At 38.6% G+C, this 71,386-nt stretch overlaps 5 protein-coding genes, 2 long non-coding RNA genes and 1 pseudogene across 10 annotated transcripts; 7 read left to right on the forward strand and 1 right to left on the reverse strand.

The window, feature by feature from the left end:
• The first annotated feature begins 2,530 nt into the window (after nt 1–2,530).
• On the forward strand, nt 2,531–6,204 carry LOC115689677 (uncharacterized protein At1g10890-like). Its single transcript, XM_030615816.2, has 4 exons — nt 2,531–2,713; nt 3,137–3,355; nt 4,531–4,750; nt 5,655–6,204. The coding sequence occupies exons 1-4, from the start codon at nt 2,586–2,588 to the stop codon at nt 5,910–5,912; spliced, it is 825 nt and encodes a 274-aa protein (XP_030471676.2). The 5' UTR covers nt 2,531–2,585; the 3' UTR covers nt 5,913–6,204.
• Nucleotides 6,205–7,664: 1,460 nt separating this feature from the next.
• Nucleotides 7,665–9,466, forward strand: LOC115689698 (aspartic proteinase nepenthesin-1). The gene has a single exon (XM_030615838.2). It carries the CDS (start codon nt 7,996–7,998, stop codon nt 9,331–9,333), a length of 1,338 nt encoding a protein of 445 aa, XP_030471698.2. The 5' UTR covers nt 7,665–7,995; the 3' UTR covers nt 9,334–9,466.
• A 9,485-nt stretch (nt 9,467–18,951) lies between these two features.
• LOC115689703 (auxin-responsive protein SAUR32-like) lies at nt 18,952–19,257 on the forward strand. Its single transcript, XM_030615841.2, has one exon. The coding sequence runs from the start codon at nt 18,952–18,954 to the stop codon at nt 19,255–19,257; it is 306 nt and encodes a 101-aa protein (XP_030471701.2).
• A 6,736-nt stretch (nt 19,258–25,993) lies between these two features.
• On the reverse strand, nt 25,994–26,984 carry LOC115689693 (L10-interacting MYB domain-containing protein-like; annotated as a pseudogene).
• Nucleotides 26,985–34,216: 7,232 nt separating this feature from the next.
• On the forward strand, nt 34,217–40,023 carry LOC115689692 (protein HESO1-like). The gene is made up of 10 exons (XM_056312581.1): nt 34,217–34,435; nt 34,538–34,595; nt 34,831–35,019; nt 35,309–35,485; nt 35,937–36,121; nt 37,309–37,404; nt 37,608–37,653; nt 37,964–38,070; nt 38,736–38,837; nt 38,920–40,023. Exons 2-10 carry the CDS (start codon nt 34,577–34,579, stop codon nt 39,592–39,594), a joined length of 1,596 nt encoding a protein of 531 aa, XP_056168556.1. The 5' UTR covers nt 34,217–34,435; nt 34,538–34,576; the 3' UTR covers nt 39,595–40,023.
• Nucleotides 40,024–45,784: 5,761 nt separating this feature from the next.
• On the forward strand, nt 45,785–49,019 carry LOC115689694 (uncharacterized). Its single transcript, XR_008816742.1, has 3 exons — nt 45,785–46,039; nt 46,408–46,473; nt 46,589–49,019. It is a non-coding gene; the product is annotated as an uncharacterized LOC115689694 (long non-coding RNA).
• A 4,516-nt stretch (nt 49,020–53,535) lies between these two features.
• LOC130138550 (uncharacterized) lies at nt 53,536–54,074 on the forward strand. The gene is made up of 2 exons (XR_008816904.1): nt 53,536–53,659; nt 53,810–54,074. It is a non-coding gene; the product is annotated as an uncharacterized LOC130138550 (long non-coding RNA).
• A 6,324-nt stretch (nt 54,075–60,398) lies between these two features.
• On the forward strand, nt 60,399–63,086 carry LOC130138447 (uncharacterized). Of its 4 annotated transcripts, none has more exons than XM_056312629.1 (3): nt 60,399–60,559; nt 61,836–61,971; nt 62,738–63,086. In XM_056312629.1, the coding sequence occupies exons 1-3, from the start codon at nt 60,492–60,494 to the stop codon at nt 62,771–62,773; spliced, it is 240 nt and encodes a 79-aa protein (XP_056168604.1). In that variant the 5' UTR covers nt 60,399–60,491; the 3' UTR covers nt 62,774–63,086. The 4 variants fall into 4 exon arrangements, 2 of the variants coding, with proteins under 2 accessions (XP_056168604.1, XP_056168603.1); XM_056312628.1 differs by having other exon boundaries at nt 60,400–60,559; nt 62,748–63,086; XR_008816848.1 differs by having other exon boundaries at nt 60,443–60,559; nt 61,817–61,971; nt 62,748–63,086.
• The last annotated feature ends 8,300 nt before the right edge of the window (nt 63,087–71,386 follow it).

Genomic DNA, 71,386 nt, shown 5'->3' on the forward strand with positions numbered 1-71,386 from the left:
TCTGTATTATACTGTATGCAACAATATAATGCCATCTGGAGTTTATCTTCATGAGCAAAGCAGGGGGAAAAGTGTAAAAAAAGTTCTAAACCTTTGGCATTGGTGCCAATTTAGTTCTAAACCTTTTTTTGATGCCAATTCAGTTCTAAACCTTTGACATTAGTGCTAATTTAGTCCTAAACCTTTTTTTGGTGCCAATTCAATCCTAAATCTTTTGCATTAGTGCCAATTCACCTCTAAACCTTTTGTTTTAATTTTACAGTCACTCTTCTAATTCCAATTTTAGTTGAATTTTCTATCAGGTCGGCCAGTTACTCTGGCCAAGCCGATCTGCGTGACAACTTTTTAATAATATTTTTTTGAATATTTATTTATTTTTTTCTTTTCTTTTTTTTTCCTCTCCTCTTCTGGCTAAACTGTCACAGTGTCGAGTTTGGGATTCGGTGGTATAGTCGCGGTAAAAGGCGAGCCTCCCCATGGGTGGCGAAATAGGTTGGGTACCACCCCGGATGTCCGGGCGAGGTCGTCATTAGCCGGTAAACTGTCAGGCGAGGCTCGATTTCGGCATAATTCAAGGATGGGCCTCGCTTATTTTAGGCAAGGCTTAAAAGCCCCTACCTATAGGCCTTCGACCTCGTGGCCTTTTGTGAGCTTAAAACCCCCTGCCTAGTGAAATGGCCCTAACTTGTGCGAAATTCCAAACTTACAGGTCGTAGGCCTCTGGCGAGGGAGCTGCCAGTGCCGGCGAGGTGGCCTCTAGCCGGTCGCCGGTCCAACGACCGGCTAGAGGAAGGAGGGAGGGGAGGAAAAAGAAAGAAAAAAATAAATAAAAATTCAAAAAAATTAAAATATTATTAAAAGTTGTTCACGTCAGCGCCGGTGGCCGGTTGACGTCCATGTCAATAAAATCCGGTCAAAATTGGATGGAAGGACTGAATTGGCATAAAAACAAAAGGTTTAGGACTGAATTGGCACCAATACAAAAGGTTTAGGAGTCGAACTTATTACAAAAAAAGAGTTTCATAACCAAAATGAATATAATGCAAAAAGTTGGGGACTTTTTTGACACTTTTCTCGCAAAGCAGGCCTAGATAGTCAAATTATGGATAAAAAGATACTTGGGAGATGCCATCTTAGTTCATCCTACGCAGCAGTTATTGCTGAATTCTAGGCCATTACCCATCTAATTTCAAATATGATCATTCTTCAATTTCTTATATTCGGGAAAAACCTAAAAAAAAAACTCCAAATTATACTCACTGTGACACATTTACCTTGAATTTTTTTTTTGTGACATTAAAAACCCAAAACCATATCCACTATGACACATTTACCCAAATTTTTTCTTGTGACATAAAAAATTCCAAACTTGTACATATGTGACACGTTTACTTTTCTTTAAGGTTCCGTTAAACGAATTTTCAGCCAAAACAATGTCGTTTCTATATCATTTGCTATGTCAATGCTATTTGCTTTCTGGCGTCCACGTAGGTAGATTTTTAAGGGTTCTCATTAACAAAATTTTGATGGAGGGTAAATGTGTTACACAGATACAGATTTAGAATTTTTGGTGTCGAAGAAAAAAATTTAGAATATATGTAACACAGCGGGCATAATTTATGATTTTTGGTGGCTTTTGCCTCATACATTCTGGCCCTGTTATAACATTCCTTTATTTATCCCTCGGGCTGGTGCTTCTTGAATAAAAAGTTGTAGGTGATGAGGGACATATTGTCAAGGAGGACGAGTAGGAGGAGACCGTTTTCAAATGGTGGTACGCTTCAACTTCATCGAGTTCTCGGAGTGAGTGTCGGGAAACTTATTAGAAGTGATATGAAGAGAATTTCCATCACCGAAATGAATATAATGGGCATGAAAGTGGGGGAACATTAAAATCCGAATTCCATCGTCAACCGAAGTAAATCAACAAAACTGTCGATATTTTACCTTATCATTGATAAGTTACTCACAGCAGGTACGCGAAGCCTGCGATGCCGAAGACAGATTGAGTTCGGCTCTTTAGAAGGCTAACGGAGGTGAGCGACCGTGGCATGGATCACTAGTGCGGAGCGAAGAGCGAAGTTGGATTCGATCGAGCAACGAGCGAGGAGACTCTCGATGATGTGTGAGGATGGAGGGAGGTTTGATGTGTGAGCAAAGAGACTCTCGCGACCATATGGACTCTAGAAGCAACTTCTTTGGGCTTTGGTTAAAACGGGTTGCTAAAGTGACCCGCACATGACCTGTTTTTTGGGGCATTAAATTTTCCTCAACCCGATTTAGCCTGTTTTACAAAAAAAAAAAAAACGAGTTACCCAAATCAAATTGGGCTCACTATATCATAGTCACAAAATGGGTTTGGAATCCATTTTGCCGGCTCTACTTATCGAGTGTACTGAGTACCGACAAATTAAATGACCAAATTGAACAAATAAAATGTATAAGGACCTAATTGCATAAATGGCAAAAGTCACGAGGCCAAACTTGGAGTTCTTGCCCATGTTTTTTCCCACTACACTCCGTGCTCCGCATCCTCTTGTCTTTAGCTTTGGTCGATCGCACTGGAAGAGGCACACGAGACAAAGATGGCTCGCAGCATCTCGCGCTCGCCGTCGTACCGGAGGAGGCGCTCTCCGTCGCCGGTGAGCCACCGCCACGGCCGCCGGAGCAGGAGGGAGAGAAGCCGCTCGCCCCATTCCAATTCTCACTCCAGGTCCCCTCTTTCCCCTCTCTACCCGAAAGTGCTCGTTGATTCGACCTTTCGGAGATCGCGCTCTCGAAGAAATTTTCCAATTCGCATCTCTTTTCTTCCTACCCCATCATCGTCCGTGAAGCTCATCACTGTCTGCGATGGAAATGTTGGGTTTTGTCCAAGAGTTCACGAATTCTTGTCTGCGTTTTTCCCTTTTAGCTTGTGAAGAGATGTGTTTCGAGCTAACAACGACGAATGAACATCTTGACATGGGTGTCCTTCGCATTTGTATTCATGTGTAGCAATTCTAGTTGCATCCCAAATCTTTTCCTTAATCATGTGTGTCGGAGACTATGTCAATTTTGTTGCTAGAGGCTGCTATGTTCCTCTGTGTTTTTCTTCCTAGTCTGCTAGATGATAAAGATAGAGTCTTTCTTTATGTAGAAGAAGAAGTCGGTCGAGTTCTTCGCGTCGCCGCAGGAGCCGTTCCTCGTCCTACAGGCGGCGCAAGAGTCAGTCGCCGATGCCTAGGCGGCATCGAAGACAGAGAAGTCCTAGTAGCTCGTTGTCTCCTCCCCCCAAGTCTCGCAGTCCGAGTCCTGTGCTGACAGAGCCGCCGATTGTCACTGAGAAGCTGAAGAGAGAAGAAGACGAAAAGAAAAGGTGCTTATGGCTTTGGAGATTGTTTTGCCTACTTTCATGAATTTCGATTGCAAATGCTGCCTGCATTTTCTTTCTTGATCTTATGCTGTGTCATTTAGTTTAATAATTTGTTTGTTGGGGATGGTATAAATTTCTGAGCATGTAGTCTTAGCATATGCTGCTGATATATGTCTAATAGAAGTGCAATATGGTTATATATTCCATTAACAACGGGATATTGTGAACATGTTAACTTCAAATACAGAGGAAGTATAGAAATTAGGAAAATTTACAAGTACACCACTATAAACACCTGTGCTGATAAACAAAAAAATCCTCAACAGTATTTGTATGTGAGGGAAGATGTGGAGAACAGATGCAATTAGAAAGAAGAACCTGAAAGTTGGTTGATGAATTTGCTAGTTTCGGTTGAGGCCACCATACAGTGATGGTTTCATCTCTCTAGTTGTTCATGAGGAGATAGCGATATGCATCTGCTGCTGGTATAAGCCATTAGAGCGTGCCATAACTATTTAAGTGGAGTAGTGAACACGAGGTGACAACTTAGAGGAAGCTTCCTAGTGTGAATTGCACTGAAACAATAACTTAGGCTTTTATAGCATAATTGACAATAATTTGTATGGTGATAACAAAAGAGTGGTCTTCCAAGAAAATTTTGCATTCATTCACTGTAAAAGTTGATAGTGGTTTTTTTAGGACGATTTACTACATCAAGGTGCTCAGTATGTGGTTGTTAGTAAATTTGCTGCTGTTCGTGTTTTGTAGGAATTTTGGATTGTCTCGACAGCATGCTAGGCATATGAATATGATTGTTTTTGTGTGCCACAGGTTTCTTTACGTTCTTCTGTATTGGCTAATTTGAAGGAAGCAACCCAGATTCCATCTTGTTAGCTTTGATAACGAATTGGGGCTGGTCTTCTAATTACATTGAAACTTCACGTGTGATGGACCGGAATATTTTCCAACAGGCATGCCGGTCGGCATAAGATTAATTTAGCATGTGATGTCGTATGATTTTCATGTACAAGGGTGATCCAAATATGGTTTTGCTCAGCGGAATTGCTGTTTTCTATTTGGCTATGGAAGGTTATTTTGCCTTTCCCCTGTGGCTTCTGTTACATTTTATGATGAATATGGAAATCCTTCACATTTCAATTGTTTGCATGTGCTTTCAGGCTTCAACATGAGGCAGAATTGAAGTTGTTGGAGGAGGAAACTGCTAAAAGACTGGAGGAAGAGATTCGGAAAAATGTAGAGGAGAAGTTGAACTCTGAGGAAGTTAAGTTAGAAATAGAGAGGCGGACAGAAGAAGCTCGGAAGAAATTGTTTGGAGACGTTGCAGCTCAACTTGAAAAAGAAAAGGAAGCTGCTTTAATGGAGGCTAGACAAAAGGAAGTAAGGATATCGGACATTTCACAGATACTGACCTTTCTGATTTCCGTCGAGTGGCTACTGAAAGTTTGTCTCGTCAGCTTTGTTTTTATTTTGTATGGGTCATCCACCTAATAGACAAAACTCTGATATCCATTTGAGAAACAGGACAGAAAAACACCTGAATCATAATCTAGCCACAAAGATTTTTTGCTTGGGATTTTCTTTGTTTTCTGTGTGCACGCACATGCTTTTTTTTGTCGGTTTCCTTAAGCTTTGTCGTCTCAAACTTCTGCAAGTTTAAGTTTTGAAGAAAGCTATATCCTTTTACAAAAGAAATGGCGTGGCCGGAAAATTCTCTTAGTCAGGGACGGCTCAGGAACTGTAGCTGTAAACACGGATTCCTTTTGCTCATGAGAAGAAGTGGGTCAATGGCAGGTGTGATGACTCTACAGATTTACTGATAAAACGTTTTTCTGATTGTCATGGTGGTGGTGTTCTCAATTTTTGCTAGTGAGGTTGTGAATTTGAGATTCACTGAAATAAGAATTGGCTAAACTTTACCGTAAGCGTTATACGTGAATGCATTAGGACATTTTTATATGGCACGACCATTAGGACTGTTAGTCATCATAAACATCGAAGGGATGCTTGTTTCCTTTTCATGGCTGTGATTAGTGTAATGGCGACCTTTAGTATTTTCCGACTCTCCTCCTGGGTGTGGTTCCTGGACCTGCTATACCAAATTGAGTTGAACGAGAAACCATACAGATTAAAAGGGGTGGGAAAGGCACTCAATCCTGACAACGAATAAGTAAAACAAATGAACTAATGAGACTTTTTTGTCCTGCTCTATTAATTTTCGTTTATGCGTCATGTGCTAACCATCAAGTAGTGATGGTTTTATTTTGCTTGGCAACTTGCCCAGGAACAAGCTCGTAAAGAGAGAGAGGAGCTGGACCGGATGCTAGAAGAGAACAAGAGGAGGGTGGAAGAGTCACAGAGAAGGGAGGCTTTGGAGCAACAACGGAAGGAGGAGGAGCGTCATCGTGAATTGGAGCTAATTCAAAGGCAAAAGGAAGAAGCTGCTCGAAGGAAAAAGCTGGAAGAGGAAGAAGAACGAGCGAAGCAAATGAACTCGTCTGGTAAAAACAAGTCGCGGCCGAAAGTGTCGTTCGGTTCGTGAGCGTCATTCTCATGTTTGTGCAACTCCTTTATATATTGGGATGATGACCCTTAACCAGAACTAGCAGTATGGAAGTCGCTGCCTATCTGCCCCGTCAGGTCCTTTAATATTAAAAAGTGCCCTTTGTATTTGGCATAGGAGAAACATTTCACTTCATCTTCTGCCATTCGGCTTAGACGAAGAGATTTGATAATCTTCCGAGTTATTTTTGTACCATCTTCATCTTAGAGGTTATATATGTATTATCTCTCGCAAAAAGTTTTAATTCGATTTCACATGGTTTTCATTGTAAGCTTGGTCGTATCCTAATGTCTTACTTTTCTCTGCAAACAATACTCGATCAAACATAATCTTCCCATTCCCTGTTCCATGGATTTGGACTCCCTGGAACAACTTGTTTGGCTACTGTAATGCATAGCAGATATGTGTAGATCAAGGCAATGCACGAGTGAAATATTATACTTCCTCGCTTTCAAACGATATAGTCCTCTGTTAGCATTGTACTATTTTCAAGAAAATGGAAGAATGATGGAACGATCTAATTGCTTCACTGTGATCATGGTACAACTATGGCTCATATCATATCAGAGAAAATCGAGCTTAATATCATTATCACAAAGCTAGATACAAATCCAATCACGTAGAAGATACCCACATGAATGGTTAACAAGGATATCTTCAAATCTCCACAATAATATCTTAGAAAGATATCTTTAACAGAACGCTATCAGCTAATAGAGAATGCAAATGGTGTGTTTTCGAAACCTTGAGATCTCAACTCTCTTAAGATCACAATAATCATGCGTGCATGCTAAAAGACAATTTAACAGCATATTCTTACGTCAAATGCTACGAAAATAGCACTGGAATCGACCTACTTAATTTTTTTTTCCCAATAATTGGTGATTGTTACAGAAGCGATTGAAGCAGTCGAATTCTCTACTTAAAAGAGATTTCTGCATTTGCCGTTGGGCAAAATGGGGTTACAATATTTCTACGGCAAGATCAACAATGTGTAAACTGGGGGGGAACCATCGTCCAAGTGAGGTGCATAAAATTAATTTTCTCCGGATTGAAAAGTTTAGTCAAATTTAGCTGAGCTATACGGACCGATGATTTGGTCGGAAGAAGGTCGTGGAACGTCCATTGCTGAACTCATCAAAACCTATATAATATCATGGCCAAGTTCATATATATTAATAGCATTCGTCAAAGTGGTAGTAACTAGTAACCTAAGTAAGGAATGAAGCTATATTATATATCATATCATGTTCGAAAGGACCCAAATTTATCGCCAGAAACCGAAGGGAGGTCCTAATAGACAAGCCCTTTGCATAGCCAACACGTATCGCAAAAACCAAATAAGCCCTACTTGAGTTAGTCCACCCACCACCACCACCACCTTTCCCTTATCATTGTTCTATCATGTTAAGATGACATGTATTGTTTTATCATACTATTCTAATAATACGCACACATGCATGTACACGAGACACATATGGTTCAATTGCTGACATACATACATATGTACGTAAATATATAAATATATATACATATGTATGTATAAAGTATCCAACAATGATAAAGACACGATGAAGAGGACATAAAGCAGAAGGGAGTCCACCAAGCCGAGAAAGAGAAGCGTGAGGGAATGATGATACTTGGCTCACAAAAATTGTTTTGATCTCATTTTCCTCAACCACCACGCAAGAAAGACCCGGCAATAGCTGCGATTATAAGGGCGATATCTCAACTTCCATTGAAGTTGGTACATCTCTCAATAGTGTCCACTTGTACTTTGCACCCTGGATCACAATCTTTTCAAGTGTTAATCATCCTCCAATCGCTCCCTCTTCTACTCCTTCTTCTTCAATTCCTAGATCCTTATTCTCTCCTCCATTTTCGATGGAAACGTTCTTTTAACACGTTTAGTTCCATCGTATCTCTCATCTGGCAACTCAATATACATAAGACCATCTTGAACTGCACACCCTTTATATATAGCTTGCACCAAAACCTTTCATCACCAACCGCCTACCTCTTTCATTCTCACTCTCCCTTTGGAGTCCTGCAAAATCCAGCCATGGCTTCATTGAATTCGATTCTATCTTCTGTGCTCCTAGTTTTAACCATAGTTGCTTCCCTTGCGTCACCGTCTTTCTCGACATCGAGAGGAGCCCTCGAGAACAAGGAAGCTAAGCAAATTGGATTTAGGGTGACCCTAAAGCATGTGGATCATGGGAAGAACTTCACCAAGTTCGAGCGTCTACAGCGTGCGATGAAGCGTGGAAAAAGTCGCTTACAAAGGCTAAATGCCATGGTTTTGGCGGCTGAGGATAACACCGAATTGGAGTCTCCGGTCCATGCGGGGAATGGAGAATTTCTCATGCAATTGTCGATGGGCACACCCCCGTATAGTTTCTCGGCGATCGTCGACACGGGGAGCGATCTTATATGGACTCAGTGCAAGCCATGCAGGCAATGTTTCGATCAGTCAACGCCGATTTTTGACCCGAAGAAGTCCTCCACCTTCTCCAAGCTCACGTGCACCAGCCAACTTTGCGAGGTGCTACCAACTTCGTCATGCGGCAGCGACGGGTGCGAGTACTTATATACCTACGGCGATTACTCTTCAACACAAGGTATTCTAGCCTCAGAGACTTTCACGTTCGCCGATTCGGTTTCTATCCCCAAAGTCGGGTTCGGGTGCGGCGAGGACAATGAGGGAAGCGGGTTCGACCAGGGCGCGGGCCTAGTTGGCCTAGGGCGCGGCCCCTTGTCCTTGGTCTCACAACTTGGTGTGCCCAAATTCTCTTATTGCTTGACATCAATTGACGACACTAAAACAAGCAAGCTCTTGATGGGAAGTGAAGCAACCGGTGGGAACCTCTCAACAAGTGCAATGAAAACGACCCCATTACTCAAGAACCCATCACAACCTTCCTTTTACTATCTTTCTCTTGAAGGCATCTCTGTAGGTGACACTCTCTTGCCCATCAAGAAATCCACTTTTGCCTTGCAAAGTGATGGGAGCGGCGGCCTAATAATAGACTCGGGCACAACCATCACATACATTGAGGAGAGTGCTTTTGATTTGGTTAAAAAGGAGTTCAAGTCCCAAACCAAGCTCACCGTGGATGACTCGGGCTCGACGGGGCTCGACCTTTGCTTCAAGCTGCCCTCGGACACAAGCCAGGTTGAGGTGCCGAAGCTGATCTTCCACTTCGAAGGGACGGATCTGGATCTGCCGGGGGAGAACTACATGATCGCAGATTCGACCGTGGGATTGGTTTGCTTGGCCATGGGGAGTTCAAATGGCATGTCCATCTTTGGGAACGTCCAGCAACAGAACACGTTGGTAATCCATGATCTCGAGAAGGAAACTCTGTCGTTCCATCCCACGAAATGCGACAAATTGTGAGTCGTGATATGTGTGTAATCAATTGCTTGCATTATACTTATGTTTGTTTGCGCTGCTCCGATTACATTTGGTGGTACGACTTTTTTTATGATTGCTAATCAATTAGTCAGTCAATAAAAGAACATTTTTCTCACTAATGGTGTAAGCATATTGTGGCGTGCCTATGGTTTTATATTTGGATGGACTATGATTATGAGTGCGGTTGGTAATTTGGTAAGCTTCCCAAGGAAAGTTCGTCTTCTATGATTTCCAAATTGATTTAAGTCTAAGGTTCAATTCTTGACCTGTGGAGTGTAACTTAAGGTTGCTCACCTGCCGCAAGACCTTGTCTCTCTATCAATTACGTCATATGTCAATATCACTTCCGGCTTTAGATTAAAGAAGCGATTTGATAAACCTACCGAGAAAATTTTGTATCGTAGGAATGTGGCCATAATGCTAGACTCCCACACACAAACCCTAATCTATGTGAAATGAAACATGTCGAGATATAATAAGATGTCGGATGATTATCTAATGTCCAAAGACATGTAGATTTGAGTAGAATACGTACATTGATTATTTAAGTTAAATCTTTTTCTTACTATACTTTAATCAACCTTGTGAACTAGTGTCATTAGTGATAATCACTGACTTGATAAATCGTTAAAATTATCTTGCCTCGGCCAAATTTCGTGAGTTGTTTTTCTTTTGGGGGTACGGTATGGAGTTTATATAGCTTTCACTTTGGAGATATCAAAATCAATAAAGACACGGAACAATGGATTATATCAAATTACCAGCTCATCAAATAAAACTTCGTTGTTATTTGGTCCATTGTTCCACTCTTCAACAACATGAAAATACCAAAAGCTCTACCCTCCTTTTCTATCTATCCAAGAGATGCCCCAGCTAGCCCGTCGCCACTAACTCGGGCCGGTGTTTTAGTCACCCTTCGATGGCTTACTTACTGTTGTGCGATGGGTTTCTTGCCCCCGCACCTGCTGCCTCCCGGCCCGTCTAACGCTACTTCTTAATTGATTAATACCCAAGGAAAAACCCCAATTCTGAGATCTTTTATTTCCCACTTCACATCTCGGAATGCACCTTTATTATAGAGGCTAAGGCACTTCTCCTTTGACTTCCTCTTCCACAGATTTATTCACGAAATTCAAGACAAAGAAATAAAAAATAGTTTCATACAAAATCGTGGTTGACCCCGACTAGGTGACCTGGGCACCTTTTATCCCAAAAGGGTCGGAAAGGCTATGCAGGCATACAAATAACATATATAGACTTTCTTTGAACATGGAAAAATTACGACCCCAGCTATACCTATCTACGACTACAATATGTTTGTCACCTAATAACCACCAGTAAGATGTTAAAGAATCCAGTTATCGATGAGTTATTTGAAAAGTGAAATTTCAAAATAATTCCACATAAAAAGAACAATTGTTTATCGAATTGAAGTTCAAACTTGAGTTGGGTTCGATTTTGCTAATATATTATCCAGATAAGATCATGTGAAATAGAGAACTGTATAATTAGTGTTTATTTCATAATCAAGAGTACATAAGATATTTATACGCTTCACAAGATGACTATCTAACACATCCAAAAACAGTCTAACTAAATTCTTCGTTATTTGGCAAAGCAAATTGATACGCTTATATTGGACATTAATTTGGACATAAATCCTCCATCTCGCACACCGCTCCAGCTGATGTCTCAACCTATTTCAACCGATGAAACTATATATGGAGAAACCGGAGGGATTTTGTCCCTAGGGTTCATTTGAAACAACGCTGGAATAGTTCTGAGACGGTAGGCTTGGCAAGACGCCATAATGGCATATTCATGTCCCCTTACCCTAGGAAATCAACTAAACCAGCCTCTCTAAATGATAAAGAACAGGGAAACGAGCCATAAATTAGGTCGTAACAGGCTAAAACAGTGAGCTTGCCCTCGAAATGTGAATGATCTGTAGTTCTTCCGAGTCAAAATTAGTTCTGGACGATGAAAAAAAGGAAGAACACATTCTCGTTATGGGCCAGCTTAGTTGTGTTCCCGGTTGAGTATATAGGATCAGTAAAAGTCAGTCAGTCGCTCTCCAATAGTGGAGTAGTCCTACCCGGTAGTAGCACAGTGAAAGTAGGGCTGCTTTAGCCTTTTACAGATCCGGTGGTACCATATTATAGAGAAATGGCCGCTGCATTGAGCTTACTGAGTGTATCAGGTGCCCAACCATTCTAAGCCCAGGTGGTCCGTTAGCAATATCTTAATTTGTCTCATATTGTTAATTACACCAGAGGTCTCGCTTTAATTTCATCAATTTTCCTGTTTTTTTCCAGCCCTTTTTCAAGGTTAGCTGACCTTGATCTTAAAACGACAATCACCTCTTAGCATGCGTGCGTGGTTTCTTTTTTATTTTGTTCCCTATTGTTAGTAATTTACGACGAAAGTATTCATAGTCAATGCTTATACCTGTTTGAGATTACATATATTCTCTTATCAGCGAATACATTGTCAGCTCTTATACCATTTTCTTGTGACTCTTTTATAGGGACATTCCTGACAAACAAAAGCCAGATCTAACTCAAGTTTTCACCTAAAACGCAAGAAGAATACGTATGCTAGTTCATGGTATTTGTCAATATACCCCACAAATACATCGTAACACACAGGATATCTGTTAGACAAAGTATACTAATCGAAATAACATGAATTTGATAAATGAGCAAGTCAAATGAAATCTGGGTAGGCTAAGGATGGTCCCCAAACCAAGCTTAAAGTGATATGGTGCTTGTGGATGTCAAATCTTGAATATTCGCTCTCTCACTGGTCCGACCCAGAAAACGAGTGACTGAAGTGAGGGAGAGGTACTGGTTTTGCAATCGACGAATTGACAGGAGCCTCATTTCGTGGCTTACATGAAAGTCTCCTGATGATTAGCCCTTATCTTCAGAACCGAAAGTACACTGGAGTTGACACCAAGAGAAAATCCTCTCTTTCTGGCCTCACTGAGAATGCGTGTCATTCGTTCAAGCCTAGATTCAAAATGGTCTTCTTCTTCTTCTTTTTCTTTTTGTGGTTAGATGATCTTTGGAACCAGAAACGGAGACAGATATTTTCGTCCTTTCCGATCTGATTCTGATATTCAAGAGAGAAAAAGTGGGTCTTAGTACCAAACTGATGATGGGTAAGACTTTGACGGACCAATGCTTGTGTATCATTCTTTATAGATTTCAGCCAACGACGTCTTGCACAATATATGGATGGCATAGTCATAGGCACATATTGAGGAAGTGGGATTTAACTCTAGTAAAGTATGCATGATGATCCATTGAATGACAGCTTTCTAGGTGCACCAAAAAGAGCGCACCCAACGCATCGTCGCCCTTCGAGTTAGGCTTCACGTGAGATCCCTACTTTTCTAAGGGTTAAGTATGCATCGGGCGAAATCCCTTTCATAAATTTGACACATGGACACTTACTAATCATCATCCTTTTTTTTCTTCATATATTCTAATCACACATGCGTTGGAATCCGTCATTGGCTCCTTTACATGGATACTAACCACATACAAATTCTTACTTTTCAACATTACAAAGTACAAACTATATAGAGAAGTTACTAAATCGAGATAGATTAATACTACTCTTCATCACGAAAAAGACGCTAATCTCAATGAAAATTACTTGTCATGGATAAGTACAGACACGCCTTTTCGCAAAGAAAAAGTTATTGACAACAATTTTAATGAATGTAAGTGAATACTCACTTCTTTATATAAAAGGTTATCAACCGCATGAATAAGTTATTAATAATTATAAATAGGCTGAAGGGTATTTTCTTGTTAATGTCATTGAAATAGTATTCCTAGTTACTAATTCATGCATACTTCCTTTAGTAACATGAAAGATACTAGCCAAGGTGAAGAACTTACATTAATCTAATCACTTAATATATGGACCATTGGCATATGGACGTGTATCTTAAAATTAAATAACATAATTATCGATAATTCTATTTATTCAACAGCTTTTCTTATCAAACCATAAGTTGTGCCATAGAGGAAAATTACCAAAAAAGTCTTAAACCTATTGTAATTGTGCAAATTCAGTCATAAACTTTTTAATTATGCCAATTGAATCTTAAACATTTTTACGTTTTCCCAATTGAGTCCATCCGGCCAATTTTGGTCGAAATCACTAGCGCGGACACTAATCGTCCTATGTGACATGGCCATCCCGGTCGGCATTGACGTGGATATTTTTTTATAATATTTTGATTTTTTTAAATATTTTTTTTCTTTTCTTTTCTTTGCTTTTTTCCTTTTTTTCCTGGACTTAGGGCCGACAAAGGTCATCGGCCGGCCCTTGTCGGCACTGGGCGAGAGCGTGACCATTGTGGACCTTCCTTAGATCCAGCGAGGCCGTGATGCCCTCGCTCCAGCGAGGGCATCACGGCCCTAGCCTAGAACTGGCTGGCCCTTGTCGGCCTTAAATGTAAGGAAAAAAAGAAAAAGAAAAAGAAAAGAAAAGAAAAAATTATAAAGAATTGAAAATATTATTAAAAAGAATATTCACATCAGCGCTGACAGTGCCACGTAGAACTTCAGGTGTCCACGTTAGTGATTTTCAGCCAAAATTAACTGGATGGCTCAATTGGCAAAACGTGAAAATGTCTTGTACTCAATTGACACAATTGCAATAAGTTTAGAATTTTTTTTTATAATTCTCTCCTATTTTGGTGTATGAAACGAATAAGCAAGAGCAACTTTTTGTGGCACAAAATAGCGGGAGTCGGTATATGTCAGAGCAGAATTTGTAAAAGAACCCTTTTTGCCTCCTCCCATAATAATAATAAAAGAAAAGAAGAAGAGTAAATTAGATCCCACGAGATCGGACCTTGCACCAATTGCAAGAAGGCCGGTCAATTTTTGCGAAATTGTTTGGCACCGACCCATATACACACTCACGCCCCAAAAAAAGATAGAAGAATATAACTTATTCATGATTAGATTTTATTCTTTGCATCTCTTTGATTGGTTATTTTGTGAAGTAAATATATATTGTGTTGTTATGAAGCAAATTCAACACCACTTTCAATCTCAAATTTTGGCCTAAATAATGTTTTTGGTCAATATCTGAAGAATATGATTTGCATATATATATATGTATATATAAATGGTAACTTAAAGCATCCGCATAAAAAAATCATGTAATCGAATAAATCACTCATTGATTTTGAACCTAAATTAACTGAGCCCCGTTCACAATAATTCAGGTCAATTTCCTAGAACTGTCTAATCACATCTTTCCTCCTTTCTCAACCGTGCATGCCCCCTTTTCCTAGATTTCCTAGTGTTAGTCGAACTCACAACTTGTCTTTAATTCAAAGAATTCTCGTCGGCAGTGCAGCTTGGTCCATAAAATTCGACACTAAAAATTATTTCAAAATGACAGAAACCCCCCCCCCCTCCCAAAAAAAAATGCAAAATCAAAAGAAACAACAAGCATAATGAACGAGTCAAATCCTCGTTATGATTTGAAATTTAGATAAATTCTTGTGATTTGCACACCTTTGACCAACCCCAAAATTGACCGAGTGAATTAAGAATACCCAAAGGAAAGCATAGTGAATAAGTCAAATCCTAACTACAAGGTCACAAACCCCACGAGAGAGAGAAGAGAGAAGAGAGAACAGTCGCAACACGATAAGAAAAAGGGTGGTGTGTGTGGATCACAGAGATTTGAAGAGGGAGCAAGGCATTTTTGGGAATCCAAAGGAAGGAGAGTGCGCCACTACCGACCAATGGCAGGTGACTCAGGACTCCATAAAAATCAACGACAATACATCTAATGTTTATATGTACGCACACACAACATTACATCGACGACCACATCATTATCAACTTACATTATTAATCGCTACATATGTTTGTCCCAAAGCACTTTATTTTAGCATGGTCCCATCCTTCCCCCTCCTCCCCCCCCCGGGCCATTCCTTTTTTCCTTCCATTCCCTCTTTGAAAAATCTTACCCAAATCTTGGCTCGACAGAGATTGAAAGCATTGACCCATCTCCACCTTCCATTTGTTGCCTCTCTCTCTCTCTCTCTCTCTCTCTCTCTCTCTCTCTCTCTCTCTAAATTATGGGAAATCGAGCACAAAAGAGAAAGGGGCATATGTCAAGAGAAATCAAAAGTGTGAAAAAGGAGGAGGGCTCTTGCTAATTCAAAAGATTTTCCACTTTAGTACGCTCGAATCCTGCCTGCCTGCCCGCCCCGTTGATTCTTCGGCTTTCCAAATCATTTCGTTCGTGTACCTGCCGTGCCAGCAAAAACCGGTTGCGATTGCATCATCTTTAGATCTTTACATGTGTACTATTCCTTAATTTTACAGTTATATGACACTAATTGTGAGGTGGAATTGCTCGACTAGCCCCATGTTTCAGGAAGGAACAGCCTAATGATTTTGCTAGATTGGTTTTGCTGTCACTCGTACAAAGAGTTTCATATGTGATGGATATGGTTGACTATATCAAGAAAAGGGAGCTTCAATTGCCAGGATTAATTCATATCTCTTTAACCTAAGTTTTTGTTTCACAAGTTAAATTTTTAAACATTTATATCCCCAGGAACTGAAATATCAAACACGAAAAATATATATCAAACGATTGAGAATAAATAACCCTAAAAGGACATACACATGCACGACATACTTCATCGAACTATGTTTCTCCCTAATGTTCTCTACACCTTCATATAATCGCATGTGTCTTGAATTCCATCGTGAATTTTGTGCCTGAGTGTTCGTTGTAAAGACGATGTGATTAAATAAAATCGTAGAGCATCGTCTAGGAAAATTTTTTCTAGCAAGAGAATACACTACCAGCAACATTATTTATATATAATTCGTCCGACGACTTTATCGACGATGTCTGATTGATTAAACCGAACCCCTCCAGTAGTAGAAAGATAAAATCACCAAGTTACTATGTCACGCGTTAAATGTTTTTTTTTAGGACTCGATGTCGGTACATATATGTAAAATTGAGGAATAGTACGGTGAATAACATCCTTTAGGAAGATCGAGAGCATAGCTTGCTATTCAAATATCCAAATCTAACGAATCCGTTCAATTAAGGAACTTATGCAAAACCCCCAAATTTGATTAGCTCTCTTCTTTTTTTTGGCAAAAAAGGAAGATGTGTCCTTCACTTCCATTAATGGACACCAAGATGACAAATTAAGTTGGAATTAATCACGTACATGCACTGGACGCAAGTTGATGAATTAAAATAAAAAGACGATTATCATAATATAAAACTGAAAAGTAAAAAGCGATTAATGACGTTGGTAAAACCCACAAAACATTTGCAAGAGAGGACACATCCGTACTCATCATCAGCATGACTCGGAACACAAAGACCTTTTGACTGAGTCATACTTGCATTTAGGAAAGTCTCTGCAGATCCACGGTGTCGATTACGATGAATTGCCCTTGTCTTTTTGGAAAGTTCAAAGGTTGCTGCCGTGTGTCCACCTATGATCTCACTGACATCCTTGTTGGATTGTTAGTAGCTTTACCATCTTAACATGCTAATTAGTAATTAATCAATTAATCACCATCACTTAATTCAAAATAAGGGTCCAAAGAATTAGTCTTGGTGCGTGAGCAGAACCCACTATGCCCAAAAGTTAAAGTATAACGATGTTATCTCGTTATTGAAGTGAAAGTTAAAGGTCCAGACCATGATTGCTTTGGCTTTATATGCACGATAATTTTCTATAGCATTAACAAGTCATTTTCTTTCTTCTATCGTTTTATTTTATCCCTATAGTTGAGTATTCCGATATTTACTCTAAAAAGTTTAGATTATCGCACAAGCAGTGTGATTTATATTTGACTTCACGATATGTATGTATATTTTGGTCTTTATGTGTTTATCGAAGGAACTAATATAGCTTAACCTTTGGATTTAATAGTGACGTGAACGATGATAAAGGTTAATTATCAATCTGGTCCCTATTCCCGAATACATGATAATCAACTTTCTAGCTTTGTCTTAAGCTAATTGTACTTACACATTACTGGTGCTTCTTGTACTAACTAATTGAATTTTCGCTGTGGCTCGATTATAAAATTAGTGTGAAATGTTTGTATTTTCAGCTGAAACTCGTCTAAACACACTTTTAGTCGACAACCATTCCATACAACTCAAATAGTTCCGTCACAATAATCTAGTCGGCGGTTCTCAACTTCCGACTCATTCTCGCACAATCTTTAAAAGGATAAATTCAATTAGATGATACAACTTCTAAGATGATTTCAATTGAGGTCATTCGCCACGTTTAATTTAAAACTTAGTTACGAACCGGTATGATTGGCCATGTACCACATATATAATCGAAGTTCCATCTTTTGCGAATCGCCAATCTAACTCCAGCTTTCCATCCTATGATATCATGATGGCTTTCGTTTCAACCGCAAGGGAAGCACGATGGAATGAGTTCAAATCAAAACCATCATGATAACATATTTCATCACCTTAGGGAAAAAATTATCATCGTGAAGGTACACGATGATGATTATCATCTTAACTAATAAATTGTTCTTCTTAGGAAAAATGACACAAATGGCCCTGAACTTTAGTCCAACGTGCAATATGGTCTCTGAATTTTTAATTTATTCAGTGTAGTTCCTATACTTTAGCTCAATGTACAATGTTGTCCTTGAATTTTCAATTTATTCAATATGGTCATTGAAGTTTTGATACATATTCAATCTACTCCCTAAACTATATGAAAATGTTCAATATTGTCCCTCGACTTGAATTAAGGGAAAGATAATATTAAACATTTTCATATAGTCTAGGGACTAACTTGAACATGTACTAAAAGTTTAAGGATCATATTGAACAAATTAAAAGTTCATTAACGATATTATACGTTAAGTTAATATTCAGGGACCACATCGAACGAATTAAAAGTTCATGAATCACATTGCACATTAGGCTAAAATTTAAGAACTATTCGTGTTATTATCCCTTTTTCTTACCGTTTACTCTTGTCAAATCAAGGTAGATACTCAAAAGTAGGCATATCTCAAAGGATCAAAGCCGGCATGCTCTCAAGAGATAAAAAGTTGGGGGTCGGCCGCTCCGAGGGCGAGGCTCAAAAAGCAAAGGGGACCGCACAAGCAAATAAGAATCAAAACACTCTCTTCTTCTTCTTGGCTTTATTGAAATGACTTTAGAAAGAGAATCACCACCACCACCTCCCCCAAAGAAAGCTATTAAGTGTGATTCCGTATTATGTACGACCAACACACGTACACTCAAATATTCTATTCCCCACAAAAAAATAGAATTATTTAAGACAAACCCTAAATACCCACCTCTCCTTTTATTGCTTTCCACCTCTATTCCCGTCCTATATATAATCACGTTTTATTCCTTTGAAACCACAACTCAAACCCAAGCTTCCCCAGATACAACCTACACCCACTATTCCAAGTGCCTCTCTCCTTCTCTTTCGTCCTCTCGCAATTTCTAGAGTTCAGCTTGTTCACTTTCTCTTGCTCACAACAAGCCACAATCAAGAAGAAGAAGAAGAAGATGCAAGAGAAGATGAAGGTGAAGAAAGGGTGGCTCGCGGTGCAAGTTGGGTTGGAGGAAGAAGATGGCGGGGTCGAGAGATTTGTGATCCCCATCTCGTATCTCTACCATCCCCTCTTCAAGAGGCTCTTGGACAAGGCTCACGAGGCTTACGGTTACCATGCGAATGGCCCACTCCGGCTTCCTTGCTCTGTGGATGATTTCCTTCATCTTCGGTGGAGGATCGAGAAAGAATCTTCCGGCAGCCACCACCACCATAGCCACCACCAAAATCACAGCCACCACTTCCATGGTGCTTTGTCCTTCCACTCTTGTTAATCAAAATGATACAAGGGGCGTGATGTTCTAATTAGCTCTATATAGTGCTGGATATGTATATTAGATTTTGCTTTGTCTTAGAGACAGCTAGCTTTTATCTTTGGGTTCTCCTTCTCTTTTTGATGGTGATGATTCTCTCTTTAAGGAAGTTTTTAATGCAAGAGCTTAGAGGAGATCAAGTTGGGGAAGTACATGTCATTGATCCATCCACAAATTGCCATCGCTCTTCATATTTTTTTATGTGCATGGTGAATCAAACTCATAGATATAGATATGGTGAATATGAACAAGTATAATCGTCTTCGAGCTGGTTGGATGATGTTGAGGGTATATATCTAGAAATCTATATCTACGATTTCCGCAATAAAAGTTGCCTATCTTCCGACTCCCTCTCGGCATGTAAGTTACAGATAACCATTTACACTTTTACGCGTAGATATTCGAGAATGCAAAGAGGGATGCTATATGTTCAAATCATGTTAGTGCTCCATAATCGGAAGAAAATTATTTAATTAACTAAATTGCCTTTTACGAATTTAGTATTAGTGCAAAATGAAAATAGTTTGTTATTATGAAAATAAGTGATTGTCGACATAAAGAAAAGTGATAGTTGATCATGAAAAGTGGTAATGGTCGTTATGAAAAGTGGTAATGGTGGGGATAAGATACATGTTTTCAAGAAATGTGTTGATTGGTTGTCTGTATATTAGACCAAATCGTACATCGTTCATCACAATTGTTCATAACAATAACAACAACTCTCTCTACTTCACAACATTTTTTGCTTCTCTTTTCACACACAAGTTTAATAACACGTTCAAAAGTAAAATTTTAAGAGAGAAATTGAATAAATGCTGAACTGGCTACTATACGGTTTTGGTGTATATCCTAGATGTATATTTGTTTAAAATCCGACAGCAACAATAGTGGGGACAAATAACACCTTAAGGACATGGATTGTCATCACACAACAAAATATCAAAGAATTCCGACCAAAAAAAAAAATCAAAGAATTATAAATTACTGCCCTTTCTTCATCATCAATCAAATTTCCCCAACATAAAATTATTTATCGGGTTTAACCTAAGCTTACGTAAATGTACTCTCAACCGCCAAACTAGCAGCTTCAAGTTTGGATCCAATTTATCACTTAGCTATATCAAAAGTATGTCTCTTCTTTTGATTCCTCATTTTCCAATGAATTCTTATATTCTTTAATCTTTGTACGTTATATACAAGGAGCGGAATGATCTATTGTTTGGCTCGCACATATTGGTTTTGCGCGCTTTCATGATCGGACCAACCCTAGCTTTTTCGCGAGAAATCCATTTTGCGTGCGTGTTATACATGTCGTGTGATTCTCCAGCAGCGCATATCGTCGGATTCACCACCGATGATGTACTTAAGCCATGACATATTCGATCAAGAAAACGAAGGACATGTATAAAGAAACCGAGGTGATGATTAAATTTGATCTTTTCAGTACAGGCATAATTAAAGATGTTGCACTGGTGGTCGTGGGTGCTCCAGTTACCTGGCGAAAGAATGTAATGCTGCAATCGATGAACGAGACTGAAGGACCAGAGTGTAAGCCAGCCCACGCCCATGTTGCATTCGAAAATGCTATGTGATGGGTACACAGAAGATGCCGACTTCAGGTCTTCCATTAGCTTCTGTTTTCTTGCTTTAGTCAACGCGCAAATTCTGCTTTCCCCCGACAATTAGCACCATGTAATACATAGTATATATCTCCATCATTCCTAAATTTTTTAAACTCTCACGATTATTTTGAAACGATAATAGCGTAATTCGCAACGATTATTATCGATGAATCTATGAGGTCGCTCTCTGGTTTCCCCTTTTAATTATATCTGTGTGGTCCTGTATATTAGGATGCACGTGTGAGTTATGTTAGAGAAGTCACACATCGGAGAATTGGTATGGTGATGAGCAGTTAATATATTATAGCTGGCTTATAACTCATTGACTTAAGCTTTTGAGTGAAGTTGGGTCTAACTTGATATGTTGATGGGTTCGGACTTGAGCTTTCTCTTGGCGATCTCCCTCGGTAAAGATATCGGATTTCTATTGCGTACTCCCAACACGAAGGAACTAATTTGGTATTATTCCTTTAATTATTACTTTAGCAACTTTTGCTCTTATAAACAAAAAAAAAGTGTGATCCATCAGATCAAGACTACATGCTTGCTGATGATGCACCAAATTGCAAATTTGCAAGCCCAAGGTGGTGGTAGTCAGTACTCGACTTCAGGGCATGAAACCAACATGTTACGGGAGAAAAAGCAATAGCCCCCGGGCGTTATCCACTTGACCACTTGTCGAAATTTTTAGGTTTAGATTTTATGCAAAAAATTTCGTAGCTTGAGGATTTATTATTTTGCCCAAAATTATAGTACCGTTACCATGAATCTCAATGTAAAGTCTTGTATATGATATTATTATTAATATGTAATTATGTGTATTATGGGGTTTTTTTTGTAATTATGTTTCTATATGTACCCTAATTGTAATTAATCACTCTTATAAATATATATCAAGGCTTAAGCCACTATAAACTCTCTCTCTCTCTCTCTCTCTCTCTCTCTCTCTCTCTCTCTCTCTCTCTCTCTCTCTCTCTCTCTCTCTCTCTCTCTCTCTCTCTCTCTCTCTCTCTCTCTCTCTCTCTCTCTCTAAGCGTCAACATGGCATGAGAACAAGAAACGTATCAAATTTTCCAACATCTCCACCCCAAATCTGACACTCTTTTTTTTTGCTCCAATTGCTATATTAACAATATCCGATGCATCTCCAATTTTTTCTTCTTCTCTTCCATCTCTTTAACCATCATCTTTTCTTTCCGTTAACCACAAATTCCCATCAACTCTCAATAACATTGCAACCTCTTTGACCTCTTCTTCCTTCTTCTAAATTGCTCCAATTTCTACTACTGCTCAAATTACGGCTGTGCAATCAGCCTCGCCGTCTCTTATTCTTCCCTACATCACAAGTCTCTTTTCCATCAAGCTTGATGCAGGCGATTATCTTCCATGGAAATCTCCATTTGAGCCTATTCTAATATGCAACCATATGCTGGGCAATATGGACAGATATTTTTCTTGTCCATTGAAGCTTGTCATCAAGATGACATTGTGGTGTTCAATCTATCCTATTCCACCTGGGTCAAGACGGATCAATTCGTTTGTAGTTTCATCAATTCGACCCTCATAGTTGAGATTTTTCATGAAGTCCATGACCTTCGAACATCTTGAGAAATTTGGCTTGCTCTCGGACGACGCTTTACTGATTCCTGCATGGCCAAAGAAATTGGACTAATACGTGATTTTTAGAACGCCGTCAAGAAACTCGACCAGTCCATGCTTGATTATCTTCGACATCTGAAACTCGACCGTCTCCGATAAGGACTTGGTGATTCAAGCCCTCAATGGGCTCTTGTCTGATATGGTCCCCTTGTCACCATGGTCACAAACAACTCTATGATTCTTTACTTTGGTGACCAGTCACGCCTCCTCATCCAAGAAGAATGATTTCTCAAAAAATCGAATGCTCCATCTTCATCCAATATCCATCATGCTTTGATCATTCATGCCACTCACTATTCCACTGCTTCGAGGGTCTCGAACTAGATGTATTTCTAGGGGTTGAAGATTTGGTAGGGGACAAGGTGGATGGTTGTCCGGTGATCAATCGGGTTTGCAATCCTCCTATGATGGGTTTAGTTTGCAGTCATTATTGGCCCCCTATGTTGATCGCTCCTTCACCTCCTCTGGTTGGCCCTGTGGTGGTTCGAGGCCCTGTGTTCCCCCATTCAACGAGAGATGCATTCTTGGATCTAGGTCTCATCTTTTTTGTCAGGTTTGTGATGGGGCTAGGCACACTGCGCTACAATGTCGATAATGATTCAACCACGCCTTCACCACTAATGATTTCTTAGACTCCTTCTCAGCTCTCTTGGTTAAAAAGACTTTTGATCCAATGTGTTATCTTGATAACTGAGGGTTGGCACACATGAGTAGTGACATTGGTAAAATCCTAAATTCTAGACCCTTTTACGATTTGACAAAAGTCTCGGTTGGTGATGGTCATTTATTGTCTATTAAGCAAGTCGGTAAAGCCTTTATATATACTAGTTCTTGATCTTTGTTATTATCTCCTATATATTATATCTGTAATCTTGCTCGCAATCTCCTCTTAGTCACTAAACTTTGCCATAAAAATTCTTGTGCTAATGGTTCATCCCTTTCTTTGAAGAACCTACGAATAAGGAAAGTTCTCCTCCAAGCTAACTTCTCTCACGATATTTATCCGATTTCCAATTCATTGGTGTCATCTCACTTGCATTTTAATGTGGCTTCCTCCGCTTCACTCACTCGCTGAGATGCTCATCTTGGCCATCACAACAAACAAGCTTTGAGTTGTGGTTGCAATTTTAATTAGTTCTAGGTCAATATGTTTTGTTAGTCATCGTGCATCTTTTCTTTTGGTTATAATTTATTTTGATGTATGAATGAGTCTAATTTTATCTAATTTTGGTTTCAAATATTTTGTTTTATTCACCAATGATTACTCTCGGTTCACTTCGGTCTTTCGCATGAAAAATAAATTTGAAGTGCCTACACACTTTCTTCTCTTTCATTGTTTTATCGAAAATATGTGCAATGCCAAAATTAAATTTTTACAAATTGATAGTGGAGGTGAATATACTAGTAATTCGTTCAAAACATATTTACATGAAAATAATATTATTCGACGTCTTCTTGTCCAAACACCCCATCTCAAAATGGCTAGTCAAAATGCAAAATCAGACATTGGATGTATTTGGGAAAGCTTTTGCAGAGCAACTTTGGGGAAATATTGTTCACTAAACATATATTAGGGAACTCTTCTGGTAAGGCCAATTTAAGTTTTTTTTTAATTTTAATTTTTTTAAAATTGAAAAAAATAATGATAGTAACTTTTATGTTTTTGCATTGAGAGTAATGTAAAAGAGATATATTAACAAATTTATTTATAAAAAAACCATATCAAAGTTAAAAAGAAAGTAATTTCATTATAATAAAGATGGTCATATATGCATCTAGAAAAAAAAATAGATTATCATTAAAATTTACAAGCATCCTTAAGTGTTTACTAAACTCTTGGCTATTCGATCACATAAACGTATCATGTCAGAAAATAAATTATCATTTGAAGCACTAACCCTGTCATTTACATCATCAAGGTCAACTGAATATCCATAATCAGGATCCAAATATGCTCTTGCAAAATGTCTATCATTGACGGCGTTTCTTCGTATATAATTGTGTAAAGTCATTACTCCTATAACAATTTTCACTTACTTCTCAAACGGATAACTTGACATATGATTTAAAATCTTTCACTTCTCCTTCAATACACCAAAGGCTTGCTCAATTTCTAATCATAGCGAGGAATGAGCACGGTTGAATACCTCCTAATAACCTGAAGATGTGGGACCCTGTTGAGTTTCTAGCAAATGATATCTAACTTCTTAGTATGGCCCCATATAACCTGTTTGATTTGGATATCCGGCATCTACTAAATAATATTTATCTATACAAATATAATGTAAATTTAATCAACATATACAATATTAATTCATAGTAATGTACAAAAACCATAATTAACGAACCTGGTGGAGAATGAGGAAATTGTACATCACGTTTCCCAGAATGAAAATTGTACTCCTATCATAGAAGATAGGAGTATCACGAGCTTGTCCCTCCCAACAAGCCCAAACATAAATAAATTCCATGTTAAAATTACACACTGCTAATACATTTTGAGTCGGTATTTCTTTTCGACCAATAAAACGAATATGATAGTAAAAAGGTACCACCATTGGGATACGTGCGCCATCAATAACTCTAATGCAATCCTAAAACAAAAATGCAAATATCATTATGTAATCGAAATTTATATTTAGTTCTTCCTTTTTGTTGTATAATCTAAACGTAGCTTAAAATATGGATAAAATCTTCAATTATTTCTGATCTTCTCCGGAACTTCCCTAAATTGCTTATCAGTTGGTTGGATCAAATTTTTTCCCATTTCACATGCTTTTTCTAATATTAAGCTAAGGTACCTGCTTATGGTTTCCCTATAACGTTGAAAGCGCTCTCGACTTAATTTGTTACTTAGACCATATCCTAAAATGTGAAGAATTATTCCAATCATTTCTGTAACATCAATATTCCTAGTTCTTTGAAGACCATAGCGTGTTACTAAGTCATACATTATATTATTAAATACAATCTTATCCATTCTAAACATTTAATAGCACCATATCGGATTTGCATCTTCATTCATCAGTTTTTCTAATCATGCATTTCCTATATCTGATGATGTCATACATGGTTATTTGAAATTGTATGTTGCTTGATAAGCCATTGCAGATTGAGCGACTCCCACAAGTTACCAATATTTCTCTTCCTCATTTTTATGGTTTTCCCTTTCAAGATAACTGGTCAAAGTAACAAAATATAGAGTTACAGTAAGAAAAGTGATAAATAATCTAGATCATATATATGCAAACTTCACCCAATCAAAAGAACACCAAATAAAACCAGGTTTCACATTAGAACATAAATAGAAATAGAGTTCACGAGTAATGCAAACAAAGTGCAAATCACCAAATGGAAATATGTCTCACATTACAACAATGTAGCATATGAAAGAGTTCAAATAAGTAACTAACATCCTAGCAATGACTATTATGCTCTTCCAGCTTAAACTTGAGCCACTCGACATTTTCTTTATCTCCATCCAAGTTCATGAAAATTTGCCTAATGTCTTTCTTTTCAGCAAAATGTGTGAGTACAAAAAAGTATAACTTTTGGTCTTGCTTATCTCAAGTATGGCTTTCAATGGTTGCATAATTTTCTTGTAAGGATCAAACTCCCTTGCAAAAGATGCTGCATTACTCCTACTTTCCACAATTGAACAAAGTCTGTCAATTTACAATGCTATCTTAGCAGGTTTAGTCAAATTTTTTTTTCTTTCTTTCCTTGAGCTTGCCACAATTGAACTCTACGCTGCTCTTTTATGGCTCTTACTTTGACTTGGTTGAATAATTTTTTCATCTACATTACACTCTAAAGTATCATCAGTAGATCTCGCACAATCACCAATATCAACTTGTGTGGCCTTAATATCCTCATTATTGAATAGATCTTGTGCAGGATTCCATATGATACTTCCAATAGAAGCTGTTCCCCGGAATATTCTATCCAACAAAACTTCAACCTTCGGATGTATGCCTTCCGTTCGAAAAACTTTAAGCTTAGGATTTGCTTGTTATAATAGAATATTTCATGAGTTATATCTTAAAAGATGAACTTAGAAAAAATTAGCAAAAGAAGAGATAAACACCACTTAATTTTTCTCTTCCACCATTCAGTACTCGCATAAATGATTTTCTTCCTTGGATCTCATCCTAATCCTATTTCCTTTTGAACCAATTGCTTCCATATTTTACATTGTTCCTTAAGATTATCCCACCTACTCTTCATTTGATTTTTATCATACTTTTTGCTCCTCAGCTCCTCAAACTTATTAATTATGACTGTCCATCCATCCCTTTTGTTGCTTGCTAGATAATTGCCTTTTTCAATTTGTTCAATGCACAATTGACAAAAAGTTTCTACATCGTCTAGGCTCCAATATGCCTTTTCCTTTGATGAACTTACCATCTTCCAATAGAATAACCATGAACACATTTGAAAAATGCAAACAAAAGAGATTAACTATGACCCAATTCTGTAAACATGAATGAACACATGTGTATGTAGATTTTGACTGAACATTAAAGATAGAACATAAAGCTACAACACAATGCGACGTCCAACAAAATCATTGTGGAGTGTTCATAAAGGTAGCCTCAGGTCAGATATGGTTGTGGGCAATTAATTGGGAGAGAGACCTATTATGTTTATAAAAAGGTTCTTACCAAGAAGTATCTACACCAATTAATTGTTCCAAGGCCCTAAATAGAAAACCTCTATTAGCCCATCGATTGTCATATATAGCAAATATATTATTCATAAGCAAGTTGTGCTTAACATTCGGATTTTTCAAGAGTAGAGAGGAATAATTATAGCCGTTGTATGGAAATGGAAAATCAATGGCTTGCTATACTGCTAAAGGGGAATGAATTACTAAAGAATTACATGCTTATGGCTGCGTAACCTTTTCTGTTGCTGTCTCTTTGGCGTTCTAGGAATTAAACAAAGTCGTCAAAACAAAGTAAAACTAGAGCAGCTAATCTAAGATAGCTGCTATTATGGATTACACGAAACATATGCATCCAAGGCAGAGAAAAATATGATATTTTTATTTCTCCATTCAGCGAAGACAATCCCAAATTTTACAAGGTCACCAATAACGTCATTGAACAGAATCCCCCAATCTACTTCTAGATACCTTACACTCGTCCATCTCCATAAAAAACTTTGTATGACTCGAGTAGTGACTCAATCAACCACATCATTGAAAGTAGCGTTCATGAAATCACCATGCACTCAACAATCACAACTAGAAAAAACACAATGAGAAGGAAAGTAAAAGAACCTGGATTTAAGGTGAGACGAGCAACTGGGTTCTGAGCGAAGAGAGAGGTAAGCGACTCAGTTCTGAGCAAAGAGAGAGGCCACCAAGAGAGATACGAACACGAGAGAAGCAAACGGTGAAGAGAGAGGCGACGAGAAAGGCGAGCGACTCGAAGAGGAGCAAAACTAGAGAGAGGCAAATTCAGAGAAGAGCGAGACTGGCTGCTTCATCTAGGTTTTCTAATTAAAAGATTAAAGTTGGAATTTCATAAAGTCTGTGAGGGCAATAAAGGCAATGAAAAAACATTTCATTATTTCCCTAATAGCATGTCAAGAATGCTGAAATGCCCAAGGCAGCCTCCTACCTGCCTTTGGCTTTTAGCCTTCCAAAGGCCAACTTTCTCTTAACGAGGTTTGCAAAAAAAATTTCCCAAACATCCAATTTTGGCTCAAGGGGCTTTGGATACCCAAAGTGCCTTGGGAAAGCCCTTCCTAAACGTAGCCTTAGTCGAAATGTCTCGGACCTTATTAATCCATACTTATATTGCTTCCTTCATATCGGGTTGATACTCTTCTCATTATTCTTTATACTATTAATCGGCTTGCCACTCCTATCTTCTACAATATTTCTCATTTCCACTGTTTATTTTGATTCCAATTTGATTACTCATTCCTTTGAATTTTTGGGTGTACCTATTATTATTTTCTTCCGTCTCGTGTCTCCCATACATTGGCACATCATTATATGCCATGTGTATTTCTCGGGTACACGTCAAATCACAAAGGGTATTGTTGTCTTGATCGATCAAGTGATCGTGTTTTTATTAGTCGTCATGCTCGGTTTAATGAATAGAATATTCCCTTTTCACAAAATCCTTGAGATATTGGTCCCTTAACCCATGGTTCTGAATTAGACCCTTCGCCTTTTGTTTCCTCCAATCAGTCCATTTTTCCTTCCACCTACTTTGTCCCTCTCTCCTCTTATTCGACTCAACCTCCTAACCCGCCTCTGTCTTCCTCTTGGTCCACCTAACCTGCTTTCATTCATTCTTCCCTTCACCGGCCCTCCCTCCGACCTTACTAACTGTGTCCCAACTTGACTTCTGTCCTGACCAAATTCCTTCCATAATAGATCCGCAAATTCTCTCTATATATCTGTCCAGCTCCCTTACTTCCATTTCTTCTCTACCCACTCATCCTTCATAGACTCGTGACAAATTTAGAATTTCTAAACCCAGAAAATTTTTTAATCTCTCTCTCTCTCTTTTCACAAAGGAGATATCGATCTGCTACTCTAAGGTCATTTTTGATCTACGTTGGAAAGTGGCCATGGCGGATGAGTTTAAAGCTTCAGTCACTAATCACAAATGGGATCTTGCACCACCTAATCCTTTTAAGAATATAGTCAGTTGTAAATAGGTTTTTAAGGTCAAGGAAAAATCCTATGGAACTATCAAACACTTCGAAGCTCACCTCGTTGCACAGGGATTTAAGCAGTAGGCCAGATTGGATTATGACAAGATCTTTAGCCCAATTATTAAACTCACTACAATTCGGGTTATTCTCTCTATTGCAATTTCTTCCAGATTGATCATACATCAACTGGATGTTAAAAATGTCTTCTTGCACGACATCCTCCATGAGGAAGTTCACATATGCCAACCTCCTAATTTCTCTCATTCAGAGTTCCCAAATCACGTGTCATCTCTAAAAAGCCATCTATGGTCTAAAATAGGCTCTATGTGCATGGTTTCATCGCTTCGACAACTTCTTGGGGCCGTCTATATTTACTACTATATGTTGATGATATTTTTTGTCACTAGTGATACTCTTCATTTATTAGGGTCATTGTCACGCCACGAACCCGAACGAGCGCGCGATCATCCCTTTGTGGTCGTAATGTACGCGACATCCCAGGACTTGTCGCCGACCCAATCAAAACACTAACGAGCAACGCATGCGGAAGCAACCTCGAACTCTCCAAACAACATATAAACAACGGGATAGTAGAGAGACAAAGAATACACATTAACAAGACACTTTTATAAACATAACATCGATTACAACACATACATTTGCAAGCCATCTACGAGGCCACTATCTACGAACCACGCACAACAACAAGGAATCGGGTGGTTGGTAAGCTTAACTCCTCTACCAAAAGGGGCACTCAAAAGATGAGCTAACTCGACCTATCCTCAATCCCCGTAGTATTCTGGCAGCGTCTCCGGATCAATCACGGTCGCGGGTCTGAAATGATTTGGTTATACAACCATGAGAACACTTCTCAATAAGCAACTACCTAAGCCTCGCTTAGGCCAAAGCGTACTTCCGAACAATTCTAAACATGCGATTCAAACAATCGACGTGCCATAAACAATCACAGTCGTCCTTACCTCGCCTTGGCACATACACAAGCCCTGCACATTAGAATATCGCCATAACACGGCCAATTGCTCATCAAGCTTGTACAATGCAATTCAAGGCGTAATCATGCATAACACGGTTAATAACCCAGACGTGCTCAACATTAAATTCAATCATGGCATTCTCCAATGCATAGCACACGTTTATAAATGTCCAGATTATTAACGACCCCTCGGGCCACCGAACTCCCGCGGTCTTCCGGCGTAACCGGCATCGTCCCGCTACGTCGGCGACGGCAACGTTGGGGATCGAACACCCCCCGGCAAGCCGGGTACCCAACGGCATTCCACTTAGGAGCATCGATCCGGCCTCCACCGCGATCGGCATCGTCTGGGATCGAACACCCCCCGGCAAGCCGGGTACCAGACGGCAACGTTGGGGATCGAACACCCCCCGGCAAGCCGGGTACCCAACGGCATCGTCTAGAACTCCCGCCTAGACGGAACGTGTCGTGACCATGCACACACCTCAGCAATCATTATCAATTCTTATCTTTGTAAATTAGCCCAATGTCAACTAAATCCGTCAAACGCCACGATAACATCGAATAGTCCCCGAGAGAGAGAAAACCGGAATTGCACACATTCGGGCTATTCTGGGCAGTTTGCGCAACAACCGAAATCTCTTTGAAATAAATAGTAATTCAACTCTAAAAATTCTGAAATTTGTATATGTTATACAAAACATCTTGATGAACATTTTTCATGAAGAACACAAAATCCATTTCTGTCTAGAACCACCTCTTTTTGTCATCCAAAATCGGACATAAAACATTTCATTCGGACTGGCCATCCGGCTTCCAAAATGCATTTCAAGTAGTAACCAAATCTCCTTAGAACGATTTGAAATTTTTATATGTCATAGCCAAAAATGTCTCCAACAAGTTTTGTGAAGGAAGTATTTTGAAACTAGGTCTAGAAAAATTTATAAAAATTCGAACAGACCCGAAGGTCGGAGGAACAGTATTTCCGGCAGACTTATTTCGGTCAAAAGATGGACTTACGAATGGAACTAAATGATCTCCAAAAATTCCAGATTTAATATATGACAAACTTCAAGATGTTATGAACAACTTTCATGAAGAACACTTCCTCAAATTAGGCCCACACAAGTTACAGTAAAAATAACAAAATCCAGCGATACAGCAGCAACCTTACCGAAAATTAACCAACAAGCAAACCAAGCACAACCAGCCACTAAACCAACTATCCACGGTCCTTAAACCATCTCTAACATGTCCATTAGTCACCCCTTAGCCTAGTCAAGGGTTAGGAAGCCACTTACTAGGAATCCTAAGCAAGCAAACCAAGAAGAAGAGGCAAGAGCAACTCCGGCGGTGAGCCGAGCTCACGCAGCCGGACGGGCGAGCGCCTGGCACTCACGGTGGCTGAGGGTGGCTGAGCAAGGGAGCTGGTCGGTCGGTGAGCGGCAGCAAGAAAAAGCAAGAAGCAAAGAAGCAAAATGAAGAAGCAAACAGCAGCAACAGAAGTGAAGAAGAAGCAGCGAGAGAAGAAGAAGAAGCGGCAGCAAAAATGATGGACAGAAGCAGCACGTGAAGCAGCATGGGGCAGCATGGGTCAATGGTCAGCAAAGCCCACGTGAAGGTGCAGCAAGAAGTCAGCAGCAAGTCAGCAGAAACAGAGGCAGAAACAATCAGCAAGTGCAGAAATGGCATGAGCAGTAGAAGTAATCATGCAGAGGAAGAAGCAGCACGTGAGGGTCAGCAAGCGTGGGGTGTTCGGCGGGAAAGGAGGAGAGGAGAGAGAGAGAGAGAGAGAGGGAGAGAGAGAGAGTCAACGGCAATTATCGCGATCCGACGATCCACGTTCGAACCCGAAAACGATCTGACGGCTCACTAAAAATTCTAATTATAAACTAAGGAAAAACCAACGGATACTAAATAAAATAAACCTAGAGGGAGGTTTACCGGTCAAAATCCACACCCGGTCCAAATTTTCACTTTCCTACTAATCTAGGCAAACTCGAGGCTGGCCACAATAATATCGACACCGTCCAATTTAATTCGTCACGAAACTCCAAAAATTCGACACCAAAGTTCGAGCTCTAAATAACGGCCTAATTTGATCGAATGCGATTATAGCGAAATCTCAATTTAAAAACGATAACCGAGAGTGATCAGTTCCCGGGCGAGATTTTACTATAAGCACACTGACGAATTACACGTTTTATAAATTCCAAAAATTGGTCGAAATTCGGAATGTCACAGTCATTAATCACTCAATTCTCACAAGAATTTGCTATCAGGGATATGGATCCACTTCACTATTGTCTTGGCATTAAGGCTCATCATCACTATGGCGATACACTTATATCTCAAGTCGAGTATGTTGATGGCCTTTTACGCTAGTTTGACATCATTAAAGTTAAGCCTGTGTATACTCCTTTGGCCTCAAAGACTTTGTTGTTTGGTAACGATGATGAGCTTCTCGCTTCTCCAACGCTATATCGACAAATGGATGGTGCCCTACAGTATGTGTCCTTGACTAGACTCGATATTAGTTTTGCTGTGAACTTGGTTAGTCAATTCAAGTATCCACCCAAATTACCTTATCTCTAGGCTGTTAAGCGTATATATAGGTATTTAGTTGGCACATCCACCTATATATTGCTCATCGAGCAGTGTTCTCCCACTTCATTGACTTCTTATGTGGATGCAGACTAGGCTGGATGCTTCGATACTCGACAATCCATGTCGGGTTTTTTTGTTTTTCTGAGCACCAATATTGTTTCATGTAGTGCCAAGAAGCAGCACACTGTAGCCCGTTTTAGTATAGATACTGAGTATCGTGTTGTTGCTGACTGTGTCGCTCATACTATTTAGATTCGTCATTTACTTTGTGAGCTCGGGGTCCTTGTTTTTTATCCTCTCACCCTTTATTGTGACAACATCTTTGCCGCTTATCTTGCTCTCAACCTCATGTTTCCTGCTCGCATCAAACACATCAATCTTCACTTTGTTTGAGAGAGGTTGCTTCCAGCGATTTACGAGTTCGTTATGTGCCTACGACAAATCAGCTGGTAGACATCTTTGCCAAGGGACTATCTAATCGACGACACACGCTATTGAGATTCAATTTTAGTTGTTACATTTACTTCGGATTGAGAGGGAGTGTTAATATATAACTTATGCACATTATGGGATCTTTATGTAATTATGTTTATATATGTACCCTTATCATAATTAATCGCTTTCATAAATACATACCATACAACCCTAATTGGGGTTAAGCGATCGCAAACACTCTAAAGTCATTGTTTCTGCCTCCTTCGTTGTTCTCTATGTCTCTTTCGCTATTCACTGTGACTATAAACTTCCACAATAATTACTTTGTATCGTGCATTAATTCATCTAGTCATATGGCATTCGATTCATTTTGTCTCCTGCCGCTCATATGGACAGCCAGTTAATTGCTACAAGCAAAAACTATCCATATTAAGGATGATAGACGTGCGACGTGTGAAAACCTAAATTCAATATTTATTCAAGAACAATTGTTTAAAGTTTCTATCGAGAACTTTATCCATCGAATCGCATCGATTCCACGTTGCCTCATTTAACTTGAAGACGTCATGTTCCTTTATATATCCGGTCACCGGTCGAGCAATCTGATTATGTTGATAGATAGACTCAGGCAATGGGTCCGATTCCCTACCTCTTTTAATGTGAATTTTTAGGCTATGAATGGGCGTGGGCACCACATTAAGCCCGACGTTCAAGCTTGATTCAATACATCCACTTCCCTTCTCTCTCATCTGATTCGCACCTAAGTAGCAGTAGTGTTTCATTGAACCGGGTCCATTTAACGGTCCATCGATGATTGAACCGCGGTAAACGCCGGTTCAGTTGAACCGCTCTGGCGATAAAACAGGGTGCACGTGCTTCCCCCTTCGTCTTCCTTGTAGTCGTAGGTTCAGCTTCAAGAGAGTACGAGCGTCATCGTCGAGGTACAGAGGAAAAAACAAAGCCCTAATTGCCTGCGCTCTTCTGCATTTTCTTGCCTGAATTGGTTCTTGGCTTTAGCTTTCTCTTTCGATTGATTGGTTTTTATGTCTCAGCGGCCTGTAGTTTCGCCGGATTGAGCTCTCAAATGTCGGGATTTGTGCTTTGGCATGTCTGGTGGTTGTGCTGAGCTGGGCGGAGTGTCTTAGGTTCTGGTTTTACTGCCCAAAGATTTTCGCGGCGTTGCATGAAGGAATGTTGCCTTGAGACATTTGTTTCAAGTGAAAAGTTTTCATTTTTTGCTTTGTCGGGATTGAAGTGTGGCGTGGTGTATGAAGCTGGAGTTTTCATGGCGTTGCCCAGGAAAGGTAAAGCATATCTTTCGACTTTAGTCCAATTGTTTATGGAATGATTATGAATTTGCGGTGTTGAAGGAAGGACTGGCATGTTGAGTTTTCATTGCAAGTGTTATGAACTGAAGCAGGAAAATTGGATGACCCCATTTTGCAGTGAATGTTGACCTGCTGATTCTTTTGCTAAATGGGTTGTATCTTCAGTTTGCTTTCGTGTTTCTTGACTCTTTTTTTCCCCTTTCTATCTCAGTTTTGCTGAAGAAGGTGAGCAAGTTTGAGTCCAAAGAGCTGGAGAAGTATAAAATCGATCCGTTACATCTTCCAGATTTTGATAAGCTCCTTGACGATGTTTACATGGCACGGCGCCCTACACCGACTGAGTGTTTCAATAGAACAGATTTAATTCGCGTCTTCAATGCTATAGCGAAGGAGATATATGGTAAATTCTCTCCCGATTGGATGTGAATATGCATGAATTTAAAATTTAGATATTTAATTGTTGAATATCTTTTGAAGCATACCTTCTCTTCTTATTCTTCTTTCCTACTACAAAAATGTGGTTTCTTTAATTATTTGCTGATTCGAGGATGAAGGATGAATTGACTCTTGTTGCTGCATTGTTGTTTATACGTCAAATTGATGAATTTTATATCAACGCAAGAGAATGCGCTAATTTGTGCACTTGTGCAATAGGGAATAATCTGTTTTACGATGTATAATTGTTTCAGGAAACTCAAGTGAATGCCCCACTGTGGTGGGATTTGGCTCGTTTGTGATGGATATGTATAACACAGGAAGCGATCTTGACTTGTCCATCAACTTTGGAAATCCTTCTGTTCAGTTTCCTCGGGAAAAGAAGATACAAACTCTTAGAAAGTTTGCTAAAAAGTTCTATTCTCTTCAAAGTATTCTCGCTAGCGTCCCTACTTCTTCATTCTTAAAGTTGTTGCTGTAGTTGTAATTCTAATCTTCAAGGTATCTTTGCTGTTAGTTTCTACCTTTGATTGGATGGAATTCACAGTTAGATATCCAAAATAAAAAGTGCCATTATTTAAACTTATGGTTCAAATAAAAAGTACTAGTGTTCTAAAAGCAAATTATTACCAATAGAAAATGCTGGACAACATCACCTTTCTAATAAGAGAGAACGCTGTTTGTCATTGTCATTATTTGTTCGAGATGAGATACTGTATGTGTTTTGAAGGCTTGAGATCTTTGCCTTTTTATCTTATTTTGCTAGGGAGTAGTAGATACTCTGTATTAAATTTGATGATGTTGTCCAATGCAATTATAATTTGGGAAATTTTGTTGAAATTATCATTGATGGTGACTTTATATGGTATTTAAATGTTGCAGGGAAGGGGCATGTTACCAGCATCCAGACTATCATGAGTGCGAGGGTGCCAATTGTGAAAGTTATTGATTATGGGACAAGAATAGAATGTGATCTTTCAGTTGAGAATTGGGATGGCATTCTGAAGTCGCAGCTTGTCCATGTTATTTCTGCAATTGATGACAGGTTTCAGAAGCTAAGTTTTCTGGTAATATGTTAAACTTGTCATTTTGGAATTTCGGTTTGATTTTTCAGTAAAAACGACCTATAATAGGCTTCTAATTTCACCTTAGTGTCCTTTCTGGCAATCAAGTATGTCTGTGCTCTGTTTGTGTTCCTTACCATTGTTATTGTGTAGAAAAATTGAACCACTTGCTTTCCACTCTCTTTTCCAATTTCTCTTTAAATTTTCAAGTGCTACCTTCACAATCGTTGACCTTGATTATGCTAGTAAAGAATGGAAACTCATTGTGATTTCCCAGAAATCTGAGCATGAGAATATCTTAGAGCCTGTTTTCTCTGGATGGTAGCCTTTTGTGCTCTACTTCTACTTTTCACTTCTGTCTTTTCCTTCGACGTTCTTTTGTAGCATATAAAGCTAGTCAAAAGCCAAAATGTAAAAGCCAGAGGCAGAGAGATACTTCCCTTGAGCTTTGCATTTTTGTGGCTTTAGTGGGAAAATAAGAACGATGCCATCCATAATTGTCCTTTTGAAGTAAGTGATTATGACATATTTTTGTCTATGCTTTTACCGTTTCTTAAGAAAAACCACGTAACGAAATTCTTAGTAGTTGTAATCTCAAACACTTCATTGAATATAAAAGTGATAGTTAAAGCTAAAAGTCAAAAGTGAAAAAGTCACAGTAAAAAGAAAAAATAAGAGCGAAAAGCCAAAAGGTTACAAAGCCAAAAAATTAAGCCATCTCAAACCAGCTCTTAGATTGACAATGAGACTTGGAAGTGTCACTGAAATGTGTTGCTGTTTCATTTTATTCCTTGGGCTGTGGAGAATATGATTGATATTGCAGTTGTGTAACAAAATGATAGAATGGATGTCTTATCTTCTGACCGAAAATATTCACTCTCTGTTTCTGTAATGTTTTGAAATTTGGGAGGATAAAAACAAATTAAACCATGTAAGGATAAATTCAATTGTGTTTCCAGTGTTCTGGGGTTTAAAAATTGGGAAGAACTCTTTTCTACATCTGTGATTTCAATGGGTGCTTATGGATGCTGACAACTATTATCATAGTATTTGCTGTATTCTCATACCTTTTCTTTATTAATGATTGATTTGCTACTGTTTGGTGGATTTCATTTATACTTTTCTGATGTTTACTTCTGCATTTATTGGCAAAAATAAGTGATGAATTAGATCTCTTTCCTGTAATGCAGATGAAATCTTGGGCTAAAGCAAATGGTATTAACAGTTCCAAGGATCGAACTCTAAATTCTCTGTCCATAATATCATTAGTTGCCTTTCACTTGCAGGTAAAACTTGGGTTGTATGCTGAAACAAGTTTCTATATGTTAATTACTCTTAATTCCAGTGTTATGTTTCAGCTACCGTTAATCCATAAAACGTTTTAGACCTATGCAAAGAATGTATTTCAAAGATTTTAGGACGGTCTTTGAATGTTGGACTTTATTATTTTTTTTCAGCCAAATATTTATGTAATATTTTTGTCATGCAGACTCGCCAACCTCCTATATTACCTCCATTTTCTGTGCTCTTTAAAGGTAGCAATTTCTCACAGGTCATTAAAAAGCAATAGTGTGTATGACACATGATACTTAATGTCTATGTAATAGTATACAAATATGCTACTTATTTAGCGATGGACTTTTCTTTTTAACACCTGCGAAAGCCCTTAACTTGAAGAACTTTAAAGCACCTTGTATGTATTAGATAGTACCTTACAGCCAGGTGTCTTCAATTGTAAAACCTTTAATTACATAATTAAACGGACCTAAGCAGCATAGTCTATTAAGCGTTGAGCATCCAGTTTCAATGTCAGTACCACATTGAAGTCTCTTTGGGTTCTTGCAGACGGAACTGATCCTGCAAATGTGAGGAAGAATGTTGATTCTTTTCTGAACTATGGAAAAGCAAATGAAGAATCATTGGCTCTACTCTTCGTGGCCCTCCTGATAAAGGTAATTTGATCTGTTACCTGCCAGCTGCTGGTTTAAAGCCCCTAAACTTGACCTTTTAAGTGCATTGCTACCAATTATCATTTAATGACAATTGTAGTAGCTTGTGGTGGTATTTTTTATTTTTTGGGTAAGTCCAGATTTGATTCTCTAACTTTTTCCATGTCTTCAATTTGGATATCCAACTTATGAGGATGAAGAAATTAATGATACGGGTTTAAAATGATGAAGTGACATCACCGATGTGGCAAATGTTGACACATGGCATTGGTGTGGTGCCTAGTTGGCACTCATTAGCGAACCACAAGAAAATAATAAAAAGTAGAAAGTGTGGAGAGAGAGAGAGAGAGTGATGGTCACGACAACCCCTGACGAGGGCTGGTGAACCTTGTACAGACTCAGATTATCATCTCTATGACAGGCAAGGATCTCCGGTGACCTGTCTCTCTCTCTCTCTCTGCTTATTTCTTGTGGCTTCTTGAACTAGGCAGCACATGTGTGTCACATGTCAAAGTTTGCGACATTAGTAATGTCACCTCAGCATTTTGTTGTGTCAGTAAAGGCACATGATGAAATGACTCGATTTCACAGAAAGTAGAAAACGAGCTTGAAAAAATGTACAAGTTGGAGAAACAAATCTGGACTTCAACTCTATTTTTCCGTTGCAGCTAGCTTCAGTGGAGAAACTTTGGCAGAAAGGCCTTTGTGCCAGCGTGTTTGAAGGATCGTGGATCTCAAAAACATGGGATTCTCGTTGTGGCCCGATAAGTGTATTCCAACTTTCTTGAACTTATTAAATTGACATTTGTAGGCGTGCCTATCTATAGATGTTTCTTAATAGTTCTTTTATAGGTCGAGGATTTCACAGAAAGGTCTGAAAATGTTTCAAGGGCAGTAGGAGTGGAAGAAGTCAAGAAAATTTATGACTGCATCCATCGTTCAATTATTGGCCTCCTTTTCTTTTTGGATGGGAAGATGCCAGCGGCGGAGCTAAAAGAATTATTATTTGGTTCAGTTGATGTGCCTACTCTAAAGAGTGCAGATAAAAATGAAGCCACAACATCGAATTCTCCAACTGTCCATTACCCTGATCAAATTAAGAAGATGCGATTTAGTCGTAATTCTGAGGAAACACGTGTTAAGAATCAACAACAAGGACAACAAACGACCCGAGAATGGGATGCTTGGCATTGTATGAACAACCGAAGAACGCAAGTTAATGGTTGGGGATGGAGTGGACCGGTGAATGGCCAGAGTTTGCAAAATGTGGCACCTCAGCCAGTTTCTGATCAACATCCGGTTGATTCAAATTGGGATAGTAAGATCACTCCTTGCATTTCTCCTCCCGTGCTGCACCCTGCAGCAGTTGCGGAGCGGTGTAATCGAGCATTACCACAACCTGTTGTTTCTACTTATAATTCCCTCAGTTATGATGCATCTCGAGCTCAACCACATTCTTCCAATGTCTTGCCTTGGCCGAGCACAGGTACTCTGCACTCGGGCCAGCCACAACCTATACGCAGGTAGCATCATGTGCTGCTTCACACCCATTTCAGGTGATTGTAAGTCTAGCTTGCTCTGTTGAGTATGTTGTATCCTGTCAAATTGCTGCCATTCATTGATAGTTGGCAAGAAAGCTTTGTAAAGGCAACCTGTACAGTACAAAGTGACAATTCTGGCTAGCCTTCTTTTTCCAGCTTAACTGCTGGATAATTGAGCGGGACGATTTCATGTCACCCAGATATTTATAGGTACCTCAGGAACATCACATCATATCTTTAGTCCACCTCTCTCAATTGCCAACTGGTAAGTAATGTGAATCAGATTATCCATCACTTGATAATTGGGGTAGGTGGACCGCTTAGGGTAGTGACATGCTTTTGCTGTATATCGAATAACATTTCATAGGTTGATTTTCTTGCTTTGTATATATTGGAAGAAACGTTGTTAATAAAAGCATTTGGTTCGTCAGAAAGAAGAATTGTTGTATGTGCTCTTACTCTTGTGATCCGTCATGTACTTTTTGTGGTTATTGCTTAAGTGCAGCAAGGTATTTTGGCTGCCATTTTTTACAGTCCCGGTTGTTGGTCAGTTTGTCTTCTGAAGTTTGAATTTTCGTTGATGGCAAAAACAATCAAGGTTAGTAGCATTATTCAGTGTGGTATGATTTTTTTGTCTATTGAATTGAATGTGTTGCGACATCCTTACTTTTTATTGTAGAACTAACTGTACTTCATGACTTATCATTCATTGCAATCTGCTTCATTTCTGCGAGAGATGTGCATACAGTAAGTTTGTTATTAAGTACTTGCCCGCGGGTGAAAAATAGACCGATTTCAAACACGCTTGAAGTTCCGCCAAAACATGTAAAGTTGGTTCTTCGTTATCACTGGAGTTTGCATTCGAATATTTGATGGGAATGTTAAACTGTAGTTGTTTTTTTCGATTCGATCAAATACCGATAATCATTTCTCGCTAAACCTTAGCTGAAGTAGATCTTTAATGTCTATCTTTCGCCGGATTACTTTTCGTGACAACCATTTCGTTTTTTCATTTCTTGAAGAAACGGGGGTCTGGCGTTACACTAGTAGTCAATCGGTTCCTTCATTTAGACCTTGCGACTTTCCCAATTTCTGCGGATTAGCGTGGGGTTGGTAGTGGGTCGAGGCCACCGCCAGCCCCATTTCATTGCCGATCAAAAATCTCTCTCTCTCTCTTTGCTAACACAACATGAATAAGGCGCTCCCCTCGGTGCTATATGTCAAAATAGACATGATTCGGTCATCAAGTTTGTGCCATTGAGTCATAAAACCCTTGATCATCTGTAAAGTCAATCGAAGGAGGCATGTACAGGAGGCATAACAATCCAAACTTGGCAATGGCAATTGGCATGCACTTGTAGCTACTTGAAATACGTATTCTGCCTACTGGGACAATCATCTGGAGAGAAGAAGATAAGCAATGCATCCTGGAAAGGAGAACAACTACGGAAACATGTCTGGACTTGCTCTTTTCATTTTGGGTTCTAAGAACTTTGTAAGAGCGACATGTAAAATCCCACATCCAGTAATTAACTCTAATCCTCAAGTTTGAACTCGTGAACAAACAAGTAGAGAATGCTGTGAATTAAAATGGTGGGACTAATGTCTTTGAACTACGAACCAATCAAGAGAGCAAGAACGAATGAGCCAGGTTTGACCCATCCCTGAGCTCTGCCGATCTCAAGAAGGGGAAGCACTGGATCTGAAACATGGCTGGACGACTTGGACCTTGAGCTTTGAATAGCACTGGCTTTGATGGAGAGAAATTTTCCCCCCTCTTTCTCTGGTTTACACGTGCTTTCAATCAATTTCCTCTGGCCCCGACCCATGCATGCATAGGTCAGCTTCAACAACAGTGTTGCATCGTTACAGTATTCATGTGGTGGGCCTGGGAATGAGAGGACATTTAATTCCCATTGGCGTAGATGCTTTCAAGTGTTATGGACACTTGGATTGTTGTTATGCGTTGCATCTTCTACCAATGCGTCCTCTACTGCATTTTTGGAGCAAAACATCTTGAATTTGTGTATCTGAAGTCGACTGCTAATTCTCAAGACCGGACATCTTTGGCTGCACCCTTGGAGAATCGCTTCTATTCGTTTCGTTTTCTTTCCAGTTATTCGACTTGTTTAGAGATATGGGTTGCGCGCACCGTGAAGTCAACTCGAGATAGGTTGAGTTTTCAAAACGGAGTAGTCCTCTAATATGTTATTAGAGTACCGATCAAGATTGCTCTCATAATGGGTATTCCGTATGTTTTTGTCTTACATGCCTCGCGGTGCGATTAGGTCGAAAAGATATATTTCACATTTAATGCCAAGCTCTACACACGGGGGAGAGTGTTAAGTGATATGCTCAGTATACCCGTGATCTTGTGAGACTACTTCCGTAAGTATTTGTCTAGAAGACGGAGCTCAATGAAATCAAGATCAGGGTAGGACTTAAAATTTCTAGCGTTTGAGCTGGATTGAAACAACATAAATTGAGCGAGCGAATTAACTCATTTCACTTACTATATATTGCATAAGGGTGTAGGGAACTGAATTAATCATTAGTTTTTTTTTTTAAATTAACTTGAATCATCTGGTAATGAGTTTAGATACCTTTGATCTCTAAACAAGACTTGGTTTTTGAAGATTGCCCAAGATGGATGTCTCCCATATGGTGTATTGATACGAAACAGATTATGAGTGTGGGGGCTATGCATGAACGTCAATCGAAGAAGTTATTGGGACATGGCAATGAGAGAATCCTCACAAAATGTGGTGGAGCCCTGTTCCTATTGCCAGCTTTTTGGACCTACCATGAATCATTCGACCATCTTATTAGGTAATGGACGATTGAGATCACTTGAATACATATATAATACAATAAAAATTAGAATGTTCCATACCACTCTCCATATAGCTTAATGAAGTCATGAAAACATATGCTTTAATTTTTCCAAGGTGTTTCGAGATCCCATATACATACACAACACCCCCACAACCGCAATGCTAAAAGTTGCATTTCGAAAGCAACTACCCCGACCACATTTCGAGTCGACGCACCTTTCAAGCGTCTCCCACATAAGAAAAAGCACGTAGTCATGGTCTAATATAGATGTCCACAGTCAATGCCAGTAGCCAAATGACGAACACCGTATCATCTTCTGACGACAAAAGTAACAGATGTAGTAATATCACGTCCGACCGCTATTTGTCCCCGCTTCAACTATCACAGTACTCATGCGTAGGTAAATTTATCAAATGCACTTAAAACCATAAGCACACAATTTACAAAAGCCCTAATCACCAACCGCTTGTGCAGGCCCCGTCAATTCCTTTGAGTTTCATTCTTGTGAACGTACTCCCCAGGCGAGATACTTAACGCGTTAGCTTCAGCACTACACGAGGTCGATACGCACAACGTCTAGTATCCATCGTTTACAACTAGGACTACTGGGGTATTTAATCCCATTCGCTTCCCTAGCGACACCACCCACATAATTTAAAGAACCTAATGGACCATGAGTCATATATTCCGCGGAACGCCGTTCTTACCAAGGCTATATGTCTTTTTTCAGCCTGCTCAAGTTCAGTCCATTTGGAGCTCCCGGAGGTTCTAACCAGGGAGGAAGACCTTTTCAACCTCCCACGGTAAAAAACAAAAAAAGAAACACATCGAAACAGGCCCCGAGAAATCCGCAATATATCGCGCTCCCCCTCCTTTCTCTCACCAAACTCCACATCATTACGGGATAATTGCAAAAGCTCCCTCTCAGACCAGCGGGGGCCCCACGCCGGACTGGCCGGGCCCACCTGCGCTCCCAGCTCAGCAACGCACGTGCGCCTGTCCCCCCCACCATCTCGCCACCGCTCGCTCGTACGCCCTAAATTTAATGCGATCACGTGGCCGCGGGAGGGCGGGGCGCGGTACGACCCGAGGCCCGCGGAATCCGAGCCGTCCGTTGCGGTTTGACCCCCCCCCCCCCCCCCCCGCGCGGCCCCTCGACATGTCCACGTCACCGGGGCTGGCCGATCCTCGTTAATCGGGGCGGGTCTCGGTTCCCGGTCCTGCGCTCCCGCTGACACCGACACGTCCTGTTCCGAGGCTGGTGGGGGTGTGGGGGGGGGGGGGGGGGGGGAGGGCTCCGGCCGTCGGATCGGCGAGGTGGACGGCGGAGATGCTGCGGGGGATCGCCTTGAAACGCCGTCTTTGGCATGACGTGTTTCGCGGAAGCCACTGTTCGGAGTCGCACGAAAAATGCTATAAATGGACGGTGGGGATGGGGTCCTAGACAGAGAAGTTTCGATGCATCCCCGTCTTTATTTCGATTCTATTTATATGGAGTTAAGAAGTGGGGTGGTCCTAGACAAAATCGTTTCTTCTTTGGCCGGTTAAAATCAAAGGTAAGTCTACAGTTAAGAAGTGGCACTATGTTAATTTCAGCTTTTATGATGGCGAGATGCTTAGAAGAACCAACAATTGAAGTATCTTCCGGACTACTCTATCAAATCGATCCTTTTGAAAGTAATTCCTTAACATCATATTTTTTCTTTCAAAAAAAAAAAAAGTTGGTGGTGGGTTAGAAGACGTACCGTGCTACTAGACCAACACAATCTTAGTAAATATTATACGAGGTCATCGAATGCCCTAGATTAGCTTGCACGTGATTGTGCTAGCCATTAACAGCTTTCAGCACTACATTTACACCTATTGAACTTCAATCTAACATATATAATAATGTATCGTAGATCCCACAGTGTCTTACTTCGTTCATTCAAACAACCATACACACGATGAGAAAAGTTAATATTCTTGTAAACAAATGTTAAAATTTCGCTATTTGGTCAATCTTTATCGAACCTTCCAAAAGATTGATTAGGTTTTGGGAGTGGTATCAGTACGCGAACAAGATTTTTTAAGTGTTTTCTTAGACAGTTTCGGTACTTTGATTAGCTCTGATTAACGTTGTTGGTGTTTTCTCTCCTCATATATAGCTGTAGATATATCATAGGTACTAGGTAGTGTCAAATACAACATGCATTTTGTTTATGTATAATTCTTTATTCCGTATTCCCATTTGCCTATCCTCGAATGTATTCTTTTCCACTTTCCTTTTCTTATATTTCGAACAATGAAACCTTCAATATTGGGAATCGGTACTTTTCTTCTTTCTCCATTTTCTGATTAACAGTATCAACTATGTAGGTCAATCGTGGAAATAATTACTGTTTGTGTGTGAAGAAAGTAACATTAGCATGGTTACTAAACTTGAAGGCCATCTACATATCTCATCTTCACTGGACACAAAAATTCATGGCTAGTCTTAGTGACGATAATCAACCAAAAACCTCTACTCCCCTATCTACTCCAGGAAAGAGCAACAGGGATTCTCTATAAAAAAGAAAAAAATGTACCTGTATTTTTGTCATCGGAATGTCTGTCAAGAAATTAACTCAAAGAAGAGTCGTGGGCCGTGGCGACAATAAACGAGCAGCCAGAGAAACCACCTGTCGTCATTTTCATGGCAAATTCCTCTATCAGAATATCTATTTGGTTTAGCAATTTCGAGCGAAAGGAAGGAAGAAAAATATAATGGTCTATCAAATATTTTGGAAATTAAACTCAGTGGGGGACCGTGCGTTGGTATTGGACCGTACAGGGGGACTTAGAAAGTAGGGCCTGGCAAAGGCTAAAAATAATAAGGTAATGATGAAAGAATCGCATTGAAGAAGGTCTTGTCTTGTGTCAAGTGTAAAAAAAAAAAAAAAAAAAAAACTGCAAGATTTTTCGAAAGCAGAATGCTGAATTTGTCTTGCTATGCGTGGAGGGGTTTCTGACCGGTGGGATTGCAATGAAAAGCATACAATATGTGCAACCACGACTGGTGGCAGCAGGTAACAGGTTGGGTTGCTGACCGGCAGCAATAGGTATTTTCATGGGCCAGAGAAGACAAGGGAAGAGGAGGAAGAAATTAGTAAACTTGAATAAATGGGTGTGACTGACTGACTGACCCCATTACCTAGGAAATGAAAGACGAGATGGTGAAGGCTATCAGGTTGATGGTGGGGTTGGGTTAGGGTTTTAGGGTTTGTCTTAGCCTTTAACAAATTGCCTTTTCTAATAAGCTAATTTAGCAACTTCTCTTTATAAAGAGATCCCCCCCCCCGCACACCCATTTGTGTCTCATGGTCATTATGCGTGCTCTCTCTCTCTCTCTCTCTCTCTCTCTCTCTCTCTCTCTCTCATATGAGCATGAGAGCTGTGGCTTGCTAGGGTTTCACAGAGAAGAATTGAATTGGCTTTTGTGGGGAATGTTGGCTGGCTCGAGGCTTTCATACATGCTAACCTAAGGGAAAGGGGAAAACAAAGAGTATGTAAGGCTTCGGACCAGGCTTCATTCCCCTCAAAAACTCATGGTGAACCAGGTGGTGATGATGGTGGTGGTGAGTTTTCTTTTGTGAGGTTTGGCTTGTATATTTTAATTTTTCTTGTGAGATCTCATGGAGGGAGGTCCAGACAACCCTAAACTTCTCTCTCTCTCTCTCTCAAGATGAGGGGGCTGGATCTGCATGGTGAGAGATTTCATGTGGGTATAGTTTATTTTGTTAATTTTCTTATGTGTAAGTTATCCGTTGACCATCAACTAAAAACTGTGTACCAGTTCCACTTCAAGTCCAAGATGTATATAGTTTAAGTTAATTAGGGTTGATTATTCGTTTTTTGACCTACTTGTTAAGGTTCATATTCATTAATTGATGTCTTTTCATGTTTGGCTAAATGAAATAATTTCTCGTCTCCCTTTGTTTGGAAGGCTCTGCTTTATCTCTGGATTTATGGGTGCAACCTCCCAACATTTGGACTGCAAAATTATGCATTAGTGAGGACTTGTATTATCTAATTTTTTTGTTCCTTGCATTTATATATTCTGAGAAAATGTATTGATACAGCATCAAAACGCATCATGGGCTTAAAAAGATTTGTTTCTCTTGCAGGTTTCTATACATCTTGGTAGAGTTAAATAAATTATGAAAACCGATGGGCCCTAAAGTAGCTCATAATCCTCACGTATTTAAATCTTTTTATTAGTAAGGATTAAGCACATCGGTGCATGAAGAACATGAGATAACATTTGAGATCTCTTTAGATTTGGGGGGTAATAACCTTCCAAATAGATACCTCTTTCAGTAAGACACATGCAGGCCACTGCCAGGAACCTTCCCCTTGGCTTTTCTAATTTGTCTATTGGAGTATACATGTGAATTTGCACATATGAAAACACCATAGTTATGCTCCTGAAAAATGATCACTTTTGGTTTGTCCCACGTTGTTTGTAGCTAAGAGTTGATTAGTTAAGGAATGATACAAACATAAGATAATCCAGTTTCCTACGCTCAGGATCAATAATGTTAATGTAACTTCCAGACCGACACCATACCAGCTACTCTACAGAACCTATTGAGAAGTAAAAGGGTAAAAAATATCCCAGCCATCTTACCCTTATATAAGCCTTGTATGGCCCATAAATTCTGCTATTTCTATTTTGGGAAAAAAGTCAAGCTAAGTTAATTTGGTTTTAAATTCCGAAGATTTTGAAATAGGATTAGGTGATCAATCCTCCAGCTTGTAGCCCCCCTTTTCTCCCCTAATTAAGACAGAACCAGGCGCTGAACTCCCCTGGCCATTTTGAGCTTGCTTCGAGCTTTTCTAAAATCAATTAGATATGTTTAACCTAAGTGAAAAAGGGAAAACACTCTCAGTCTCTCTCTCTCTCTCTCAAAATCAGCAGGATGAGTGAAGATCTGTGAGCAACCTCCTGATGACATACATGACATTCTCTTGAAAGGGTAATGGCAATTCTCGATAATTTTTCTTGGTTTCGTAATTTCATTCGATTAATCTTTTGCTATTTATTGACCATTTCTTGCTTTGTATATGATTAAGGCCATCGCAGCTGGGGTTAAGCATTAATTCAAAAGTAACTTCTGAGAGTGTTGAATGAGGAGATTCCGTAGATGGGCATCAACAGCTAACGAGAAAAGAAAGACACGAAAGGAGTTTTCCCTCTTGCGCTAGGGCTAAGATAAATTATCCTCATTCATGCATGCACATGCATGACTCATCAAAACAGAGTCCCACATCACATTTACACACACGGAGACACTTGCACGATATGAGTTTAGCAATGTCATTATGGAACTTTTCAAAGCCTTTGCAAAACCAGTAACTGTTCTTGGAAAAGCTCCATCATTTATGCTGTTGATGGGCACCTCTCTCTCTCTCTCTCTCTCTCTCTCTCTCTCTCTCTAGTCACACTGTGTGTACTGTGATTGAGTACAGAGATTGGCCTTTGAAAAGCCAACATCAACAGTTGAGAGAGAGAGAGAGAGTGAGGAGTGAATTAAATGACGACTATCTGACATTTTCTTGGGAAACGAAACGGTTTCTATTGACAACTTCATGTCTTGAAGATGGAAACCACCAACTTTTTTTGTGTTGACAGCCTTCAACTGTTTTTTTTTACGGTAGAGAAGCCTTCATTTGTGTTGTTATTTCTGATCTTCTTGTACTATAGAGACACACAGATTCAAGACTTATCGATAACTACAAGCTAATCATGTTTTCTTTACAAATGAAACACATTTTCTTGGTCTAGTGAGAAAAGTAGAGAGAGAGAGAGAGAGAGAGAGAGAGCGAGTTAAAAGGGTAACTTGAGATGCACGTAGATGTGGTCTTTCTGTCTTGTTTGCTACAAACACAGGACACAGAAGATGGGGCCCATTTTTCTAAAAAACAAAAACAAAAAAATTTCATCGATCAGAGATCAAATCCAATACCTATTTTACTCTATTGATATACTGTTTATCTGTTTTTTTTTTTGGTCGAAACTGTTTATCTGTTTGAAGTCGCTTGCTTTTGTCTAACGTTCAACGTACTGTGCTCCAATTCTCTTCATGGTCCCGTCGCCATCACTGATTTATAACCCATCCAATATAATATAGCAATAGAAAGAAGCAATAAAATAAATATACATAGAGCATCTGCGCTGCATTTTAACTGTTTACCAACACTTATATAGTATTACGAAGTCTTTTATAGTTAAATATGTGATCGGGTACAGTTCAGGGGTCAACTGATGATCTGGTCATAGTGGACCGTACTGTTTCGCTCTTTCCTCTCTAGTCTCATCTGCACCACGAGCCATAGCCTAAAACCTGGAGGTCTTGTACTTGCACAGATTGTCGTGTTATGTAGGGGTAGAAAATATATATAGAATGATAGTACTAGGCATACCAGAATATATATTTTTTATATCATAGAGTAGGATGTGAGAAAAACCCTACCTTCATTTCCTCTTTTGGGTTTAACTTGCTAAGCTGATTCATTTTTTCAAATTCACATCACATGAAGTTAGTTGTCCACTCATTGTATTATTTGCAATTGACTTTTTGGCAAATGAAATGAAGTTTGCTTGTGTGGATAAATGCTGTATCTTTGAATGATAGGTGCGGGACCCTAATTTCATGTCGTGAACCAATCTCTGGTTCCATCATTAAGCCGAAAAACAAAGTACTAGCTCTCACTCCCACTCTCTCTTCTTAGTTTCCTTATTCTCTAAACTAAAAATAGTAATTAATAGAACATTGTGTTTTTGCATGTACAAATGCAGTCACAAAATTAGATCACGTCAAGTTTAGTCGTCCATAACCACAAAGGGGAAAATATCACGATTAGTCTCGGTCCATATTAGAACATGAAGTATTCCTAAGTGCTAATGGATTACGCATGAGATCCACATGATATAATTTACCTAGGGATGATGTTAGCCACTTTGCCATGCAGTTCATTTTTTCGACCCTATTATCCTCTTCATCAGTTCCAAATATGCTCTTATTTTAAAGGAAACCAATTGTTTGAGGAAGATAGAAGAGAATCTACAGGATATGGCAAATTGCCTTTCTCAAAGCCAAACGAAAAACTTGCTCAAAATAAAGCGGATTCTTAATAGAGAGCCACCAAAAATAGCAAAGCTCCAAATTCTACCAGGATCTAAGGGAGGTGTAAGAAGCACATTAGATAAGGCAAGGTTTAGCTACTAGCGTGCAGCGATGTTAATGTTGCTGCCCGACGAATGGCAGCCTGTCACAATGCATAAGTAGCACAAATAATCAGACTTATGGATTAGAAGTCTGGTCTCTATAACGAGTCCTAGACAGATATAATCAGACTTATGGATTAGAAGTCTGGCCTCTATAACGAGTCCTAGACAGATATCAACATTTCACACATGCAAGCGAATCAACATGAGGTGATAAGCGGCTGTGAAGTGTGCTCGCGGTTCGGTTGCATGTGGGGCTTTGCCTCTTTAATCTGTTGTAACTGGAAGCCACTGGGTAAAGAAGAGTGCCCACCAAACCCCACTGGCACCTCGAAAGCATTGGGTTTGGGGCGTTAATAATCGAATGTGATGAACTAAGTCAAAAAAGAAGGGCAATTCTCTAGCTCACCTTAGTTTTGCTCACTCAACTTGCCACAAACCCATTTGCAAGTGAAAACTGGGGAAGCTCCAGCATGTATGTGGAATTGCTTTTGAGAATGCGCAGCAATCTAATTCCTTCAGTGAGCTTTTTGCTTACGAAAGAAGATGTGAGCTATTGTCACAAGAGGGTGATAGGAAAGGCTCTCAAATACTGCCACTTAACGCTGCTATCCTCTGGTAAGTAAATCTTGCCCTGAATCCAATGGAAAAGCCGCACCTTTTTGGGGATGTTCAGTTGGTAAACCAAATTCATCTGAAAGTTTACAAAGGAAGAAAATTTCTTTCTTCACTTTCTTGTGGCTCCCTTTTTCTACTTATATTTCTAATGATTATTTTATTGTTGAGTAGATCTCTCAAATGGGTGGGTTTGGTCGATAATGGTCCAACCCAAATTGACCCATTTAATCCATTTTGACCAATTTTCATGTAATACAAATCTAGTGATCCATACTTAACCTATACCCGACCCAATACATATTGCTAAAACACTTATATATTTAACCAAGTTTAGGAAAACTCATGCCCAAACTAAGGTGAAAACAAGGCGTGAGCGAGCTCGAGATCAACATAGAGTGAAAAGAGAAAGTCATAGAGGTGGGTTGGGTTTAAGTAAGTTATGAACCAATTTAACACTTATATTAAATCCATTTACGACCCATAGAGTTGGGTCGAAACCCATTTATGACCAATTTATTGAATATTACTAACCCATATAACAATTTAGCCCATAAAAAATGAGTTAATAAATGGGTCTATAACCCATTTTGACAAGTCTATTGTTGAGCGATCCATTGGTGACCAAATTGGTTACAAATTCCGACGTACCAAGACAAGCTTATTTTCAGATCTCGTTAGACTGCAATATATATCTTCAGATAATATTCTTTCAAAATCTCTTTACTTTCACTAGAAACTAAAGGAAGAGGAAATTAATGATAAAACAAGGAGAGGCAATCATAGCTTGTATTTTATTGGATGGAAAAATATCCAAAATCCTAGCTTGTTTATATTGTTGGGGTGTGTTTCCTATTTTGAATCAAATTATTGCCTATACATATTCTCTTTCTCTTGTAATTAAGAGATGTAATAGAGAGATGCGATGTGTTTGAATCATCTGCTAGACGTAGCTCTAGTTTAAGGGTGAACCAGGATAAAATCTTGTGTCTCGATTTCTTCTTCTCGCTTCTAATCTCTATTTCTTTGTGATTATGCACCGATTCCTAACATATATCATCTATAATGACTTTATTCTCATTTACAACTTTCCTCCGCCTAACCAAAAGATTAGAGCTTTTTCTTTTGTTGGGTTTTTCCAACACGTATGGTATTGTAGTCAAGTTTGAATTTATGGATTAGTCATGTTTATTGTATGGAACTGCATTGAGGGTTTATAATGGTCTTGCACTCATAAAGCATCTGTCTTTACGTAATAGTTTAAATTGTTTGTTTGGACTTTTTAGCATAATTGTACAAGCATAACAATCAAGTGACACAAGTCATGCCCAAAGTATGCTGTCGAGTCAATGTGAAGAAGACAATGCTCCTGAATTTAATGTAAGTGCGTTGAGCATGATCATGATTCCACAAATTGTAAGGGGAATAGCTAAGCAGATAAAGAAAGGATTAAGCTAAATGAAAATCTTTAGGCCGTTTGGTATATAGGAAAGGAGCGATCGAAATAAAATATAATTGAATTTAAATGAATTATAAGAATTCAGGATGGGAGTTAATTTAAGGCTTCATTCGTTTCGCGGAAAATGTTACGTTTCTGAAAAATATTTTCCAGAAAGTCATTTTCCTGGAAAATGACACAATTTTTGGGTGTTCGCCTGAAATCTGAAAAGTCTTGGAAAATATTTTCCGTTGTTCGGTATGGAAAAGATTTTCCTCCTTACAATACTTTTAATAATTTTTAATTTTATTTTTTTAAAAAAAATTTAATTTTCTGTTTTTTCTTTTTCCTTCTTCTTCTTCTCCGGCAGGTCGCTGGCAACCGGCTGAGGGAGAAGAAGAAGAAGGAAAAAAAAAGAAAAAGAAAATATTGAAAATAAATGGTGAAAGAAGAAGAAGAAGAAGAAGAAGAAGAAGGAAAATGTTTTCCTCTTTTGAGAAAGAGGAAGTCATTTTCCTCAAAAGTGAAGGTATTTTGTCCATAGGAAGGAAAATGTTTTCAGTGGGAAGTTATTTTCCATAAAACGAACACCTAAAAATCATTATATTCGGTGACATATCGAAATTAGAATTTGTCTTTTTGTGGTTTGAATTTTGCTGATTCAAAATTCAACATATAATAGCAAATTAGCTAAGTCTACTTACCATGTAATGTTTTTTCGGGAAAATGACACCACAATTGCCATAATTTTCATACGGCACCCACTTGAGTACCATAACTTTTGTACATGACTTACTTGAGTACCATAACTTTCTTTCCGATCACTGTAATGTCATATAACTTTCCAATCAGTCATTGCGGTGCCATAAATATTTAAAAGTGTTCATCCCAAGTGCCATACTACATTGGATTTTTGGCTCTTGGGATGAATGTTTTAAAAAATTTAAGGCACTCAAGTGATCGATTGACAATTATAATACTCAAGTGAACTTTTTTTTTTAATAAGCGACACTCAAGTTATCGAGAAAAGAGTTACAACACTCAAGTGATTGAACTTGTTGAATTAGCTAGTAAATGAATCTTCCTTGTAAGTATAACCAGTTAAAGAAAAGCATTTGATGAAACTTGACTCAGCTCTTAGTACTTCCATTAGTATGCACGAGAAGTAAATTGCTGGTCAAAATAACATTTAAAAACACCTTAAGTCAAAAAGTGCCCACAGGTTCAATAGAGACTTACCACATCAATAAATATTAAACCATAAAAAACCAGATATTTTGGGCCATCCTTGAACTCAAATGGCCTGCCGATTTTGATAGATTGAAAAGTATAAACTCATAAATATTCTGATATTTCCTTCCAAAAGCGGCATGCCAGTGGGGTTTCAACAGTGACTGTGAAGTGGGTTTTTTTTTTTTTTTGGAATTTAGAGATTTAATTCCCCCGTATTTATGTCACATATTTAGTGACCATTGAGATTTAAATTATTGAATGTTGGAGTTAAATATAAGAATTGCGGAAGAGAGAAATGAGAGAAATTGTATGTATTTCGATATATTATAATGAATAGTACATCAGCCTATTTATAGGCTTTATGAGAGACTATCAAATGCAATACAAGATATGCACATTCAAATGAGATATCGCACAATTTTGAGAGATACAGAAAACCAACATAAATATTCTAATTATCTATAATATCCTAGAGAATTATGTTAATTATCTCTAACAGTTGGTAAGGCTGGTCACCCTATAAATAGGAGCACATGGTTACACACAATGGTATCCAAGGAAAGCATATAGAATAAGAGGAGCTGATCAATATACTTGAGCCTTCTGAAATATCTGGAGACATGAACATGAAGAGACCCTGCATGGCCGCAATGCTTCTAGTTTTTCTCCTCTTCACTATGTGTAATCGTTTCTCTCTTCATCCCTCTCCCATTTTCACCATCTTCGATTTCCTTCTCGAAGAAGGATGATACGTCATGATTAAGAAACTTATAACAAGACTGTGTTTTCTTTGCGGGTTCAATCGTTTGAAGTTTTGTCTCCTAATGACAGGCAATTATGAAGTGGAGGCTGAGCGTAGATGCGTGCTGTATGGGACAGCACCGGGCGGTTGCCAGGCTGCTCCGTGTCAAGCCTTTTGTGACAAATACTATGGTGATAAGCATCCCGGGGGGGTTTGCAGTGGGAATAATTGCTTATGTTTCTATCGTTGTTAAATCCCTAGAAGCCTTTGGCCCAGTGCCAGAGACATCAGGACTTCTGTTCCAAATGCAATAAACTCTCCCTTCAAATCAAAAGGGAGGTCTCTTTCGGGTTATTTTGGTCCCATATTATTTACTGTGTTTGCTCTGAAATTGAACTAGCATCAAGTTTCGGGTCAACAGAATTTTCATGCTCGATGATGAATAAGTCCATCACGGAATTTAAGAGAGGCCAACGTAAAGGATTAATTCGTCGGCTATTCTTAACGAGGTCTACTTAATCAGCTCTTGCCACTTGGTTCCTTTGCAACTCCTATCTTCTTGCTCAAAGGAAGCAAATAAGACCACCTAGACTAACCTTATTGAAAGATTGAGAAAAAGTCCTACACCTATAAACTAACCTTATTGTAAGACCACTTGGAGTGGTCGCCGGTTTGCGGTAAATGTGGCACAAATCTACTAGTTTGGGACTTTTTGTAACACGAAAATTATATTGGGCTAAATGTGACACGGGTATACCAATTTGAGATTTTTTAATAACCCGAAAATTAGTTTGAGTAGATGTGACACATGTGTACCAGTTTGTAATCTTTAGTAGTATTAATCCCAAACTTTAATATGTAATTGCGTATCAAGTAAGTCTACTTACCATATCAGATTTTTTTTATTGAAAATTATCAAAACTTAGGATTAATTAATAATCCACTTGTACGTTTGGCTTTTTTCAATAACACATTCCCATTGATTCTCACTCTTTCCCTCCTCTCCATGATAAAGAAATTGCAGCAATGCTTCTGCTTGCGTTCCCAATTCCATTTCCATTCCGCTTCTTTGCAATTGTCATCACTTTTGTTATACAAAGGTCCTTGCAATGGAAGGAACATTTTATCCATTTCTCTTTCTCCCAAAAAGTACGGTAAAAGAAGTGATATTGTTTCGCCGGTTTTATCCCGTCGAAAATCTTTCACCGAACGCTGCGTTTCAGATTTTATTAGAGGAGATTAGGGTCTTGAATCAAGCTCGGACAGAGAATGTCAAATGCGTCTATTAAACCCAACTTGTGCCTTACAACTTAACTCGATAATACACCCAACTCAACAATACTAATGATAGGATGACAACTTGCAAATGTTAAGACTAAGCTATGTCGGAATCCAATCAATGACACAACCAGTACACAACATTGCAATTCCAGATATGCTAGAATCTAATCAATGACGTGACCTGAGAGAATATGGCTGGAATCCAATCAACAGCTATATTCCAAGCACAATGCCGGAATCTAATCGACGACGTTGAACTAGTGGTACAGCATTGGAATTTAATCAACAATGCTGGACCTGATAAAGACTCGCGCCGGAATTGAATCTACGACGTGGAATCTGAAAGCTGTAACTATTACTACTCCTATTTTGCCAAAAATAAAGATAGATAAGAAGTCTGTTGTCTTGTTCCGAGTCCTTCTCTACGTCAGAAATCCTTGAGTATTTATAGAGCAGCCTGATAACTGTCGATCGGCTACTTCTCCTTGAAAGTTGTTTTCCACTTCCTTACACTTCGCACTTTAACCGTTTCCTGACTTGTCGATGTTGCTTACGCTCCTTGGGCATCATGTAATAGCTGATTTTCTTCCACGTGTCTTCTTATTTCCTGCTGTTTCCCACGTTTCACTATTTAGCTTCATTGATCTTCACGCCCACAGTAATGTCTTTATCTTTCGACACGTGAAAATGAGTTTCTTTACTATGTAACACCACGTGCTTAATTCATGATCTCAAATTCATGATTATGAGGGTCATTAAAACTGAGATTTTTCTTGCTTTATTTAGATAATGAGGGATTTCCCTCTGGATTTCTCATTAATGGTAATATAGCTAATAAGCATTAAGAAAATGGTTATCTCAAGGATTGTGTCAGCAACAACTTTCATATAATTTACTTCTTACTTTATTACAAGGAAGATCAAAAGCATGTCGAACATAACAAGACTACCTTACCCACCTTGTATCAGTGGAGATTGGGTTGACCGCGATGCTACGCGCTTATTTGTCCCTTTTATTTTTTCGGTTTCTAGCTTACAGTGTTGTCAATTTTCACTACAAAAAAACAAGGATTTTGCCACGAAAATTAGCCACGAAAAATTTTTCGTCGCAAATTTGCGACGAATTTTGCGACGAAAACTAAATTCGTCGTAAATTAGCAACAAAAAATTTTTTGTGGCAAATTTGCGACGAAATTTACCACGAAAAATTACTCGTGGCAAATTTGAGACGAAATTTGCGACGAAAAAGTTATTCGCGGCAAATTTGCCACGAAAAATTATTCGTGGTAAATTTGCCACGAATTTTGCCATGAATTTCAAAAAAAGCATTTATCTCTAATATGTTCGAAATTCGTTGCAACCACGAAAAATCAAATTGAGCCGAGGATGCCGGAAACTTGATTTTCGTGGCAAAATTCGTGGCAAATTTGCCACGAATTTTGCAACGAATTTCAAAAAAGGCATTTATTCTAGTATGTTTGATTTTCATGGCAAAATTCGTGGCAAATTTGTCACGAATTTCAAAAAAGGCATTTATTCTAATATGTTCGAAATTCGTTGCAAAATTCGTAGCAAATTTGCCACGAAAAATCAAATTAAGCCGGTATGCCGGAAACTTGATTTTTCGTGGCAAAATTTGTGGCAAATTTGCCACGAAAAATCGTACATATTAGAATAAATGCCTTTTTTTGAAATTTGTGGCAAAATTTGTGGCAAATTTGCCACAAATTTCCATAAATTTAAAAATAGATGGCATTTATTCTAATATGTTCGAAATTTGAAAATGGAAATTTGCCACAAATTTAAAAAACGCGGCATTTATTCAAATATGTGCAAAATTCATGGCAAATTTGCAAGAATTTTGCCACGAATTAAAATCATTTATTCTAATATGCCGGGTATGCGTGACAAATTTTGATTTCGCATTTTCTAATAATTCGTTGCAAAATTGGCAAATTTGCCAAGAATTTTGCCACGAATTAAATCAAATTAAGCCGGGATGCTAATATGTTCGATTTCGTGGCAAATTTGTCACGAATTTCAAAAAGTATTTTTCTTAAAAAAAAAGGCATTTATTCTAATATGTTCGAAATTCGTGGCAAATTTGCCACGAATTTCAAAAAAAGCATTTTTCCTAATATGTTCGAAATTCGTTGCAAAATTCGTGGCAAATTTGCCAACGAATTTTGCGACGAAAAATCAAATTAAGCCGGGGATGCACGAAACTTGATTTTCGTGGCAAAATTCGTGGCAAATTTGCCACGAATTTCAAAAAAGGGCATTTATTCTACTATATTTGATTTTCCTGGCAAAATTCGGGGCAAATTTGCCACGAATTTTCCCACGAAAAATCAAATTAAGCTGCTAAGCCGGAAACTTGATTTTTCGTGGCAAAATTCGTGGCAAATTTGCCACGAATTTCAAAAAAAGGCGTTTATTCTAATATGTTCGATATTCGTGGCAAAATTCGTGGCAAATTTGCCACAAATTTTGCCACGAAAAATCAAATTAAGCCGGGTATGCCGGAAATGTGATTTTCGTGGAAAAATTCGTGGCAAATTTGCCATGAATTTTTGCACGAATGTCGAACATATTAGAATAAATGCATTTTTTGAAATTCGTGGCAAATTCAAACATAGTAGAATAAATGCCTTTTTTTGAAATTCGTGGCAAATTTGCCACGAATTTTGCCACGAAAATCAAACATAGTAGAATAAATGCCTTTTTTTGAATTTGCCACGAATTTTGCCACAAAAATAGAACATATTAGAATAAATGCCGTGAGACTTGATTTTCGTGGCAAAATTCGTGGCAAATTTGCCACGAAAACAGTACTAGAATAAATACCTTTTTTCGAAATTCATGGCAAATTTGCCACAAATTTTAAAAAAAAAGCCGGCAAACAATTACCAATTTAAAAAATAAAAAAAGTTTGCGACAAATTTTTTTTTCGTGGCTAATTTGTGACGAAAAATTATTGGTGGCTAATTTGCGAAGGATTTAGCCACGAATTCGATATTACCAATTTAAAAAATAAAAAAATTTTGCGACGAATTATTTTTCACGGTAATTAGCGACGGATTTATCGATGAATTTGACATTACCAATTTAGAAAATTTGTGACGAAAAAAAATCCGTGGCTAATTAGCGACGGATTTAGCGACAAATTTGACATTAACAATTTAGAAAATAAAAAGATTTTGCTATGAATTATTTTCCGTGGCTAAATAGCGACGGATTTAGCGACGAATTTGCCATTAACATTTTAGAAAATAAAAAAAAAATTTGCGATTAATTATTTTCCGTGGCTAATTAGCGACGAACAAAAAAGTTCGTCGCAAAATTACATATTAATTATAAGATTCCAGAAGCCGAAATAATAAAAGATAATACTTCTTATAAAACTTCATTCCTTTTATAGGACTTATACAACCTTTTAAAATTATCATTTTAGGGACTTATAGGGACTCCTTTTATAGGACTTATACAACCTTTTAAAATTACTAATGATGGTATCGAGACCAAATTTTTAAAAAAGGAAAATAATTTTTAATATTATAAGCAAACCACAAATCAAGAACTTAAGTACACTTCAGGAACAATCCGTTTCTGAAATAAATTGTATTATCCAAAATAAGAAAACCACCTTCAATATTTAAAAGAAGACCTTGAACATAAAAGAATTGAGCAAAATTTTTCTGATTCTACTATTAAGAAAATAATTGCTAATCTTGAAATTTGCATAAAAAGTTCTATATGTTCGACACTTCCTAATGCTTTTTGGTCTAAAAAATATCATATAGTTGATTTACCTTATGAATCTTAATTTTTTGAAAAAGAAATCCCGACCCGACCAAGGCAAGACCTTCCTAAATGAATCAGGAAGTCATGAATTTTTATCAAAATGAAATCCAAGAACTTCTTGATAAAAATCTCATTAGAAAGGGCCAATCACCTTAGAGTTGCTCGATTTTCTATATAAACAAAAATGCTAAATTAGAAAGAGGAGTTCCAATATCGGTAATCAACTATAAACCTTTAAATACAGCTCTGAAATGGATAAAATATCCAATTCCTAATAAAAAAGACTTATTGAATAGATTACACAATTCAAAATTATTTTATAAATTTGATATGAAATCAGGATTTTGGCAAATACAAATCAATGAAAAGGACAGATATAAAACTGCCTTCACTGTTTCACTACAAAAAAACAAGTATTTCGCCACGAAAATTAGCGACGAAAAATATTCGTCGCTAATTTGCGACGGAATTTGCCACGAAAAAAAAATTCGTGGCTAATTAGCGACAAATTTTTTTTCGTGGCTAATTTGCGACGAAAAATTATTCGCGGCTAATTTGCAACGAATTTAGCCACGAATTCGACATTACCAATTTAAAAAATAAAAACATTTTGCTACGAATTTTTTTCCCTGGCTAATTTGCAGCGAATTTAGCCACGAAAAAAATCCGTGGCTAATTAGCGACGGATTTAGCCATGAACTCGACATTATCAATTTAAAAAAATGAAAAAATTTTGCGACGAATTATTTTTCGTGGCTAATTTGCGACGGAATTAGCCACGAAAAATAATTCGTCGCAAATTTTTTTAATTTTTTAAAATTTGTGAGGTCAAATTCGTCACTAAATTCGTGGCTAATTAGCCACGAAAGATAACGTTCGTCGCTGATTTTGCTTCCCGCCCTCTCTCAAATCTGCCCGCCCTCACCCTAATTTTTTTTTCTCTGTCTCTCTCTCTCTGCTCTTCCTCAGATCCCCCCCTCCGCCAAACACCTCTCCGTCGATCCCCCTCCCCTCCGCCAGCCATGATGGCCACCCTCACCGCCATCGCCGTCACCTCCTCCTCCGTCGCCATACGCCCGTTCTGCGCCCACCAGCCCTCCCTCGCCCCAGATCTGGGCGAGGTCGAGCGGCCTCGCCCATGGCCGCCGGTCGACCTCGCCCATGGCTGCTCGACCTCGCCGTCGCCCAGATCTGGGCGACGGCGAGGGCGAGCGGTGGCCATGGGCGAGGCCGGGATCCGGTGCTTCGTTGCCGAGGGCCGCCGGCGGGGGACTGGTTGATTGCGTGGTGGTCGGGGGCGGGATCGGCGGGCTCTGCATCGCCGCGCGGAGCCCGTTCTTCGGGACCGCGTTCGCGGAGAGCGAGAGCGGGTCGAGGCTCAAATCGGCGTGAGTTCTTTCTTGGGTGTTCTTCCTTTTTTTTTTCTGGGGAAAAGGAAGAAAATGGAGAGGAGCACGCCGGTGAGGAAGCCTCACACTTCGACTTCAGATCTGCTCACGTGGTCGGAGACTCCGCCTCCCCACGATTCAGTCGCGCCCGGTTCGGCTTTCTCTCGCTCCAATGCTCGCTCTCACCAGCTGCGGCGTTCGCTTTCACCTTCTGCCTTTTTTTTTTTTTTTTTTTTTATCTTCTTGGGCTTTCCTTTTTTAACGGGTTGTTCTGGGGGCATGATGTTGTTAGCCTTCGGATGGGATCAGCAAGGTGGTGTTTGGAGGTCCAAGTGACTGCAGAGAAATCTGAGAATTTGAACAAAAGGTTAGATCTGCTCTTCCTTGGTTTTTTTCCCCTCTCCCTGTTTGTTGATGACGTTTTGTGTTTTTTCCCCTTAAATGCAATGTTTCATTTGGCGGAATGGGTCGCCACCGTTTTTCCTATTTGTCCGCATTCTCTCCATGTTCTCCAATGCTTTGGATTTTCTTTCTTTAGAAATTATGGTTGGATTGTGTAATATAGGTTCAATGTGGATGTGTAGTGATCGATCTGCGGAGAATGAGGGCAGAAACTTTGAATCCAACATGATAATCTTTACCACCTTCATTTAAATTACAAAAGAAGGGAAATTTTTTTGGGGGTGGCTGTTGATGGAGCAATCTTGGTCAATTGGGTGGATCTTAGAACTTCAGATGCCTTGGTAGGTCGAGCTTGCTCATCTTCCTTGGCCTTAGAAGTCTGGTTGGCCTCTTGAGCTTGATTCTATTGCAAGCCCTCATGTCTAATTGAGATAGTCCAGTCATTCCCCTTCCATTCAATGGCTCTTCAATTAATAGTAATTAGATGGACAGCGTAAGTTCCTTTGATGTCCAGATTCGAGAAGTAAACATTTCTTTGGCGACTATCATATGGGGCTCCTTCAATGTCTGCTGAACTTCTGCGGTCATGAAAATGCCGATTTGATCATCCCATTGACAATCTACCGAACTCTGATCTAGATACAATTGTAATAGGTGCTTAGCTGATGTGAACTTATTTTTGATGTCTTTTCAATTTGCGTATGTGAAATATGTTATTGACATGTGAAAGCTCTAGTCCATGTAAGAGTAGGTTGTTCTTAGTCCATTCATGGAAAGGAGATGGCATTTTGCTGAGGATTGGTCAGTCACAAATAGTGCATCGTCAACATCCTTCTAAAAAGTGCTGCAATAGAAACAATTGTTTGTTGCTAGATTAGGAAAAGGTTCAATCCATGGATAACATGTACATACAGAAAAGTCATTACATATACAATTACAAATACATGCACGCACAAACATGTCCATCTAAAAAGCCAGTTACTTGGCTATCTATCTATCTTTTTTCATACACATATAGAATGGGGATGAATATTTGGCACAAATGCACATGCACCCACACAAAGGCGCACAAGCATGCATGTTTGGTTGTGGGCACGCTCTCATACACACGTGACCTTTTTATATCCTCCTTGTCAAGAGAGTTACATAAGCTTTCATAATGCCTTTGCACTTGGACTCCGCTTATTGTGGCTTTTTCCTTGTCTTCTTCTTCATAGAATAGTGCTTTTGTAATCTTCTAGGAAGTCTTGTTCTGCCTACAAGTTGAAAGAAATCACCGGTAGTGGGATTTTTGCTGCCAATGGGGAAGATGATTTATTGGAGCCTGGAAGTGCCAACCCTGCTTCAAATAACAAAACAGGATTAAAGATGTACCAGGTATGTTTTACTGTGCCGATTGTATTTGACCTTTTAAATTGGTGCTGAGTCCATGATGATGTATGTAAGCTCTTTTGGTGGTAAACAGGTTTTCAGTGAGTTTTACACAGAAATAGCAACTCTAGTTTAACACTTTGCTGCTGCATTCTCGATTGTCATTTTGGTGAGAACTTGTGATGACATTGGGTTCACACTGTAAAATCATGTAATAGGTGGCAGAGGCAATAGCAAGTTAGTTTCATTTTGTCAAGTTTAGCTCTTGCTCTTTGAAACAAAATGGTTAGCTTTTGCACTGTTTTTATCAGAAATTAAACCTGACAACCAACAAATTCTTCACCCTTTTATCTGAAAAGAACATGTCGAGCAAAAGGGTTAGCTTTTGCATTGTTCAAATTTCCAAAAGGGTTAGCTCTTGCACTGTATACTCGATAATGGCACCATATTTGTTTTCTGTATGCCTAAGTTTAGACAGTTTACTTTATTTGATCAGTAAACAAATTCTAGTTTCGGATTCGCATGTTTAGTTATCCATTGGGTCTGTTGTGAGCTTTTCTTCTACATGGTAAGCATGCTGTATCTTCTATTGGTTTGAGGTTTAATTTCTGGGTCTTGATTGAAATTCTGACTTCCTATCTACTTGGGCTGTTCCTGACTGTGCGTGCTTTGCCTTTTCTTTTAGTGCTTATATATGGAATTTCTTGAATAAAGAAGTCGTTCTTTTTGTATAACTCGCCTAAATCACCATGGTCTGAGCTAAAAACATTAGTGCAATGCAGGTCCTCCACAATATTGCGGTCGCTGAATACTTTCGTGATGGCTGTTCAGATCCAAGAAGATTGCTTGAAGTACTTAATAACGTCAATGTGTGGCAGTCCTTCAAACACACTCTCTTCAGAATATGCGATCTACTCTAAGCTATTGAGTTTTCAATCAGTCTTGATATGTTGTGTTGAACACAGTGGGAGTAGGCGAGAGGGAAACACTGATAGTTGCTTCTAAATTATCATCTAGACATCGATGAAGGAGGTGAATTACTTTGAACTTTGTCATTCGTGTGGCAAATGTTGATGAATGTATTTCATTTATATATCATTATAATATTTTGATGTTATTAACTGCTTAATCAATGTTAAATATATATTCTAGAAATTAAAATCGAAATCGTCCCTAAACAATATTCGTCGCTAAATTCGTTCCGGAACAATATTCGTTGCAAAAGTAAAATTTTTTCGCAACAAATTTTGCCACGAATAAGTTCGTCGCAAAAAACATGGCCAAAAAAACTTTATTCTTTTTATTTTTTTGTGGCAAATTAGTGACGAATTTTGTCACGGATTTTTTTTATATAATTTTTTTTTCAAAAAAAAAATATTTTTTGTGGCGAATTTACGACGAATTTTGCCATGAAATTTTTTTTATATAATTTTTTTTCAAAAAAAATGTTTTTTATTTTTATGTGGCTAATTTGCGACGAATTTTGTCACAAATTTTTTTATATACTTTTTTTTTCAAAAAATATTTTTCTGTGGTTAAATTCGTTAACGAACGAATTTAGCCACGAATTTGTTTTCGTCGCAAATTACCAATGAAAATTACAATTTTTTGTCGCAAAAATTTCCGACGCCTCGTCGGAAATTCGTTTTGCCATGAATTTTACCACGAATAATTACCGACGAATTTTGCCACGATTTTTGCAACGAATAATTAACGACGAATTTTGCAACGAATTTAGCCACGAATTTTTTTTTGTCGCAAATTACCAACGAAAATTACAATTTTTTGTCGCAAAAATTTCCGACGCCGAATTAGCGACGAATTTTTTTTCGTCGCTAATTTCGTCGGAAATTCGTTTTGCCACGAATTTTACCTCGAATAATTACCGATGAATTTTGCCACGATTTTTGCAACGAATAATTAGAGACGAATTTTGCAACGAAATTTGCCACGAATTTAGCCAAGAATTTTTTTTCGTCGCAAATTACCAACGAAAATTGAAATTTTTTGTCGCAAAAATTTGCGACGCCGAATTAGCGACGAATTTTTTTTCGTTGCTAATTTCGTTGGAAATTCGTTTTGCCACGAATTTTGCCAAATTTTTCGTGGCAAAATTCGTGGCAAAACCCTTGTTTTTTTGTAATGTTTCAACACCCCTTTCCTAATATGAGCCATTAATCATTTGAATTTTCGACCATACGAAATTTAGTAGTGTGCATGGATGATGAGAGATGCGATGTAGTTGAGTGCGACAGCATAATATGTGATCGAGCTCAATAAATGACTGATTGCAGGGCATGAATAGTGTTAGGAAGGCCCAAAACCTTCACATGGGAAGATCCTCAAGAGAGAGCTCAAATCCAAATCAATCAACATATCAAGTTGGACCTACCTTCACTCAAAACCTTAAATCAACGAGTTATGGGCCAACAATGATATATTAACTGCTCAATACCACATCAATTATCCAATGTGGGACTTCTTTAATACAACTCACACTTGTATCTCAACAAATAAGAGTTGCCTTAGTTGGTGGGATAGAATGGAGAGAGAGCGAAAGCTACGATAGAAAAGGACAATGCGTACGTGACGGTCGTGCTGATACCGAATGGAAAAGCAGCTGGGTATATTGATCTTTGTTGTTACCAAGTATATGTTTGGACTGATGAAAAGGGCAATGTCTTTGAAATACCCACGGTTGGATGAGGGGGAAAAATGTATTCCCGAATAAAATAGATCATGAAGCTACTTGATATAACAAATGGAAATTAAGAATCATTTGATGTGGCCCTGTTCTATATACCGGCTTTGGATACGAGAGGGAGAGTGATTTTAACATGTAAGTGTGATTAATACGTGTGATTCTTCTATGCGAAATTCAGTCCTGTGTGAACTAGTTTGTTACCAGTGACCTTAAATCAAGTTACCAAAGAGCTTACATTATAATAAGAGGATTGATCCCCTAGCCATGTTAATAACATCAAGAAAGAAAATTCGAAGTGATAAAAAAGGAGAGCTTATCGAATGGACGATGTATCAAAGGCACGAGCTGTTAATTATGATTAGCCATTTATGCAATTTCAGAGCTTTCAACTTTATCTTCCACCGTCCTCTAATATGGTCAAAGTATAAACAACATCCTCAAGTTATCAAATATCGTCATTTAGGTCTCTTCTGTCTATTTATCTTCGAAATAAACTTAACCGGTAATTTCTAACTAGTTGAATGAATTATTGTTACTTAGCTGCTTCACACAACTAGAAATAGAAAAACGGTCCACGAAATCGTTCGTCTAAATTATCAAAACTAAGAGAAGTGATGTTGTGGTTTTCGTTGCAAACATATTGGCTTATGCCCGCGTGTATCCAGCTTTGGATTATGCATAAGATGAGAAAAAGAGAAACCAGCTCCAAAATGCTACGAAGATCTTCACTCATTTCTCACTCTAATAAATGATTAGAGGATTAACCAAAATTTTAAGGTCTCTTTCATTTACATACAAAGCTACCTATGTACTAAAGACTAATCCAAATTCTATTATTTTTTGAGGTAAATTGCGCGACCTTAAACCTCGTGTTGAACTTGAGTGCCCATTTATTTGCTTTATAAGTTTAAAATATTAGAAAATCATGGGAATGAAGATTAATTTCAGTTCGGTTCATTTTAGAAACTGGTAATTTACGTGTGCGAGGGGAGGGGTCACTGCTAAAATTGGGTGCATGCACCATTAAATCATATGCAAAATCACGTGAATCATTAAAACCGGTGAATCCCATCAACTTCAACGATTCAGTGGACGTTGGATCCATATGGACTGTCATATACCCAAGATTAGTTGGGAGTTTGAAAAATCTTGATGAAACGCCTTTTCATAAGTTATTTAAACTTGTTTTTCCCTATTCGAGAATAGAACCATCGCAATCCTCCCATATTAAGAGGAGTCATGAATGCCATATTACTAGCTTTACTTATATGGCTGTGAGGGATTTTCTTTTAGATCTCATAATAGTAGTCAAAGCATTTACTGTCTATAATATGCGAAATTATGTATATAAAGCGTTGTGCATGCGACAACATTTAGATAATTTACATTTTACTTTTTTACAAGGAAGATCAAAAGCATATGGAATAATAACAAAACACCCGCTTACCTAGCTTTTGAGAGTTATGGACGCTCTTTCCGAGAATGCTGTGGTGGCACACCTCAAAAAGGCTTCTGTCCCTTTTATTTTTTAATTCTTCTGTTTCTAGCTTTATTGTTAATTTACGTCAACCCTTTTCATTATATGAGCCGTTAATCATTTGGATTTTCGAGCATATGAAGTTTAGTGGTATGCATGGATTATGTGGAATGCAATATTAGTCGAGTGTGATGGCATATCTAAGATCAAGATCGATAAATGAATTATTACGGTGCGTCGAGTCCGGTGGCCTGAGTTGGTACGTAGGAGAGAATGGAGAGAAAGCAAGGGCGGTGATCGAGAAGGACAAAGTGTGTCTAATGGTCGTGCTGATACCGCGAAACACATATGGTTTACTGATTTTTGCTGTAACCGTGTACATGTTTAGATTGATAGAAAGGGCAATGTCTTCCGTGATGTAGCTAGCAAGGATCACCTAGAGGGGGGTGAATAGGTGATCTAAAACAATTTTTAGTAATTTATGCGGAAACAAAATAAATCACAGAAGAGTCTGAATAAAATTCAGATTCAAGACAGATTATATAGATGGTGCTCTTGATGTGCAGAATGTAAAGTAAGAGATAAGGGATAGAGAATCTGCACACAAGTTTATAGTGGTTCGGCTTATAGCAAGCCTACGTCCACTCTCCCACGCTTACAGCCTACTGGCTGGATTTCACTATGTAATCAAGAGGAATTACAACTTCTGAGTGTTAACACTCTTGTGTATGATAGGACTCTCTATCTCACACAATCACTCTTACAAAGTGTTCCTCAAGATCTTAATATTTGGCTCAGAATGACAAGAGAAAAATGATTGGATTAAGCTCGGACTTTGGACTTGTTGATTCTTGATTCGTACTACCTTCTCGCTGCTCGTTGATCTCCTTAAATACTCCTCTCGCTTCCAAACTAGCCGTTGGACAGCTTTCGGAGGATCATCTTCCAATCTTTACCTTGGACAGATTTGTATAGTAAGGATTGAGTAGCCGTTGGTTGACAGATTCTCTGAATCCCGCTGATTCTCGGTTGCCCATACAATCGAATCTTGGTTTCCATAAGTAGAACTTTGTCCGTTGTAATGCATTCTTGTCATGATGTTTGATTGTCAATCAATTTGATTCAGATTGAGACAATCAGAACATTCCTTCTGTGAAATCCATGCTAGATCACTAGCTGTTGTGTTACGTTCTGAATTCTGCGTCTGAAGATATTCTGTGTCCGCATCGGGAAGAACTCCTGCGTCAAGTGCTCGAAGAATTTCTGCGTCTCGAATAATTTCTTCTGCGTCGACGAATTTCTTCGTCCGAATAATTTCTTCGTCGCATCTCGCATCGAATAACTCTCGCATCCGCATCGAATAACTTCGCTTCGAATCTCGAACTTCGATTATGTGGGTCTTCAAAAATATATTGATGATTGTAAAGTCTCGAATAACTTTCTTCCGAGCTTCGATAATATACGGCACGGAATAGTTCGGAATAAGTATCGATTTACAATAACATAGAAGGTTTTGTCAACTTCAAAATTAATAGGAGTTTTCCTCAACAATCTCCCCCTTTTGATGGTGACAAAACTTTCTTTGCAAGATTGAATTATTTTAAACATATTAAGCTCAATAAACACTGATTGAAATAGCAAACTCGTTGATATACGTGTCTTTCTTCCTTTGAGAATAACCCGTAAATCGCAATATGATTTCTCCCCCTTTTGTCATCAACAAAAAGAATAGTAATAGATAGAATAATGCATTGATATTAAGTAATCAATCGCCTAACAATAAGTATGAGAAATATTACGGACCAATTGAAAAAAATAGAGAGAAATGTTGAAAAAAGGCTATTTTTTAGGAGTACGAATCGATTGAAAATTTTCCAATATTGAGACAGCCTTCTCAATCTTCGAACCGCATTGACCTATGGCTTTATCCATGCTTGGATGAGCACATAGCAATGGCTCCCTCTAATTCCGCTTTATCTCGCCGTGGCCTTGAAGTTGTTGAGCCTTGGTGTTTTCCTCAATAATTTTTCGTAGGTTCCGCAAATTTTGTTCTAGAGCGACTCGCTTGTCCTTTATCTCGAGCGAATCGAAAGGATGTTCGATTTTCGGATGGTGACCTTGGTCATTAGCTTCTTCAGACTGATTGTACCCTGCGGCTGATTCTGGTGGAATCTCCCCCTGAACAGGTGATTGTTCTTCAGAAACATGCTCTTCATGAATTGGTTCTGAAACATTTGGAACTGGTTCAGGAACATGTTCTGGTTCTGCAGTGTGACCTGATTCAAAGTGTGCTGCTTCTGCTTCATCATTTTCATCATGCAGAAGAGTTTTTCTTTTCTTTCTGTACACTTTGATTGGGGTTGGAGAATCAGTTTGCTTGCTTGCTGAACTAGTTCTTTTCCTTTGCTCCTTTTCTTTCTGAACTTTCTTGCCAACAGATTTGGCCTCTGACTGTTGAGCCTCTTTCCTTTTTACTATGTCCCTGATATCTTCAAATTTCTTCATTTTGGAGAGCATTTTTCTCCAACAAACATAAGGGGAAGCATAGTTTCTCGCAGCTCACCGGGGAATAGATAAATTGAGATACATGAAGATACGAGTGATCAAAGCTCCATATGGCAGATGACCCTTATCTTTCTGCAATGCTCTGTACATATGGAATATTATGAGGTGAGGAAGAGAGAAGGATTGACCTGTCAAGATAGCCCAAATGAGCTTGATCTACGATTTCGAAAGGTCGAGTTTTGAGGCATCCTTTGGCTTTAAACAGGTTGATGATGATCTTATGCAAGATCACCGATCGTCTTGATAAGTCAGAATAGGAGAGATGTCTTTTTGATCCTTGAGCAAAGTTCGGATTTTCAGAAGCTAGCTGAGAAGCCTCTTCAAGACTTACTGCCAATGGAGTAAAAGTGGAGTGTTTGGCTCCAATTATCCTTGCCAACTCATGTGCCTTTAAATCAACTTTCTTGTCACCAATAGTAAACTGTAACCAGTTTGGTGACAGAATTGAAAGATTTGAATAAAAGTAGGCAGTTAATTCAGCATAAGTGTTGGCAGATTGAAGGCAAAATTCATAAACCCCTAGTTTTTCAAACAGGTTCTGTACAGAAATTCCAGCCTTCTCCAAATACTCGAAATCCACAGTTCTATTGTTCATTACTCCTCTATCAAGTAACAGCCTGTAATACATCTGATGCGCAGTGCTTCTGAATAAGCCTCCTGTTCCAGGCAAGCCAGATGCTATTCCAACTTTCATCTCAAAATTCTCAAAAAATCGTGCATCATCATCCGGAACAACAAATTTTGACGCACTAGATGTCTTAGGGCTTACATGAACCGATTTCTTTTCAGATGGAGTTGAAGCTTCTCCAACTTTTTCTTTGCCCTTTCTGGAAGAAGTTTCTTGTGGAGTAGTGCTGGTTGGAACTTGCCCTGATTTAGTGCAGTATTCAGAATAGATTTTCGCAAGGTGAGTTTCAGAGCGAAGATCGTTGTCTTTCAGACAAGCACGAAGAGCTGACTCAGAGGCATTATTCCTTTTCAGCCTTTGATAATTCTCCCACACACGTTTAATGTTTATGAACCGAAAATCAGTTTTACCAGACGATTTCGGTGGAGACGAACGCTGAGGGGTTGACGCTTCAGAAGGGTTGGCATGATGATCGGATTCTGAGTCTGAAACTTCTAAAAATTCCGCCGCTGCGGTAGATTTTGAGTCTTGATTAAGAATACGAGAAGATCTTCTGTGGGCCACCATCTTGACCGGCATTATGATCACCTTTGAAGACGAAAGTTTCGATCTTTTGGAAGAAGAAGAGGAGAGTCTCTGTATATCGGAAGGTTTTTGAGAGAAAAGATCGTGCGATAGGGTTTGAAAACGAGAGAAGGACGGGCTTAAAAAGGAGGTTGATAACTTTTTGGAAGGAAAAATACTTTTAGAAATTAAGAGATATCCCAAACAAGTAGGAAGAAAATATTCTCTCTAAAACTTAACCAAACATATCAATATATTAGGCAGATTTTAGCAGATAAAATAGAATGCATACCTGATTTGCTTCCAAGTATAACGAATTATACAAGTATCCTGCCAAAAATGTCAGTTTTATACCCGCCAAAATTTGAATAAGGAACGTACCTGTCTTTGTGAGTCTGAAAAATGTTCAGACTGAGAATACTTGAGTCTGAACAATTTCCTGTCTATCAAACACTTCAAGAAAATGGATAAGTAATGCACAGTTTTTCTCTGATGAATTCAAATGAAGATTTATCAAGAGGTTTTGTAAATATATCAGCTAATTGATTCTTAGAATCAATAAATTGAATATTTACATCACCATTTTGAACATGATCTCGAATAAAGTGATGCTTGATTTCAATATGCTTAGCACGAGAATGAAGAATTGGGTTCTTTGTCAAATTGATTGCACTTGTGTTGTCACATTTGATTGCAACACTTGATTCTTCAATATCAAAGTCTTGTAATTGCTGCTTCATCCACAGTAACTGTGCACAAGAACTTCCCAATGCTACATATTCCGCCTCGTCGTAGAAAGTGCAATCGTACTCTGCTTCTTTGAGTACCAAGATACCAACATATTCCCAAACAGTTGACATGTACCGGAAGTACTTTTCCTGTCCACTTTACATCCAGCTAAATCAGCATCAGAATATCCAGTAAGAGTAAAATCTGAATCTTTGGAATACCAAAGACCTAACATTGGATATGTTCCAATGTATTTGATTATTCTTTTTACTGCAGAGAAATGAGATTCCCTTGGGTCTGATTGAAATCTTGCACACATACAGACACTAAAAAGAATGTCGGGTCTAGATGCGGTTAGATATAATAAAGAGCCTATCATGCTTCTATATACCTTCGATCAACCTTTTTACCATTTTCATCTTTGTCCGAGTTTGGATGAATGAGACATGGGAATGTCTCGTCTTCTTGCAATTACGTAATCCAAATTTCTTGATAATCTCCTTTGCATACTTCTCTTGGCAAATGAATGTACCATCTTTGGTTTGTTTCACTTGAAGGCCAAGAAAGAATGATAATTCTCCCATCATACTCATCTCGAATTCATTCTGCATATTCTTTGAGAATTCCTTGCATAGCAATTCGTTAGAAGATCCAAAGATTATATCATCAACATAAATTTGAACAATTAAGAAATCCTTACCCTTTTTCTTAATAAATAAAGTTGTATCAACTTTACCTTTGGTAAAACCATTTT

This window comes from Syzygium oleosum, unplaced genomic scaffold (assembly GCF_021117445.2).
Source record: "Syzygium oleosum isolate NSW1041296 unplaced genomic scaffold, Sole_v2.1 Sole_v2.06, whole genome shotgun sequence".
NCBI lineage: Eukaryota > Viridiplantae > Streptophyta > Magnoliopsida > Myrtales > Myrtaceae > Syzygium > Syzygium oleosum.

Coding starts and splice junctions, on each gene's coding strand:
- LOC115689677 (XM_030615816.2), top strand. CDS start 2,586: ATGGCTCGCAGCATCTCGCGCTCGCCGTCGTACCGGAGGAGGCGCTCT. Junction 2,714..3,136: donor CATTCCAATTCTCACTCCAG/GTCCCCTCTTTC, acceptor TTCTTTATGTAG/AAGAAGAAGTCGGTCGAGTT. Junction 3,356..4,530: donor GAAGAAGACGAAAAGAAAAG/GTGCTTATGGCT, acceptor ATGTGCTTTCAG/GCTTCAACATGAGGCAGAAT.
- LOC115689698 (XM_030615838.2), top strand. CDS start 7,996: ATGGCTTCATTGAATTCGATTCTATCTTCTGTGCTCCTAGTTTTAACC.
- LOC115689703 (XM_030615841.2), top strand. CDS start 18,952: ATGAAGGTGAAGAAAGGGTGGCTCGCGGTGCAAGTTGGGTTGGAGGAA.
- LOC115689692 (XM_056312581.1), top strand. Junction 35,020..35,308: donor TATAGCGAAGGAGATATATG/GTAAATTCTCTC, acceptor TAATTGTTTCAG/GAAACTCAAGTGAATGCCCC. Junction 35,486..35,936: donor AAAGTTCTATTCTCTTCAAA/GTATTCTCGCTA, acceptor TAAATGTTGCAG/GGAAGGGGCATGTTACCAGC.
- LOC130138447 (XM_056312628.1), top strand. CDS start 60,492: ATGGGATCAGCAAGGTGGTGTTTGGAGGTCCAAGTGACTGCAGAGAAA. Junction 60,560..61,835: donor TCTGAGAATTTGAACAAAAG/GTTAGATCTGCT, acceptor GTAATCTTCTAG/GAAGTCTTGTTCTGCCTACA. Junction 61,972..62,747: donor CAGGATTAAAGATGTACCAG/GTATGTTTTACT, acceptor AGTGCAATGCAG/GTCCTCCACAATATTGCGGT.